The 72,089-nt window shown below is 38.8% G+C and overlaps 1 protein-coding gene across 1 annotated transcript; it reads right to left on the bottom strand.

The window, feature by feature from the left end:
- Window positions 1-14,842: 14,842 nt before the first annotated feature.
- On the bottom strand, window positions 14,843-57,639 carry LOC146614673 (BMP/retinoic acid-inducible neural-specific protein 3-like). Its single transcript, XM_085375638.1, has 8 exons — window positions 57,419-57,639; window positions 37,204-37,394; window positions 34,538-34,728; window positions 28,561-28,666; window positions 28,148-28,384; window positions 23,492-23,714; window positions 17,188-17,530; window positions 14,843-15,613 (listed from the first exon to the last, which is right to left on the bottom strand). The coding sequence occupies exons 1-8, from the start codon at window positions 57,637-57,639 to the stop codon at window positions 14,843-14,845; spliced, it is 2,283 nt and encodes a 760-aa protein (XP_085231764.1).
- Window positions 57,640-72,089: the final 14,450 nt, after the last annotated feature.

The raw sequence follows: 72,089 nt of genomic DNA, 5'->3' as shown, positions 1-72,089 counted from the left end.
GAGTGTGTGTGTGTGTCTGTGTGTGTGTCTGTGTGTAATGGAAGCTTCTTTTCTTTTTTAACGAACACAAGTCACGCAGTTTCTTGAACGCGCCTTTTCTTGAATCATTATTCTTAAAGATGATGAGCTCCTTTTTTGAGTGTGAAGTGATTGAATTACCCGTTTTTTATTTACATTATGTTGTGAAGTAATAAACAAAACCTTACCTGTGTAAAGCGCTTTGGGGTCCTTAGGGACTAAGTAAAGCACTATACAAATACAGGCCATTTACATGTCAAATATACAGCAACTGAGAGATATAATACACTCACTAAAACAAAAATAGTGGCTGATATTATTTTACTTCATTAGATTTATGATGCAAGGAAAACAAAACCTAATGCAATGATACAGTCATCTTATTTATTCTTGGAACTTATGCTACTGATTTTTATAGGTCTTCAATTAAATCAGTGCCAAATGAAGAGCATAGGAGAGATAACTCTTCTAATGTTGTAATCACATACAGCATTAGCCGTCATAGTTCATAAGCAAAGCAGCATCTCTATAAGAATCATAATACCAATTGTTTCCTAGATACAGTAGCTATCACAGTAGTGATTTTTATACACAAGAAAGCATGAATGCTAGCATGTGGGTAACACCTGAAAATTCTTAATTAGGTAAATTATCATACTTGGAACTGACAAAGCCTCTTGGATGAGAACTGAAAGATCTTCACGAAACTTAAAGATGTCCAGTCGTTTTCTTTCCAAGCTCCTTTGTCCTCCATTCTCTGAACTTCTCATCTCAAAGTGAGCACTTCTGAAGTACTCCACAATTAATGGGACCCCGACCCATGCTAACAATCCACTGGACAAATAATTGTCTTACAACTTTCATGACTTTTTCAATATAATGTATCAACTGACTACCCACATTGGGCCATTCCATATAAAAAGCACCTTTTTCATGAACGATAACTTTATTTGTATAACATGTTCTAAACACACTGTTACAGTTTGCATAAAACCACACGTTAAAGATAAGTGTACATGTCAAAATATATAAACACATACATACAGTTTTACATTCATTCCTGCATGCACACTTCTGTATACAAGAAGTCAAAAAAATTAAAGAAAAAAAAACTCAGCAGTTGTTTCAGAGACTCCAACTGCTGAAATCAGGTCTGAGCAGGTCTGCCATATATACAGAAGGCCAGCCATAGAGGGCTTTATATGCCATTAATCTTTTTTTTTAATGTATTTTGAATTTCATTGAAAGCCAGTGAAGGGCATCAGGAATAAGGGCGATGTGTGAACAGCCTAGCTGCTACATTCTTAACCATCTGAAGACAGACTATGGAGGACTGGGAGATAGATGTGAAAAGTGAGCTACAACAATCAAGACTGGAGAAAGTTAAAGTTATCGGGAGCCAATAAAAGTTTTGCGATGGATGAGCTTTAGGGATGCGAGTTTCAAAATGTAAATGTTGGTGAGAAATAATGCCAAGATTCTTAGCAGGTGTTTTGACTTTGGGGAGGAGAAGGAAGAGTTGCCTGTGTAATGACTGACCTCCTTAGAGAAGTTAATGGGACCTGAAGACATGAACCCCCTTTTTGCCTGGATTGAGATGGAAGAAATTTAAAGACATCCAATTATCAATGGCAGTGAAGCACTCTGTAGGAGCTATAGCTAATGTAGAGGTATCACAAAAAAACCCTTTTCATTTTCACCAAAGCTTTCTTCACAGCTGATTTTCTCTTATGGTACTTCTATCCATTTGCAGTACCTCCAGGAAAAACTACAAAATGAATCCCAATTTAAATGACCCCAATTAGACATAATTATAAGGGCCAGTCTAACGTTAAAGAAATAAGTATGAAATATTTTAACTGTCAGACTACAGTGTCTCAGTTATCCAGGGAAGAAATAGTACTGATTACACACCCTGGTCCCTTTACACACAGACAGACTCAGACATTGACTGTGGAGCAGTCTATTTGTAAAAAACAAACCACACATACACAAGAAAAAACAGTGACACAAATCCAAATAATTCATAAATGACCTTGTCTAGCACTGGTGCCTCAATCCTCTGATGAGTACATGTCAGAGCAAAGGATTGTCTAATAAGTGATGCATTGGAAAGCCTGGACAGAGTATCCCTAAAGCAATTCTTTTGTAATTGATGTTGCAGCATAAAATGGCTCTCAGTGGGCCTGGCTGATTAGGTTGGTTTTTTGTTGCCGTCTAGCCGCTTGCCTCACACAAGCAGTCCCTCACCAGGTGGAATGACAGTTTCACATCCAATTATCCCATTAAAGCCGATCGCATTCTTGTGTGTCCCGCAGTGTTTCTTTCATCTCATCTGTAAATGTGCGCTTTGCTGACCAGAACGATACGCGTGTTCATTCTGAAGTCTGATCACCTGGAATAATGAACAGCAGTGAAAACAAACACAAACAAGTTGCTGGAATTTATGGGAGCGTATTAGGGTATTGGTGAGAGCAGTCCTTCTTTTTGTCTCTTTTTATCTTCGGCTTTCCGTCTCATCTCTGTTGTTTTATTTTATTTTTTTGCATTCGATGCCATGCAGACTCCGGGGACTGGTGTTCCACTTTCTCTTCAATCCAACAGGGTTCATCAAGCCTAATCAGATGCGTGCTCTGTTGATTCCCCTTCATCTCAACAGATGCGGAGAAACAAGCAAACGTATATTTGTTTGTATACGCAGACGTATAATCCTGCGAAACATGTGGCTGCATTCTGCACGGGCGTTGCAGCCACCACACGCCTAATATTAGCTTACTGTGCAAAAAATAGAGATTATGATAAAGCCTGTATGAATACAGCACTAAAACCAGTGGTCCTTACAAGCAGCACTATGCAACATATGCTGCAACAATCTGACAATTATGATAACACCCTAAAATGAGTTCACAATGTGCTTTTGGTGCCGTGCGAGCAGCATTTCTATTCAAGCATAGTACATTTGTGTTCTGTTGGGTGCATCTGCACAGTTGCTGTGGTGCTGCGTGTGACGTTTGAAAGAATATTTCCATAATAAAAGTAGAAGCAACGTCCGGCCCTGTCTCTCATCCTCCATGCTGACGATTTCATGCTGTTTTCTCCACTCTGTGTGATGTGACAAGGACACATCATTCTGGTGATTTCTCGAGTACACACAGTATCCAGCTTACTTTGGGAAAAGAAATGTGTTAATATACTGGACCAAAAAACAAATAAATAAATAAATAATTGATTTTGAGCCGAGCTGAATAATTAACAGCATTTTTTTGCAGTTGTGGACTGTTTCTGCCTTGTTTGCAGTGTGACTATGCCAATTCAATTTATTATTAATGTGTCAGAAATAGTGCTGTAGTACAATATATACTGTGTAGGGTGCATATAATGCCATAACATTTTGAATAGGCCATTCCTACAGCTGTGTCTGACTCCTTGAGCTCCGTCTTCTTGGACTGCTGTTAATGATTCCAATAACCAGCCAAGTCGTTCTTCTCATATCGTGTGTTGTGCCGCCCAGTGCTTTTACGCGTGATCCCTAAGTACAGTATTTTAATCATATACATGAATTACATATTGGATTAAACACTTTTTAGTGAAATTTTGAATGTAGCTTTTTTACATAACCCAGTGTAGTAAAGTAGTACTGCTCAAAGGCTCAAATTCTAAAATGAAAGCACCTGATTGACTTTTAATAAGCCTACATGAATAGTCATAAATAAGTTATTTCCCTCCTGCTGCATAAACCCTGCAGAATGCGTTATGACAATCTTTCTTTGAAACATATACCGGTATGTTACACTACATTGATTTTCTTCTGTCCAGCTTAAATGTTAAACTTAAAAACCTGAATCACGAAAAATTCTGATTTTCGAAACTGGAGTATTTTTTTTTATTAATTTGCATATAATTAGGGGAGAATTGCAATGATGATGTAAAAGTCTAAAAAACTGATCAAATACCAGTTAAGGGGTTAATCTTCAAATTAATATTGTCCTCTTCTACGCCTTGTAATCTAGCTTAACACTTATTTCATCCCCAGTACAGATAAATTCAGCCCAAACTCCAGAACTGTTTTCTTCCACTTGCCTATGTCTTTCACTCACTCGCTCTCATTCTCTGCACATCCACGGTCGATGCAGCCTCACCTCCTAATGAATGGCATTCATCTAGCACCCTGAGTAATGTCATTTTACAATGCATCATAGTGGCTAATAAACTCGGGATTGATTTGTGCTTATACAAAAACACATCAGGCGGAAACCATCACATCAGTAATAAATTGATGCTGATCTGGTCGTAGGGACGGAGCAGCCAAATGCCAGGAGAGTTTTATTTATTTATTTTTTTTCTTATCGGAGGCTCCTCAGAGGTGCAATCGATCTCAGTGCAGAGCCTTTTGTTCTCTGAAGTAATAAAGCAGCGTATTGATTTATTGGCGGGCGACAGTTACCTTTTGCCTTCTCCTCCTGTTCTCTGTTTCATTCCAGTGTCGGATCTCCAGGGAGGAAAAGTTTGGTCTTTACAGAAGCTGAAGTCTTACACTATGCTACAGTAAATGCACATCCACACTGACATTGAGATTTAAAGTCTGCAAAAATACAATGGAAGGGATATTGATTTGAACAAGTAGATTTTTCTGGAAAGGGTGTTAGACAGAAGTGTACAAATATGTTTGTTGATTCTGAGTCTCTCAAATGATAAATCACATACCATAGGATTCTCTATTCAGGTGATCTGCTCTAGCAGGGATTAAAAAAAAAAGGGGGGGGGGGGGGGGGATAATACGTCAATTAGTTGCACAACTTTTTACTTTTTAAAGGTTTATTTGAAATTGTAGATGACAAAGGGAACATTATATTACAATATGCATGTCTTAATCATTAATAAAACTATAGTGTCACAACTTCCCATCTATAGGTTTTGTCTTAATAATGGGTGTATAAAAAATATTTTAAATCATCTGTGCTGGTGTACAGAACAAAACTGGTGTACAGTAAAACTCAAGGAAAAAAACGTACGGATCTAACTGTGGACACATACATATATTAGTACTGTATAACCAGCTCAGTACATGACATTCACTCTCAAAAGCTGAAACTATTTCTTGGATGGTCACTACCACACAACACAATAACTTAAATTCATTCTAGTATAACTCCAGAATGGGTATTTGCATTTCCCACAGCCATCATGTAGTTGTTATGAAGGGAGGAAACAAACTGGTTTTTGCACCTCTGTAGTTAGCCATCTTATGGTGGGTTTGTAGATACAGTGGGAGTCGGAAATTTCAAGTTCCCTATCAGATTTTTTTTAGGGACCGCTCCCTCAAGTCGGATTTTCCGCTCGGAAAGTCTAACATAGCAAAAGTAAGCAGCAGTAAAACTGTAAACCTTTAATCTATACTTCCACTATTGACTCATTAAGTCATACGGAGAGCTCTGTCTATAAGTATTAAGCAATATTCCTATCACTTTTTCTGGAATATAATGTGCACCCCTGAATAAGTCAGAAGTTGGGATTTGAAACTTGAATGGGCATGTAAAACGCCAGTGGGGCCTGACTTGATTTTGAAGTCAGCCTCAAGTGGCCATTAGAGGAACTGTGTTTCACATTAACCAGAGGTTGCTCTTTGGAGTAAACAAGCATGCAAACAAAAAAGGCTTAACTGTGTTTTTGTAAAAACCTTTAGTACGCCCATAATTATTATGACATTGAATAGATTTCCATCTATTCAATGTGTTTGTTAAAGCTCAAGGATGTTTACCAAAGAACCCTGAATGCTAGCATAAATTTGGTTTGTTTACAACAAAACTCAACAAGGTACCCTTAACCGAGACCATGATCTTCCCTTGTAGTTAATTTTATTCTGCCACTGCTGCTAGAGTTTATTTTAATAGTAGCAAAAACACAAAAATAATGATGTTGATCAGAACTTTTTAGAGTTCTGATTTTTCATTTTTCAGCCTAGAAAAATTATTTAACAATGTTTGCTCATCACGTTGATAGAATCTGAGATTTAGTGTAGTCCTGACTTCATACCTAAAATTCACCTCACAAATAACCACTTCAGTTTATAGCCAGAATCAAGCAATTTTGTAGAAGCAGATTTTGTAGAAAAACTACTGAAATATACTAAAAACTTTTATCTATAGTAATGAGATTTTCTCACATCTTTGTGAAAATCAACTCAGACACCTCAGATGTAGCTCAATAAGAGCACCGTGTCTCTAATAAAGTTCTCATCGCTCCAGTTCTCAAATATTTGCTCTGGGGTTCATTCTGTCAAAAATTGATTTTAAAATAAAACCGCTCCTTATAAATCACTACTCTAAGTGGTTTAGGCAAGGAAATACAAATCAGACATTGCACAGGGATATTGACCCACCAGACCTCTGAGGATAGATAGCAGAGATCTCTCAGGTGTCCAGAGAAGTACAGCAACACATATGGTAAGAAAAAAAGTTCTCTTTTATCCATTCAGTATGCTCAAAATGTGTTTGCAATTGCTTTTAGTCAACTGAAAGCCTCTACAAATTACCTTACCCGTCTTGTCTGGTTTCTTGTTTTGAGTGATTTATTTTTTTAAAGGTTTATTTTAAATGTCCAAGGTCATCATCTGCATAACTGTTCTGCCTTTGGGCAAATTTCTCTTCAAATTCAAAACAGAAAATGAATGCACAAATAAAGGTGAAGCAAACATCTTCAGGAAACTTCAGATGGAGGCTTTAATCAAGACGCTTTACAGTGAATTAGACACGCTTTTCTAGCCTCTGATGCCTCTGACTGACAGATTACTAAAGGTCAAAGCTTCTCTAATCAAAGCGCTCTTCTTGCCACCCACTCACACTGTCACATGGGAGGCTAGAGTCATCTGTGGAATGAAAAAAAAAAGAGAGAGAGAGAGCTATTTACAAGCTTGAGGTAATGAATTATGGCTATAGCTGCCTCTGCTGGATGAGTTTTTAGAACCGAGTGTAGTAATTGCACAATGAGCAGAGTGCTGTTAAACATCATAATTATGGGCGTACTACCTTGGGATCTTTTCATTTTGCTGGAGGAGGAATATGTACCGTAGGGCAGAATTATTTTCACTCCTCCATTTCCATTTTTCTTTGAAAATCACCCTCCAAATCCCTAATTACTCAGGCTGTGTGAATATCTTGTTGCTATTTTATGTATTTCTTTTTCTTTAGTTTGGTGAAGATGGGGGAAATGTTGTAATGCCTTTCCCTCCTGTACACTGGGTTACAACCTATTTAACAACTTCAGGATTGCCTACTCAGTTGAGTCGGTTTTTGGACATTCAACGACCTCAAAGTTGAAACTATGTCATAACCAGAGGTGATGTCTTTCAATCTTTCCGAGCTGCATATTCCGTGCAGTGGTAAGCGCTCATTTCCTGTGTGTAATTGACACGGCTGTATCCAGGAAAAGACATGCTGACATTTGGTAATACATTCCACCACTCACATCTCATCAAACGCTACTCATCCATGTAGTCCTCATCCACCGTAGCTTTTGACACGAGTTGGAGTTGATGGGAGGAGCAGACAAATTGAGGTGATGACTGTTAACCTTCACAGGTGCTTGACTTCCCTTTGGTGTGCGGTGTCACTGACGCACGTACATTTGAACAGATCAGAGATGACATCTTGCACCTGAGATTAATAATGCAGGCAGGATCTTTGACCTAGACTACAGACGCATAACAGGATTTAATCAGCAGCTAAACGTAAAGCCCATATGTTTATTTATCTCTTTAGCATTATTTAATCCCACCTAAACGGGAGACATTAGTAATTAATTAATGTGAGGAAAAGTAAAAAGCCCGAGTCCACTCATGTGTGAAACACAACCTACACAGTGAAGCTTGGCTGCCTACAATTAAAGTTTAAACTCATAGCTAATGTAACATTAAATTTACAGCATGCTTTCATCACACATCAAGTGATATTTGACTTTCTTAACTCTGTAGTTTTTTTTCATGCTCACTGTCTGCATGTACGCATTTTTTCAGAAGCAGGTGTAGTTCAGCATTTACTATTAACCTGACAGGTGACGGTTGACTGAACCAAATGAGGTCATGCACTATATAGTGTCTGCAAATTATGGCCTCGGTTTTTTAAAAGCCAGAAGAGTTTTACTATTTGTGCATTATTCCAGGATTAATGTTCAGTGCCTCTGGGTCCAGTTAGTTTTGTGTGCAGCGCATATAAATGATGCAGATTCCTGGTTGGAAAACTGTTGAAGGGAGTTGTGAAAGGTTTATGGGAAACGCTTCTATGGCATATTTATATGTGCACTCAATAGGTAGTTTCATATTCATACTAATTTTGCGAATTATAATCCCCAATTAGTGTCAAAATAGAGAGAAATAAATGGCATGGTCACTTAGCTACTTGTCATTCAGCGTGCAGTGTCCACTGTTTCATAGTCAAATCTTCCCCCACATCTGTGATGTCTGGTATTGAAAAACAAAGATGCCCAGACTGAAGGCCCTCCAACACTGAGCGTGTGGCAAAAATATAACACAAAATTTTGCCTTGGCTGTTGGTGGCTGGCACTATCTATCTATCTATCTATCTATCTATGAACTGATCTGAATAGAATCTTCTTTCTTTTTGTTTTTTAACATCAGGTCATTGCTAACAGTCGTTTTAGGTGTGATTTATTATAAGTTTGTCCTCCTCTCTCACAGAGGAGAAAATACTAGCAAAGACCATGTAGAAAAAAACATGTTGTAGTAAATGTGTGAAATCTTAGACTGTTTCCGGTAGAGTGTTCCCAGCTTAACTGAACTTTTGTTGATTAAAACACAAATGGCTACCTGCTGCTGTCGTGTTGACAGCCTCCTACCATCATTTTACACATGCTCTAAAGAGACAGTCTCTCATTGAGCAACAGTAAACTGCCAGCCGGATAGTTCACTTGCTCACTAGCAAGATTGCATTCGGTGTTTAAATAGACAGGTTCTAATTTTGCATCAGAGCGGCCACCCCTTTAATTCCAGCTATTAGTTGCTTAGACCAGAATGTACCCAGCATAGTGGTTTGCTTTGTCTCATCAGGCAGCACTGGGATTCTGCAATTCTCTTTTGAACTGAAAAGAGCAGATGATGATGAGTACATTTCACTTTGACGAGTGTACCTCTAATTCACTAAAGGTCATGAAAAGATTGAGGTTGTACTTAAATATTTTTGAGCGCTGTCTGTACAAAATGGCCCCTGATGTTAAAAGTAAAGCTCTTGTTTTCTCCCCCTTTGCCCTGACACACTGACACAACCCCACACAGGCATTTCTTGCAGGCACCATTTTAATGATGGTTTTGCTATGCACTTTAGTTGAACAGAAAGTGCTGTCTGCTGCCTGAGCTAATTGGTATTTCGTCCCATCACCTTGTCTAAAGCGGCCACACAGCGGAAGCAGCATGTCAACATCACAATAGCAGCATCTGCTATCCTCTGTTAGGGTCTACACTGGATCTGTTCGACAACAGTGCACCGCTGTGCACTCAAGACTTATTTGACAGAGCTCAAAGCCCAACACACAAGCATATCTGTTTGTTTAAGAGGCCTGAAAGTGTTGACAAAGGCTTCAGCTTGCAGTTAAATGTGTAAAGCAGGAGGGAGGCCACTACACAGCTGGTGTAGCCAGCTGCATAGGTATAGTGTACCTCACATCCCATCCATCCACCCATCCATCCATATCAATCACAGAGACAGGAGGAGAGACTGGAACGTTAAACTCACACATCCATTGCTGATGGGATGTTATCTTCTACAGGCGAGAGAGAGATTGACATATTTCTGAAAAACCAAACACACTGAAATATTTATGTTCCTAAACCCGGCACCTGACACTGGATGATTAAACAAAGCTACGAATCCACTCTTTATAAAGCTTAGTCATTGTTTTACACATATGCACATCATTGCTACTCTTCCCTTTAGCCAAAAAATGATCATCATTTCCATTTCAGCAGAAAATACGGATAAAATATAGACCCATAATTAGTCCCCTTATAAGAATTGATACAACACGACCTGGTAAAAAAATTGTAGGTTGAAAAGCAGGAAAATAGGGATAATATCACAGTAATAACTGTCTCAGTATAAATCATTTGTTCTGTTTTAACTTCTGTTTATGTTAACGAGCGTATATGTGTACTGAAATATATGTGCGGCCGGCACATTTTTATCACACTTGTAAATAGCAGTTTATGCACATGGAAAGGCACATGCATTGTTTATATATCTGGCCCTCGGGCTTTAGTCAAATACTGCAGTGGCCCTCTGCCCTTGACTCACCTGTGAGTTCCAGTGTTGATTGTGCGTCTCTGCATCTACCACTCCTGTTTTTCAGGAAATCAGCTCAGCAGGTCTACGTGCACAAAATTGCGAGTGACTAAACACACAATTCCTTTCTGCAACTTGAACCTCTTCATTTCAATTTCACACTGTTCCCCCTTGTTTTGTGTTTTTTTAACACACGCTGTTGTTTAAAGAGAAAGTAAATAAGGGATTTTCTTCCAAACCAACCAAATATTGTTCAGAGAAAATGTACTGTTTAACTTCTGCAGATTTACCTACACAAATAAAATAAAAGGGAACACATCCAGCATGGTCTTGGAAAACCCTACTAGACAAGTGACAGCAAGCAATCTAAAAAACAAAGTAACTATATGTATCACCTTTTAACTTATTTGTTTGAAATAATACTATAATGCTAGTAAATGCAGCAGATGTAATCAGATGTGGAGCGCATTTCTCATGTCTCTGAGCTTTAGTTTTCTGTTAAATGAAGTGGTTTCAAAACCTTGAAATAAATAAACAGACATAAATGTGTGGCACACTCTTGGCTTTCTACTTTCTTTCTTGTGTTCTGGTGCTCAAGTCACATGTCACCGTTCAGCCCTGCTACTATGCGTCACGCTAAGGTTCCCGGGTGATGGTCATCTCTCTGGCCGCTCACAGTTTGTTCAATTACTCCCTCACAGATCAGTATCTACTCCAGTTAATTCCGGTGTACCCCAAGGCTCTGTCCTGGGTCCTTTACTTTTTATCATCTATCTCCTACCCCTATGTAATATTTTTAGGAAGCATAACATCCAGTTTCACTGCTACGCAGATGACACGCAGCTCTCCTCCAAACCCCCAGCTACTCTCCCACCCACATCCATTTCTGACTGTTTAAGTGAAATCAAGCTCTGGTTTACTCATAACTTTCTTAAACTTAGTGGCAATAAAACATAATTCATTTTAATAGGCACCAGATCAAAACTGACTACAATTCCAACCAGTCTTTCGTTATCCATTGATAACTCTGTTGTCACACCCTCCCCTCAGGTTAAGACTCTTGGTGTCATTCTCGATCGCACTCTGTCCTTCACAGCACATATAAATAATATCACTCGGTCTTCCTACTTTCATCTCCGTAATATTAACCATCTTCATCCCTCACTCACACCACACAGTACCGCCATACTTGTCAATGCTCTTGTCACTCTCTGCTCATGCTCTGTCATTTTTCTTATGTTTTTTATGGTATGTTTACATGCTACTGTAAGGTGACCTTGAGGGTCTGAAAGGCGTCTATAAATAAAATGTATTATTATTATTATTATTATTATTATTATTGACTACTTTCATTTTGGCAAAAATACATTAGCATTTACAAACCACCTTGGCAAGTAGCTTGGGTGTTCTAATCACAATTGAAGGCTTAACAAGTGTTCCTAGACATTTAAACCCAAAACCGTGGGAATCACAGGTGCTGAAGTCCATGCAGCACACTCTGGGGGAATTATTGAGGGCCTGCATCTCTACTAATTGACAGCTGAAAGAAAAATTGCAGTTTTTTTTCTCTCTTTTTACATTTTCAGTTGTGTTTTAGCAAGAAGGGCCTGGATTCGAATCCGCCATCTTGCCTGTCTATGTGGCGTTTGCATTTTTTTTCCATGTCTTTGTGGGTTCTCTCCTGGTACTGCAGCTTCCTCTCACAGTCCAAAGACACACAGTTAGTGGGGTTAGATTAAGTGTTGATTCTAAATTGGCCTTAGGTGTGAATCGCTATCTATCTTTCAGTGTTAGCCCTGCAACAGACTGGCGACCAGTCCCGGTTGTCAGTCTGCCACTTGACCTATGGCAGCTGGGATAGGCTCCAGCCCCTTCCCATGACTCTGAATTGGATAAGTGGGAGAAAATGGATGGATATATTGCATGTATTTATTTAATTATAAGTGAGTGAGTCTTTATTCTTTAATGGTGGATCATGGGTTGTTTAGTTCAAGTAACGTCCCTGACCAAAGTGTCCTCAGTTGTAAGCAGGCACTTAAGTGTACTAGAAACGCCAAAGGTGATTATTAAGTTTCTCATTTAATTCACAGATAGCAAAATCAGTGCATCATCAGAATCAACGTCTCAACCCACAGCCGCTGGCAAAAAAGTAAAGAGCTGCTGTTGTGTAATACTGTATTTATATAATATGCATGTACTTTGTAGCAATAACATCCACTAGATATGATTTGCAAACAAGCAAACACAAAGGGAATTTTTCAGAGGTAACAGATAATTTAATGCATAAATGTTGTTTCCTGTGAGCCACTGGCCAGCTCTTTTGTTTGTGTGTAGATTGTATTTTCTGTATATGTTCTTACATTATTACTTTTTAAACTACTACAATGGACATAACACTTCTGCACACTTTTCAGAACTTCTTTCATCTTACCTATAACTTGTATAATTCAGTTTTATAATCATCTTTTATGGTGTTGAATAATGTTTGCATATCCCTCTTACTGCAGATATGTCAGTGTTTGTCAAAATTAACCAGTCCCATTCAAATCCACTAGTTACGACATGTAACCAATCAGTCAAAGTTACAGATTTAAATCAAATATATTTCAGATGTTCTAGTTTAATTAGTTAGATTTTTCTGACATTTGCTGACAGTTCCAAGTCATAGTTAGTTCTGAGACAAAATCTGCTGAAAAACTTAAGACAAAGAGATGTTTCACCTATCAGCACATCAACTAACCAAAAAACCCAAAGGCTCCACCAGAACAAGTTTTGGAATAACTTGGCAATTGCACAGACCTGAATCCAGGGTTGAGGTGACCTGAGGACTGTACCAAGATGACCCAAATTTGAGATATTTGGGATGTTTTTATAAATAACACTGCCCTAATCCAAATTGCTCCATGTTGATACACTCTCAAGGTTTTAATCTGTTTTTCAATTGAATTTTACAGGTTATAGGTCACAATATAGGTGAAAGAATTATAAAATTATTTTTACAGGCTATACCAAATACACAGCTGTGGGTGCTAAGGGGGCTACCCTTAATTCACATAACGTTATCCCCACAGCATGCCCTGCATGAATTATTTTTAAAGAGGAAAGAATATCTGAGACAAATGGAACATTTTTACAAGTATATTTAAGAGCCCCTTGAAAGAGTAAATAACATTCTAATATAAACATATCACAGGTGTGGCACATTGCACCATGCATAACATTGCACACAATGTCAAATTAATTTGCTGAGTGTTACTGACATATCCAGTGCTAGTACCACCTTGTGTCCTTACAAATTAACATCTTGTGTAGGACGACGTTATGCACTGTAATCAAGTTCTTGGGGTTAACCGCTCTGTTTAATGAGGTCTCACTCACCTGAGAAACAGCCTGAACAAAGGTAAGTCTACTGAGACTGCTGAATGGTTTGTACAGTGGACCACAAGGACAGCCCACCTGCAGCCCACCTGCTTGTAGATATGGCACAGACATGCTGTGTTTCCTTATCTGGAAAGCTGACATAGAAAGTCATTTATGAAGCCCAGTGTAAGATTTGAACTTCAGACAGGACCTGCTGTAATGTATTCTTCCATTCTCCTTAATATCAAGTAACAGCCTAAACAACACTTAATTTTGTAATCCAAGTACTGCAGAGTTGCGCTGGTTAGTGCACCTGTCATTAGCTGTACTTTTTAACCTGCTTACTTACAATTTGCCTAAATGGATGGCGACTGTTGTCTGTAATATCATAGAAATCAACATTTAACTGGTGTTGTGCATTATGAAAAAAGTAATGATTAATTTAACTGACTAAGGTTCTTGGTGCAGACTAACAACTGTCTGGTCAAACTGGTTGTACAAATCCCTAAATACATGGTACTCTGTACTCTTGACTGTCATCCTGATCACCCCCCGAAAATTTGAACCATGCTTACAAAAAGTCTGTGATGCAATTCCTTAATACGAAAGGGACCCAAGAATTCTTCTGACAGCTGGAATGTGTTATAACGTGATGTTTTAATATCAATTTATCTACAAAATCTTGACTGACACCACTGTATTCTGGTTTCCATGGAAAGTGCACTGTCACTAAAGCAAAGGAACATATAAAAATTACAAACAAACAGACTGTACCATTTTTAACATAAATCATTTGTCATTGGTACTTACAGTATAAATGAGCAGAGTCATTTCGAAACAGGATGGTTCAACTTTATGAAGCGATATCTGAATTTCTACTGTAGACATCTTTTGTAAAGAGTTTTTGTTCTGGAGAGTTGTGTATTTCCTTACTGATCCTTCCCATTCATTATACTATAGCACTGAAGGTAGTTGCCACAAAAAAAAACCAGAACAACCAGTACAGTACATTCTTCAGCTGTCCACAGCCAATCAACTCCTGATTAATTGTAGAGTCTGGTAATCCATAGACAATGAGCACAAATATAAGCATCTGTATCACAATGGGCACAAATCCTATGTCCATGAGTTCTCCTTCTAGCCATTTACAGACTGTATTTCCTTTCAAGCAGCTGTTAACTGCACAGCTTGGTGGTCTCGTAATCCACTGAATTGGGCAGACGTGAGCTGAAGGCCTGTAAGGAAGCATGGATGCGAACCACCTCGCTGGCAGTCAGTTTGAGTCTGTGCCGGAGAAGGCAGGCAAACAGGTCCAATCTCTGTTGACCGGGAGGGGACAGCCGGTTGACCCGGTCTCGTATTTCCAAGAGCTGGAGCATAGCTGTGTCCTGGGACCCTTGAGTGTATGGGTAGTCCAGTTGCAGAATCAAGTCACGGATTGCCTCCGGGTCAAAATGCATGCTGTAGCCAAAGACCTGGATACTGTTTATCTTCATGTAGCCCAGGTTCCGAGCAGGATCTGCCATTTCTAAAGGCTCATAATAAATGCTGTCATTCAGTCCATCCTGAGTCTTTATCCTGCTACGAAGGTAGATGTGGATGGTTTCAAAGAATGTCTTCCACTTGTTGCCCAATGTCAGAGTCCAGTTGTAGCAGTCAAAGGGCAGGTCCAGTTTGGTGGCCTGCCAGTCTGGAAAATTATTCTCATTGACAGTGATGTACCAGCTCTCTGAGTGGCTCCCGCCAAAAGGATTGATATAGAGTGTAAGGGCAGGCTCCAGGGTGCTATTCTTTGTAAGGCAGATCTGAAGGGATATTCCCAGCAGCATGTGGACCATGTTGGTCTTATACTTGTTGCTCTTAAGCGTCAGCAGCATCCTCTTCCTCCATGATGGATCAAACCAGCTGTTGAGTCGCATGTCATTGCTGATGAAGATTGCATGGACCTGTCAGACAAAGTAAATACATACTTTCAGTAAAATAAGATGCAGTGCTAAAAATAAAAATTCGATTAAAACAGATTTTTGATGGTACTAATGTTACTCATACGTTCTGGTAATCTGTGGAGGCGAGGCTTTCACTTCACCTCCATGTCTACTGGAGAAATTCTATATTTATTGGAGAACAACATGACTTTATGTGCATTACTTTTAAAGTGATAGCCAAATAAGGTGTGGAGTATTCTAAAAACTATGAGCTGCCTTTTTAGGCAACTTTATAAAAGGCATATTACAAGGCAAAAGAGCCTGGTTTGAATTGAAGAAGGCACAATGTATTTATGGTTTACACATGATATTAAGATATTAGAAATTGTGACATGCTCAGATGGAAAATTGTCCTCTGTTTTCACTGTATCTTAAGACCAAAATGTAAGATCCTTCATGGACTTTTTTTGGCACTATGGAAACCATCTTGGAAAATGTTGTTTGTTTGTTTTTTACGCATCCACATGCCAAAATCTGTCATTTAATCCACTGTCCACTGTCATTTAATAGAGTTGAATGAACCCGATTAGGGCATAAAGGATGGGTTAAAACTATACCGTGGCCTTTGGATAGAGTCAGTCTGCAATCCTTTTTGACAACATCAACATCACAAAGGAAGGCCGTGAAGGGCATCATACTGTAGTTTCTAGAGCAGGGGTCTCAAACTTGTGGTCCGGGGGCCATCTGCAGCCCACGCCACTTCCTATATTGACATGAGGGAATATAATGCAATTTGGCCCTTGAAGTTACTTTTTTTTTCTCGGGGATGGAGGATGTGTTTGTTGTTGAGTGCAATGTTAAATTAAGTTTAATATAACATTAATAGGATGGCAAGAGTAGGAAGCAGAGAGTACAAACATGTTGAGGGATTGGCTGTGTTAGTTCAGTCAGAGAGTTATTTGTAAAGAAAACAATTTTCACTAGCAGCCAAAAACTAATGTGTACACTTATGTCTGCATTTATATTTTGTTAAATATGAACAAAATTATAGCAGGAGTGCTGCCACATGTCTGGCCAGAAAGAGAGCACCAATTTGTTTATGTGGTAGTTCAATGAAAGGCTTCAGTTAGTTAAGAGTGAGAAGAAAAAAATGTGTTCATGTTTGCAGTTTTGACTTGTTATACAATATCTTGTTTTAAAAAACAAACAAAACATTACATTTTCAGAAATATTTGTGGGTGTTTTCTTGTTTGATTTTTGTACTACTTGAACGCTAAAGCGGCCCTCACATGAGATGACAGTGCCAGCAGTGGCCCACAGCTCATTTAAGTTTGAGACCCTGTTCTAGAGTGACTCCTCCAGGTCACTTTTTCATTCCCATTTCTAGCAAAAGTAAGTAAAATAAAAAGAAACCACAAACTTTCTGTGTGGTAGGACAATAAATGGTATAAAAGAAAAAGTGGTGAAACTAAAGGGTTTCAGTCACCAAGAGGGTGAGATTTTTTACATGTGTCTTTCCAAGACTACTGCTGGGAAAAGACAGCTCAGCTCTCACTGAGCCTGACATGATTACACAAAGGCCAAAAGAAAACTACCTCAAGCCTGCGGTCAGCTCTCTGCAGTAGGTAGCCCAGCTCCAAATCCTGAAGGTCTGTCTCAAACCCCAGATAGTTCTCTGTAGAGTCTGCCACCATAGGCCTGCAGGTCCCTTGTGTCAGGGCAAAGCCTGGGTTGCAGCTCCCACAGCGGGTTTGGTTGTCTGATGCACAGGCCGCACAGGCCAAGCCTTCTCCAACAGAGCAGGGTGGAGGCAGCTGACAGGAGCTGTGTTCATATCGGCAGCTGCAGCTGTGGAGCTCCTCTGAGAATGCACCAAGCTGGTTGTTCTCTGAGCAATATAGGAGTGACTGGAAATGACTCAGCCAGTAGGACTGAGGCCTGGTGGGGGAAAAAAGAAGACAAAGAGATAAAGGCAAAGAGGGACTGGTTATTGAACTAGCTTTAAGGATGAGCCATTTTAATAGGGAAGTGTTTTATTAAGCCCAGGACACTTGTCTGGGTCTGCAGACAGCTTGCTTGTTAAAAAATAAAAGAAAGAAAGACCTGACATCATTTTAGTGATCATTTAGGTCATTTACAGGTCAAAAGACTTGTGCAAAAAGTTTATTTTTTTACGAAATCTTTATTTCAAGAGGTTTTGACACTTTGTTGTCACTGACTTTGTATTTACTACTTAGAAAAGCAAAACGTCCAAAGACTTTTTTTTTCATTAATTAGGTTATGCGATAGTGACAAATGATCAAACTCCATCAGCCAAAAGAAAGGTTCACAAGAGATGGCTGAAAGTTGTGGAATATTTTGATTTAACTTTGTTCTAACCTAGATCAAGTGGAACCAACTACTGTTTGACTAAAATGAGTACAACACAGTCGTCCCAGTGTCACCAAAGGACTGTCGGTTCTTTGTCAGTCCTTTTCATTATTTTCCCCAATGGGATGGTAAACTAAAACAGAACAATTCATAAGGGTTTCTTAAGGTCAATATGAAAGTTCCAGCTTGTTTGACAGCCTGAGGATGACAAAGAATTTTCGTAACACAAATATGGTACATAAAAAGACAAATATGAAAATGAATTCATTCCTGAGCAAACAACACTAAGAACTGGTATTTTGTACTGAAGGGTACAGAATCCCGAACTGTTAGACCAAACACTACTGGATCTAACAATAGGTTAACACTTATAGTAGGCGTATAACGACCATTAACTCTTTTAACTTTTTTGGCATGTAGATAAAAGCTCTTAAAAGCATAAAATTCACCAATAAGGCAATAATCACATGCCCGTGAGTTTACAACCCATCATTGTTCCAGAGAGAGATTATCATTCTGAGCATTCTTACATAATGCCATTTGGTCAGTAGCCAGCAAAACTGTGAAACTTTACCTGTGTTGACTGAATCAAAATAAATATCTCGGCTAGTTATAAAATCTCCATGTCCCAATAGTTTGATATTTTTGTGCTTTATACTGAAAAGATTTGTTGTTCTATGTTTTCTAGTATAAAGCACACAAAATAATGATATTTTTATATTTTCTTTGGTAATGTGTAGATATGTAGACATGTTAACACTTAAACAAAATACTTATAGAAGTACCTGAGTCGCTCGTATTAGTTTGCTTTACTACACTTTAATATTTTATGATGTAGGTTATGCATGCGGAGACTGCGGGTACAAGCAGTTCTGGAAGGTAAAGCGTGAGAACCTGAATAGAGAGCAAGAGAAACTGTCTTTGATGAGTTAGCGACATAAATATTGGAAGTGCACAGCAGTTGTAGGGGGAGTTTAATCTCAGACATACATATAATTCCCCCATGAGCACTTGAGTTTGATTCCCTTCTGTAGGACTTTATGGCTTTTATCCTCTTTGCTTTATGAATGCAATGCTCACTCTATACCGCTGGCTTCACTTGTAGAAAAAAGGCTTCTTTGATGAGGATGCATTGAAGGAAACTTTATGCTAATCTGAAAATGTTTGCTGGATTACATTTAGGGTATTTTCCTCTGTACTCTGCTGTTATTGTGTGCTTGACAGTGGCAAGCAAGCCGGAGCTCGGAAAATCACTGATTTGAATATCAAAACCCTCTAATGGAAAATGCGGTCATGGGAAATGAACCGAAAGGACTCTTCCTTTCCATCAACCGCTACCTGTGGGTAAGGCATTTCACCTCTGACAGCTTCAGCACAGCAAAGCAGTCACCAATAGAAGACTGCGGTTGTGATTATGTACAGGCTTTGTGCTCCCCACAACTCTTTCTCCAAACCGCTGCTGTAAATCACAGAGTTTTGCGCTGCGAGGAGCCAGCAACACTGAGCTTTGATAATACAATCAAGCAAATGCAGAGCTGTGTGAGTCATTTAATTCTATAGATAAAGTACATAAAATATTATAGTCAAGCTTCAAGTAAAATACTGTGCAACATATGGTGACTTGCACATTATATACAAATGTGATAATTGAACTTATTATTCTGATTCCATTGCCATTAATCAGATTTCTAGTCTTCTGGGAAGGAAGGAAGGTTTTGGAACATGGGTGCAGGGATTTGCTACCTTTCAGTCATAAGAGCATTAGTGAGATTCAATAATGATTTTAGACGATAAGGACCGGCTCAGTTCCAATTTATCTCAAAGGTGTTGGATGGAGCTGAGGTCAGAACTTTGTGCAAGCAAGAAATCAGTAAACCGTGTATGTATTTGCACAAGATGTACACATGGGATTTGGCGGATTTAGCTGATGTCACTGATCATCCCTGTACATTGGGTTGTGTACAGTGAAATTTTTTAAAATGCACTGAAAACAAAAGCAGGAGGAAATTATATATTGAGTCTTTAGGGAACAAACATAAGAACAAAATAATGGTGAATTGTAATAGTAGCATAAAACGGATTTATAAAAAAAACAAAAAAAACCTCTGGGTTCTGCAGGTACCCCAAGACTGAATCAAATCATTATTATCACTGTGGTATTTTACAATAATAACACTGCGCTTGAAATACTATTTCTACTGCTAATGTTCTATTGTTGGATTTGCAGTACAGGCTCCTCAGAGGAGCACTGTGCTACTTATTTTCAGAACATTTCATCATATTTATCTTCTGCTAGAGGCACTGTATATTATTAGTCAGCCAGTAACAGACCAAGCCATCAAGAACAATCAATATGAAGAACATAAAGAAGTCACCAGAGTCATGAAGTGCAATAATTGCACTTGGGCCATTTTTTTTATCTGTACAAATGAATGTCCATTAAACACTATGATTTTAAAGACAAAGTTGTCAAATCTACCAAATGCCTTGAAAGGGTCATTAAAAAGCTATTCAACACTTTTCAAGTCAAATCTTAATTACACTCTGGAAGAAGTCAAAGAGGAGAGGACTCCACCAGAGAAACATTCAAAAGTGTACATAGAAAAGGAAAAATCAGCACCTTTATATGGGAGAGATCTATGCATAAGAAAGGTATTTTCTAACCTGATTAAAGCATAAGTACTAAAAGCATCACTTGAATGGCAATGTGGAGCATTATGCATAATGGCCAAAGTTTCAGCACAAAGAGTACTGTGCTGTCTCATCATTAGCTGCTGAACAAAAGCTGAGCCGACTGCTGCTTCCACTGGCTTATTTGCTCATAATTGTCAGCGCAGTGGAAAACTAGCCCGCAGGAAGCAAAATCAATCACACATCTCCCTTCTATCGCAAGTCCTACGAACAGGATGTTAAAGAGAGACTAAGGGTGGTTTTCAAGAGCTTCCCTTTCTCTCCAAAGCCAGCTGACGCACACCCCTTTCCAAGTCTCTTTCTACTAAGTATGGAGATTTCTATGAAGACAGAAAAGAAAGGGAAGGCTTCACAGTTGATGTGCCAATAATAACGTAGATAAACAGTGCCTGGACGAGTGCGATGACACTTCCTGGCAAACTTGTGGGAATATCAGCTGCATAGATCAGTGATTAATGTGTGTTTTGGCAATGTGGTGAAGAGAATAACATTGATTAAGAAGAGGGTGCACTGAGAAACAGAAAAGAAAGAACAACAGAGACATGGGCTGGACATTAAACAGAGCAAACTCTAATAGATTAATCTGAAAGTTGATTTATGTGTTGATTTATGTCGCCATTTCTGCAGCATTACCGTGGCGGTTGAATCGAGGTGAGCGTAGTGTGACTGACAGTGATTGCTAGATTCGTCACCTTCTCCAATTGCCTCTTCTGGCAGGTAAAAGGTACCCATTACAAATGTGGATTTCTTTCAATCTTAAAAGACTAGTGTGTGATTTGTCTCCTCCAAGAAAAAGCTCAAACACTTACAAGGGCAGATCTGTACGTTTTACTGACAAATTACCTTTTTATTCTCATTTTGGGTTTCTGTTGAGTAACTTCCTGTTTCCTTTTGTAATTTTTGGTCTGTTTACACCATTATCAGTTTAACTTCCAGCCTGTGTTAGTTTTCCCTCCTCTGTGACTATATGCCCTGCCCTAATTGGTCTCCCCTGTGATATCTCTCACACCTGTTTCCAATTAGCCAATCACACACCTCTGTATTTTTTGAAAAGTGTTGAGTGGCTTGGTACTGCCTCATTATGACTTGTACTCTAGCCTTCTGGTGTTCGCTGGGTGGATCTATATTTTCCTGTGTACTTTTTCCTTTTGTATTAAATTGTGTTTGCTGTTACTTTTCTCTGTAGAGACCTTTTGCCTGCCTTCACTAGCTGTCTGAACTGAAGACTAGATTTCGGATCTTATCCTACCTCTGTGTGTCCTGCACTTGGTGCCTCGTCCCCCGTGACTGTCACACTCAAGCCATAGAAATAAAAACCTTCCTCTCTCAGCAGCAAATGGTTAAGGTGCATGATGTTAGGGTTTGCCAATGCGTTATTTTTTTTTAAATTAAAGGATTAATTTTTTAACAAACTTTTAGATTTTTACAAACTGCTTGGAAAAACATGCTATTAAATGAATGAATATGTGGTTGTGTGAGTGGGAAATCTTCATAGCTTCAAAAAACTAAAGGGAATAAAGGGACTTTGGTATTTGTGCTACAAAAGTACATATATATTATGTGTGTACTGTGCTTGTCCTTCCAAGTCTTCAACTATAAAGTAACTCATATTAAGGAGACAAAAAACAGCATCTCCGCAGCAAATATTAGCTAGTGACAGTCAAATCAACACACATTATAGCATTCTTCTGAGCTAGGTGACTAAATCTGGACAATTAAAACATCAAAATATTACGTAATTAAAAAAAAGTGCTTCCCTCCAAAAATAAGACAACTCTCAAACAACTCTGAAAGCAAATAGTGGATACAGGAATATACATTTACTTGCCCATCTCTACATAGATGGTGGATGCTAGGTTGTCATAGCTATCCACCTATGTGTGTGTGTCTGTAATTGTTTCAAAAAATGCAGGTGCCTTTTGCACATCACTCAATAATTCAAGTAGGTTAAACTGAACCACAGAAGTCACACATCAGAAAACATTCTGGAACAAATGTAGTGATAGTTATATTTTTAACGAAATATTGCCACACAAGCATTTATGTATAATAAATGCGTTAATAAGTCTTGGAATGTGTTACTTAATTTGCCTAAAACCAAATTTAACACTGATGTGTAAGTGTAATGTTGTCACTTAATTAGCTTAACTTGCTAATTAATCAATTCATTAATTAAGTTTTAATTAACAAAAGGCTTTATACCTCATAATTCTGTCTTTGTATTTAGACAAATTAGGGATTTTTATTCATTTTTTATGAAGATTTTCAACATTCAGACATGAAACAAGTCAAGAAACTCTGGTTTCAAAAACATTGCAGGGGGATTCAGAGTTAGGAGCTTAATGCTACAGTAATGTATGCTATGTGAACTCCTTTCTTTTGAAATGCAGCTGTAAAAACCTTGGATAAAAAATTAAAGCTATTTAAAAATGCCTGATCTGTTTTAACAACATTTCAATGACTGCAACAAGATGTACAAAAATTCTTAGCAAATGCAGGTGCAAGAGTGATTCCACAGAAAAATCTATTCCATAATCTCCCCCTATTCAAAAAGTAATTGCAAGGGTACGCAGGCTAAATGCCAGAACTACAATGGCAACTTGTTTACTTTAATCAATGTGTCTGGATTAGTCTATAGGGTAAACTTGTGATGTGCAACCTCTATGAGGAAAACCTCAAACAAGAACACTGCACCAAAAGACACCGCTTTAATGTAAAAGGCCACAGTATATAGAGTTGTGTTATGAGAACATTTTGAAGCTGTGCAGAATTATTGAGATTTAATGTGAACATAATAATGGTGAGCATGAGAATGCGTGTTACTGTGGTTGTGCTCACCGTTCTCTTGGTATGCGTACTTGGGGCTGTCTGTGACATCTTTTACTGAGACTGAAGAGTTTGAAGATGACTCTCTCAGCACGTCTGGAGAGGACCCGCATGCTGTTCTCCAGCTGCTCATATCGCCACTGGAACAGGCTATCCAGGGACCACATGTGCTGTATGGTTGACATGTTCAGGAAATAGTTTTGGGGCAGCCTTGCATAGAAGGCCTTGAATTCATCTGCAACAACAGACATAGGAGAAAGAGGTAAAAGGCATAACTCATCACCACTATTGCAGTCTTACTAAGTAAGTAGAAATATTAAGAATTTATCTTGGCAATAGGACTGGGATATGAAAATATAACTGAAATAATAACCAGTTTTGTTCAGGTCAATGAGCAAAACTGTCATGACTGAATTATGCAGTCAGCCCGCTATGAAGCTGGCTTATCTTAAAACACAAAATTTAAATCTCTCAATCCTCATTTCATCCACAACCAATCATTGACTGTTGGACAGCACATGATCACAATATTTTGGTTATGATAACAGACCCACACTAGTGGTTGACAGGCCCCTCCCTTTTTTTTAAGCCATGCAGCTCAACTATTAAGGACAAAGACAGCAAAATGAAAAGAACAACAAAAGCTGCTACTTCAACATGAAACATGACCAAGTTATTTCAGTATATATTGAAGATTTTAGTCAAGTGTACAGACAAAAGAAATGGGCCAAATCAGAAAATCAAAGACCTAGCCAGTGTTCACAGCAGTCCATAATAAAGGTGTTAACTGTACCCTATGTAGTGCAATTATTTATTTAGGAGGCACCACTGTTGGGAAAAGTAAAACCATCCATGTATTTAAGTTATTTTAGTCAAAATGTATTAAAAAGATCTTTGAAACAATCCTGCAATACCTTTGGTGACCCTGTAACTCCAAGAGTATCGTATTCGTGAGACTTCATGAGACTTTTCTCCCAAAATCAAAACATAAATAAATTGCACATTACAAGCAATACACTGAAATAAAAGGAGAATGTGGAAAATATAATAAAATTAAACCTTATACATGCAAATTAATATTTAATTTTATTTCAGAAAACATCAGGCCGCATCATATCTTTAAGACATTGAGCATTATTATCATCCCAACAGAGCATCTTGCTCTCAGACTGCAGGCTTGCTTGTGCTACACTCCCGTCTCTTCCATCCCCATGTGATTATACACCATTACTGTCATGGTCTCACGAGTCCAGATCTGGTTTGGTTCCTTGACAATTAATGCATGTCATTAAACTGTGTCTTCGCTCTACCATCGTTTGTATTTTCTCCTGTCTCCCTCACTTGTTCTCTGTGTCCTCACCCCCCACCCGAATGCAGCAGATGGCCACCCCTCCCTGAGCCTGGTTCTGCAGGAGGTTTCTTCCTGTTAAAAGGGAGTTTTTCCTTCCCACTGTGCTGCTCAAGTGCTTGTTCACAGGGGTTTGTCTGATTGTTGGGGTTTTCTCACTAATATTGTATGCTGGTTTTTTTTTGTTTTTTTTACAATATATAAAGTGCCTTGAGATGACTGTTGTTGTGAATTAGGGCTAGATAACTAAAAATGAATTGAATTCAATTTTTAGTGCATTTAATTTTTAAGTTTGCCCAAAGTGTCGTACAAAAACAAATCAAGAGATAAAGCGAAAGACAAAACCAGTCACATTAAATGGCCTGTATTTGTATAGTGCTTTTCTAGTCCCTAAGGACCACATTCAGTCATTCACACACACTGGTGATGGCAAGCTACATTGTAGCCACAGCTGCCCTGGGGCGCACTGACAGAGGCGAGGCTGCCGGACACTGGCGCCAACGGGCCCTCTGACCACCACCAGTAGGCAAACATGGGGTTAGTATCTTGCCCAAGGATATATGGCATGGGATCGAACCACCGACCTGGGATCGAACCACCGACCTTCTGATTAGTGGCTGACCTGCTCTGCCACCTGAGCTACAGCCACCCATTAAAACACATTTTACTAAGTTCATTGCTACACTGCTAGATATCTGATTTATATTTTATTGTACTAAGATGGTCAGTAGTAGATCAAATCATTATGTATTTGAAAGTAACTTTTCATTTACACTCTTCTTTTCAAAAAATTGTGTCAAGACTGTTGTGGCGGGGTGTGGTCTGCGGTGCCGCTGCAGGGGAGGCGGACGCACCTGAGTGGCATCCGCACTCATGCCTCGTCGGCTTAAAGGCTGAACTAGATCCTGTACTGTTGTTGTTGTTGTTGTGGAAGAGTTCAGCTGAGAGCTGAAAACCTGCTGCTCTGTCTGTGTGTGTGTGTGTGCGTGTGTGTGTGTGTGTGTGTATGTGTGTGTGTGTGTGTGACAACAGCAACTGGTGAATAAAAGTATGCTGAAGAGCATGGAAACGTGGTCCGGTCTGTCGTGCATCTATTACAACTGTGAAAAATGGGGAAAAAAATGAGATGGTGCATATTGTCTTTACCTTTGACATTTTATTGTTTTTTTGTTTTGTTTTGTTTATTTTAGAGATATATAATTTGTTGGCCAAAACATGTTTAAAAGAGAAAAAAACTAGTACCGTTCCAGTTACCATTTATAATGCATCCCTATGCCATCATGGATACTGAAATTTAAAGCATATGCTTAAAGTTAGTTTCCTCTGTCCTCTTTTGTGTAATGAATACACATCCACAATTACATCCACGATTTCCAAAAGTAATTTCATACTTGTATTGATCAGACTGCAGTAATTTTCTTCAGACTCTGTGAGTGAGATCTTGCTAGCAGAATTTCTGGAATGTGTGTATATTTATCTTCTATGCTAGTTTTGTCTGTTTGTTTTTTTTAAACTTGCATTTGTAGATGCTGCAAACCGTGTTTGCTAACAGCTACTTTTGGAAGTACTTCTAAGTATATTCACTGACTTCTACTAGAGAATCATGACTATATTAAATGGATATAGGTTCTATGTATTAAACAGGGCTGTATGTTAGCCTTACCTAAACTGTAATATAAGGATATGTTGCCATTAAGTGGGAGAAGTCTAAAAACTGTATGGTATCAGCTGTGGGATTTTACTTTCACACAGATTAACAGCTTGGATGAAAAAAATTCTGCATGACCTTACTGTGAGTTTTCTGTCCATAATATGTAGGATGCTAACAAGGAAAACCTTTATGGCTTCCTGCCATAATTGACTTCCTGCAGCGGCTAGTTCGTGTAGGATATTTATCTATTGGTTCCGCAGTTTGAGGCAAACAAACAAGGAGCCTTTTAATGTCGACACATTTTGGCGGCCTTGTCTGTTTTGACTACAAATGTAGACTTTGGAGTACCTGAATAGGGACGGCATCTGGCAGCTGGTGCTATGCAGAGTCACTTCTCACCCTTTCATCATTTTCAGTAAAGCCCAAAAAAAAATTGGGTGCACTTTGGAGCAGAAAGATATATTTCTCTCTCTGTGGATCATGGCTCAAATTTGAGAAAGCAAAATCTGAAAAAGCATTGCGACAAAAACAGTTTTTATTTGATGCTGAAAGCATTGTAATTAAACAATTATGATGTAAACAGCCTTATTGGTGTTAAGAAATGTCTCGTTATCAGCAAAATTGCACATATACTATGTGAATTAAGATCATCTGAGGCCAGCAGTTATAGAAGAATAGATATATAATGTATCCTTTTATCACCTGTTGTTTCAGAATTAGGAGTCTTTATTCTTGGTTGGATTTAGATGGTAAATGTTCTGCACTTATATAGTTATTTAGGCATGTTCTAAAGCTCGTTACAATGCCTGTCAGTTACGCTTCATATACTCAGCTGCCATGCAACGTGCTCCTCTTGGCATTCAGTCTTTTTGAAGGACACTTCAGCAAATGAAGAGGCTGGGGATCAATCTGCCAAACCTGCAATTATTGGACAACCCGCTCTTCCACCTGTGCCACAGCCAGCCTTTATGACTTCTGCTTCTGCTGATAAAGCAGCGAGCTAAAAATCGGCACTTTCCCCTGCTAAAGGACACATTTATGACACCTGTGGGTGTCTATATTCTGGGCACGCTCCTGCCCTAGCTTCACAGCCAGCTACTAGAACATAAAGTTTGAAAGTAATTGCACTTAGGGATATTTCAGGCAAATCTCAAGACTGGAAGAAAAAAAAAAACCATCAATTTTGATTTCATCTGAGTAATAATCACCAAGGCTTGGTGACCGAGCACAGCAATAATAACCAAACATTATGCTTAGAGGTTCCATTCAAACTCTGTTTCACTGGTGATATGAAAAGCTGGACGGAGAATAAATGGGTTTTATAGCTGCTTAATCTGCTCCAGACATATTGTAAACTACCTGAGCCGAAAGCTGTTGATTTTTTTTTTTTTCTAATCTGGTCATGTTGCGTTGCTATATCCAGACAGGATGCCAGGATCCCCAGTGCTCAGTCAACTATAATAGTTTACCTATAAATCATAGAATAGGGAGGGACATACATAGAGAATTCTCACTCAGATTTAATGGTGCAGATAAAACAGCTGAAATCATCCCTACTTTCACTCGTATAAATGATTTATATTCAAACTGTCTGATTTTCCTGAATTTAAATGAGGATTGCGACGTGAAAGGCTCCAATAATGCATTTTTATCAAGAGGCCCTCCTCACCTGATTCTTCAAATTCCTTATACAGCATGCCCCATGTCTCGGTGACTCTTTCCAGGCTCTCCTCCATGGCTTGAATGTCCATGTAGGGGCAGTTGCACTCTGGGAACTTGGGGTCACAGCTGCACCAGCAGTCACTGTCCTTGCAGACAAACTCACCCTCTCCATTGCAGGCTATGTAGCTGAGAGCCGCCTGTACAAAACTCTCTCTCAAGTAGTCTGGAAGGATCACTTGCAAGCCTGTAAAACAAAGCTGGGTTTAGTTTTGTCATCAAACTGAGACCTTGGAGAGTCAGTCTGCTGCCAGAGTGTGTAACACACTTAATGCAATCTAGAAATCCCCATATTTCTGTCTTTTCAGATAAAATATATAATGTCATGACAGTCACAATAAAAGTGGTAGAAATTCAACAAACCTTGCAGCTGGACTTTATTTTCAGGGCTCTGAACCAGCACCGAGCTCACAGAATCAAGGTTGTCATAGTTACTGCATCCAAGAGGACCTGTGCGGGTCTCTGTCACCTGGGCAACAACAAATAAAAGGCTCATTTATAAATTCCCAACTGCATCCATTTTAGGACAAGTGCATGATTAAGTTAGATTTCTTTATAGAAAAATATGCTTAAAGGTACTTCTACATTTCAGGCACAAATGGGGCATAGTAGGTCACAGAAAATGTACCTTATGCAACATAAATGGCTGTCTCGCCTCTGATTAAATAAAGTAGTTCCTCCATAATCGATTGCACTAGTGAATGTGAAAGGAATGGAAACGAGGTTAAGCTCATTTTGATTCGTCTAAATTGCTGTAAGAGTGCTTTGTTGCACTTATTTCTATGCAAGAAGTCGACTTTTCCTTTTTTTCCCCAACCCCAGCCACTGATTGAAGATGTTTCGATTGACCTTTGTCACAAAGCCTCTCCAACAGAGACTCTGTTTTCACTTCATTTGCAAGACAAGATCCTATTTCAGCTCTCTCCTTTTTTCTTTCCATGACATAGTGAGGAGCACCTAACACTTTCTCATTTTTCTCTCTTTGTGGTTGCGGGACACCATATTTTGTTCAGTGATTTGTCTTGGTCAGGCTTGTCAGAGGACAGTTGGTGTAAAGTGACAGATGGATGAGGCAAGACAATAAGGGTCAGACGATCGGTAGCGCCATCACAGAGGGCTGAAGGGCTTGGGAACTAATATCAGGCCGGTGCTGGAGAGAAGTGAAAACTCAGTACGGGGCTCTTTAATCAAAAGCCTAATCCAGAAGAAAGATTCGGAAGGAAGAATAAATATCCTCTGTGAATGGGAAAAGGAAAATGGAAGATAATTTGAGTGCAATTCTCTGACTATAATATTTATATCACATTATAAATCCCTTGTTTCCCTTATGAGGGATTTTAATGCCGATATGACTGTGAGGAAATGAGATACAATGCTGGCTTTCAGACCCCATGAATATTGAATCCATATAAGGAATTATTTGATATGCCATATGATATGCCATATGGCAAAACACTGAGTGATGAGCAGAGCATTCAATTTCCGCTTTGCTTAGCAGCTGCTATTCACTGTAGATACATTCTGGTATATTAAAAATACTTAATAGGACATTATTGGCCACCTGTACCTCAGCGCAAGACTACATGAGGGATGGAAGCAAATGTGGAAGATGAAAGTGGAAAATGTGTGTCTTTGTCTGGCCATTTTCTTTACCATCTCAAATTATAGTCCAGTGGCAGTATTCACAAACATTCTGCAAAACCCTCCCAGAAAACTGTTCATTTAGCCTTAAAGCGTCCAGCAAGAAGTGTGAGCTTAGGAGTGATTGACAAAAACTTCTTTGGGGGAGCGAGGAACTAAAATTATAACCTTAGTGCAGTGGTCTGGCTGACCAGGCTGGCACACGCTTTTAAAGATGAGGAAAATTGACACCCCACAGGTACACGAATGCTTCCACTAAAGTCAATTACAATAGATACATGAGACGCGAGAGGTAATGATAAGCGTGTGTGTGTTGTGTGAGCATGCTGCAGACACCGTCTCTGCAAACGTAAAAAAAGGAACAGGCCTTCCATTTTTGTTTTTTATCTTTTATGCAAGGTGTCTGTGGAGGAGTGAGGGAGTGTGGGAGTTTGGGCATGTGCCAGAAAAACAGAACAATATAACGGAAACAATACATGTGCATTCAGATTCCTCTAGTAGCTACTTACATTCTGCCACATAGCTGCACACGGCTGTGCAGGATGCATTAAAAAATGCTGCTTTTGCAGTATCCTTTTCAAATCCTGATATTTGTTTTATGTATTTTCCGTGACATGGGCCACAAACACTAACCGTGCATGATCTAATCTGTAGTGTTGTCATTTCATCGAACCGATCTCTGTGACTTCCCAGTTTTTAGCTCACTTAAGGGCTATTTATGGTGGAGATCGACCAGCCGGGAAACTGAATTGGCCAATTTTCAGTGTTCTCAGCGTGGACCGGTGACGGACCGCCTCACACACAGTGCTTAACACATTTCTTAGATCAAGGTTTGTGCCAAAGCTGTCCTAAATGAACGGCATTAGTAATAATCAAAATCATTTCGTATGTTTCTGTCATTGTTAATCCATTAGTAAACGCAAGCATACTTTTTCATAAAATATAATTATTGGTGTTATTCATCATTTTTCAAATGTCAGTTTTATTTAAAAAAAAAAGCAGAAAAATAATAAAGCAAATTATTATTTTTGATTAAGATGTAAAATGACAGTTACCACATAATTATTGGCAATAATTATAATAAAAGTGTGAAAACTCTGACTCACACATATGACATGAACCTGAGCTAATATCTGACTAAGTTAGCATTAGTGACTGGCTGTTATGAAATGATGTCTCTGTTTCATAGTTGCTGTTTCTGTTAACCTGATGGATTTCAGGTCCATTCTCACTTCCTGTTTAGTTTTTGACAAATCCTAAAAAATTACAAACTTTATCTCAGAAATTCTGTTTTCTAAAGCTACTCTTCATAAATTGATCCATTCCCTAACAGGAATAGAGATACATGCAAATTTTCCTAACAAGAGAGAGAGAGAGAGAGAAGTGACCGCTGCGCTGCAGACAGCAGAAATGTGCGGGCTAAAAAACAACAAAAACCAGCCTTCTCAATTGCCTCCAACTGCCCTTATGAGTGTGTCAATTTGTGGCTCTGTGTGTGCAGTATGTCTATGACTGATTTATTATTTTTCTCCTTGGTATCTTCATGCTAGACATATCCTGTGAGAAAAAACTAGTTTGAAGGAAATCATAAATGACCACAGCAGCTGCCTATCTGCTCTGTGATAGTTCAGCCACCAATCGATCGAGTCACAAGACTGGGCGCACTCAAATGTGAGCCACAAAGCCCAATAAATTGACTGTCCACAAGAAGGAAATATCAAAACCAGACGATCCTGCTGTTTTCTACTTCGTGACCGGCACACTGTGTTTAGATGGGCTGGCAAATATGGTGTGAGTCAGGTGGGGAACTGACCATTGATTCAGTCTAGGAAATTCTCAAATTGTAGCAAAACTGCTCCCCTCTGTTCTCTAACAACTGCAGTCATTACTCATTGTACAAACAAGCTGGTCCAATCAGACTCTCCTCTGCACTGTGACTTCTTGAATAAAGCCCAGATTTCCAAAGTCGTCCCCCCCGGCAAACCACAGCAAAGTGCTTTTTCTTCGAAATGAGCTTCAAATTTCTCTTTGCATGGAGACCGCCGGAGGGGGCCTTTGCCTCACCTGCAACCCTCTCATTCATTCCTCAAGTTCAATTCATGCAGGTCTGTTCTGCTACTGTACGGGTCAACACCCTGTGGAAATGATGCGCAAGTGTGGAGGAATCTGTCGCTCCTTTGACTCTCTTCCCACCAGCGTTGGAGGTGAATGTCTCCTCATACTACTTCCCACCTGTCAGTTACACCAGATGACTGCCTTTGGAGCATGAAAGCAACACTCTCTCGTCTTCTCTTCGCGTCTGTAGCTTCAGAAGAAAAAAAAAAAACTGAAAAAAGCCCTGATTCCCAAGAAATGAAACAGACAAAAGTTTCTGCCTCTCCACCTCACATGTGCCTGCCTGATCTGCAGAAAGAAATATCCAATCCTCCCCGAACACAATGTAGCGAGAGGACAGAGCTTTGATATAAGTAGGGGGAATCTGATTCATGTTCTGCTACAGCAAAGAAAGCGTCACTTCACAGGACCACCGCCGCTGTGTACCGAGAAATGAAAAAGGTAGAAAAGAAGGGTCATCCCTCCCTCTGTCACCCTATTAACCCCATGCTACCTGAAGGTGACAACTGGAGGCAGAAAACTGTCGTGAGGCGTGTTTCACAAGGCTCATTTATCTTTCCCTCACCATATGTGCTCATCACGGAGCTTCCTCCAGACTCGGATGTGCTTGCAGCTGAAGATCGTATCTCATCACAAGCGGGAGGATAAAAAGTATAATCTTCTGCTTTATTTTCATTGGCGTTATCGCCGTGTTTTAACAAGGGAAAGCGTTAACAAAGGAAACAGTACTGCACCCACAACCATTTTTACCAGTTTTCAAAAGCTAAAAGGTTGAAATTAAAAATTATAGATCTCTGATAGCTCATAAGAGGAAAACTTTTATTCATCATTTATAGAATAATAACAGTTATATGCAACTAGGCAATATATTTTTAATGCTTTTCATTTAGTACTGGTCTTTAAAATTTACGAGATGTTTTTATGTTTATCTTTTTGAGAATTGCAGGAATAAACCTACTTTTTGCTATCGCGCATATTAGATGTATTATCATGTATAATCATTTCCTATGTTAACAATTGTCTTGTCTTGTTGCCTAGCAACTGTAGTTGTTTAGACACAATTTAAAACTATGAGCCAAAAAGAGCTTGATTTGATTAATAGATAATACGGAGCTATGAAAAAGTGTTTGTTTTAATTCAGCTGCATTGGAGGGCTGTTGAGTGTGGTTAAGTTTATGTCAAAACATCTCAGATTTATTTCTGGTATTTGATTAGGCTAGTTTTTTTTTTTTTTTTTTTTTGAGCCATTCAGAGATAGTCTTGCTGGTGAGTTTTGAATCAGTGTCAAGTTTCAGGGCAAAGCTATAGCTGACCCAAGCATAGTTCCCAGAGGGTGGAAACATATAGTGTAGTTGATTTGTGTGGGAATCATAGCCATGAGGAGCAAAGCTGAAGAGCTGGAAGCTGTGGATGGGAAAGTGTGTGGCAGTGGTGCAACTCTTAGTGTTCTTCTTCAAACAATTAGAAAGCATTAGTTACTTTCTTGATGAATTTTAATATGTGTGTCATGTTCAGTCTATTCAGTAAAAAGCTAGCACTCATTGCTAAAAACCCATTTTCATTTTAAAGTTTTACACACTCATCAGTTACAACAATTAAAAGACTGGTATGTGTTAATTATCTTGTTTGTTGAAGTAGAAGTTTTGAATTTCTGCATTTCCCATTCCTCATGAAAGTCTAAAGCAACTGCAACATAATTCAATCACATGAAATGAATCTTAAATTCCTTTTATGTCCAGTTTTGACACTGCTGCGGCAGGTGGTTAAAATGACCCCCATGGTGGTTCCAGTGGGTTCTAGTGCTAAATGGCAACAGTATTCCCACCCACTTCTACCTGTGTTTTCATGAAAATGAACCTTGTAATGCAGAAGCAATACAAAGGAAGGTTTGTTGGACATAGTTTGATGTTTGCAATGAGAAAACAATCCTTGTCTGTCTGTCTGTCTGTCGTAGTATTAACACAAAAATTACTCAATTCACTGAACTGAATTCATATTTTTATACCCAAATTTGATATAAAAAATGAAATCATTCAACTGGTGATTTTTTTTTATCTGTTGAAAGTAAATAACTGTAATTTGACAGGTTTATCACAAAATGATGATGTACTTTAGTATTGTTTCTCATTGTTTGCAAAACTTGAAAATTCATGAATAACAACACTAATTGTAGTTTAGCATCAGAAATATTATTTTGATTAAAGAACTTACTCATGCTAATGGATGAACCATTACAGACACGAGAAATATTATTTTGGTAATTACCAAGTGTGTTATTTTAGTGCAGCTTTGGCATAAATCTTACATTGGGTGGGGCTCTAATACATTTTTAGGCACTATATATAAGAGGAGTCTGATTTAGCTCCAAGTATGCAGCAGAAGTGAAATAATGTTCCAAGTTGAGAAGGAGAGAGAGTGATCTACTGAGAGCACAAGTGTTCTAGCCTTAGATTATAGTATAACCATGTCAGTTTACTGTCATTGTGATTTGACTGATGGATAAAAACTGAACTAGATAGAAGCTTTAATAATGTGTAAAGTTAAATATGTCCCTATATAACTCATAACAAGCACACAAAGATACCTTGATTGCAGTGGAGGCGATCTGGATGTGGTGCAGCTTGCGCAGAGTGCTCTCCCTGTCGATGAAGTAGGAGGCAGCCAGCTGGTGCAGAGCTTCCAGAGTCACAGTGGAAGAGTTGCCCGAGTAATCGCTCACCTCTGCTTTCTTACTCAGTTTTCGCTTATCCACAAATATGGTTAAGGCCTCTTCTCCTGCAATTAAAAGATAATCAAATTTAATTGTTTTCAAATGGCGCTCGGAGTTTTAGAAAAGGGAATAGAGAGTTCACATTGCTTATTGAAATTAAGGCCCTTCAATTTTTTTTATATATATACCTTTATATTTTTTTTCAGTAGCTCTGACCCTGACTTGTTTGGGTTTTTTTTTTTAGTTGCTTTTCTTTATCGTGGAGCTCAGATCTTTTCACTTGCATTTTGTCATACCTGACCAAAGCTCATTATGCATGTTAATAGATTTTTTTTAATTAACTGAAAAAAGAAAATTTCCCATAAAGTATTTTGAGGGATTTTTAGCCTTCATTAGGACAGGACAGGCTCGGTAGACAGAAAGAACACACATCCACCAGGTGAGCTAAACCAGCACCACTAAACAACCTAAAGTTGACATTATTTGAAATTTTGAAAAGGGGAAAATGTCAGCAGCATTTGAAGCATATAGAACTAGAATGTTATAGATGTTTTCCCGCATAATGTTACATAGGTGGTCTTTAAAAGACACTTAGAACATGAAATAAATAAATGCATTCTAGGATTCAACTTTTCCCGAAGGCATTTATTTCTAGTGTCACAATATTTTGCAGCAGAGCTTCAAAATGAGACCTTCCCCAAACCTCTCTGTTGCCTCTAATAACCTCTGTGTAAAGAACTCTGGACAAATATTATCAAAAACACCAAGAATAAATGATTGTTTGAATAAAATCCACCCAGTGCTGCCTTTCTTCAAGCGCATGTAAGCTAAAGCAAGCATGCCTGCAAATACAGATGAAGATCATGTGCAAGCTCTTCCACATATGTAGCTAAATGCATTAAGTGTCACTGAGGTCAACTACTTCATTCAAGCTTTAGGAGCTGATCTTGTACCTCAGCTAATCCTTTCATGATTGCTTTATTAGCTAGCATTGATGCAAATGGTCTTTCAATTGATAGGGTACTTTAAAACCTGCTGAGAGATACATGCACCAAACTCCAGGTGGTTGTGAGCACAGCGACAGCAGGCGCCTCTGAAGCATAAAGACACTTGACCATAATTAGGATAAGTCACGTCACCCCGAATCAGACGGCACTGATCACTGCAATCAGGACTTCATAAGTCTAGGAGCTGTGATGCAGCACACTTGGAGCTCTGAGAGTTCCCAAGACACTGCACATCATATTTCTCATCATAATGCAGTGCTAATGCTTCAGGGCCATTTTCTGCCCACTGCCTTTCTTACTCAGCTGCTGAAGGGCAAGCTCTTAATATTGCAATCTATTTATTAATTTCATTAAGTCCATATGTTTCCGAACACAGAGGCTATCCATTCAGAACCACAGAGGCATATCACTGGCAAAGATCCAAGGCAAACTCCTCATTCTCCTCTCTTCATACCACTCAGTCCTGGCTGAGAGCCAGAGTGCAGGGCTGCATCAGCTCTGGTAGCTGGGAGGGTTGCATTTTATGCATCTACTCACAACAGCGACCTTTTCAAAGCCAGGAGTTGCGTCTAAAGTAATTGACATGTGTTGTTTTGTAAAAAGCAAATGTGCTTTTCAAGACTTGCCCGGGACTCTCCAGCATCTTAAATGACTTTTTTTTTTTTCGTCTCTTGAGTCAGAGAACTATTAGTGCTTATCCATTCATCAGCCGGTAGAAAATCAAAAGTACCGTGGCTGTGACTGGGAGTGGGAGTGGCAGGTTCACGATACACAGGCTTTTACATGTATTCATACATCTCTGGAGACCAATTTTCTGAGCTGCTAGTGGCATATAATTCCACTGTGATGTGTTTTTCGGTTACTCTGAGTGTATTGCATTATTATGTCCCGTCCATCTGTTTTCCATACAGACCACCTGGAAAACCAAATTTTAAAAGCTTTTACCACAAATTGCATACTTTATTTAACCCCAGATCACCTGAGTGAGAACTAGTTCCTTAAAGCACATTTCCCTGTTTATTCTAAGCTGTAATATATGGGCTAAGTAGTTCTACGCTGGAGTAGCAACATTGCTCTTTTATTTCTGTTAGTCATTTGCAGGTGCTGACCTGGGACCAAAGTCTTTTTGCATCATTCATTATTTAGCTCTGAAAGCATGTCAGAGATATGAAAATCAGGATCAGAGCTGTGAGTTGAGCAAAACTGCCTAGCTGAATATCTAAATAGGTAGTTACTGCTGATAAGATCTGCCAGCAACAGATTTCATAGAAGAACGCTTACCAAAAACTGTAATTTCATCTGTTAAATCTGTTTTGCTCCAGTGTGTCATTTTGACCCTTCAACTTCAATTTTATTTCTTATTTTGTCTGAAGTTCATGGCAAAAATGGAAATGTGCACATACACATAGTTTCAACAGTTCTTCCAAAGTGTGATCTACTCTAAAAACAGCAGTTACATGGTGGTCCTGAACTGCCCAAGGAAACAACAGTGAATCGTAAAACAATCGATAGAGGATGGTTAATAATTGTTACCTCCCAGGGTAGCTGACAACAGGAAGTGAGTCCCATACTTCCTGATCAGGCTGTCAGTGATCATCTGGGTGGTGGGCCTGCGGCCCAAGAGTCGGATGTTCCTGATGAACTCAGGAGTAAGAGGTAACGGAGACTCCAGAAAATCTCTCCTTTCCACCGCCAAGTTGTTCACCTTCCATCTTCCAAACTCCCTGGAAAATGAGAAGTGATTATTATTAATATCCACTAGATTAGGGTTTCTAAGTGATAAGAGAAAATAAGATTACCTGAAAACAAATGAAAACAAGATTTGCGCAACTTTAGACTTATAGCAAACAGCTTGTAGTTCTGAAGCAGACGTGCTCACTGGTTCACACCGATTAACAGATGAAAATAATATGCCAAGATATGCAGAAATGCACCAGCAAAGAAGAAGACAGCAGCTTAGCAAAGAGAAAGAAAAAAGCACATATAGAAGAGTATAGACAGATTATATTTTGTTGATTAACACTACATGTAAAAGTAATCTTCATTTAAAAGAAAAGTTCACGTGACTTTCAATCATTTATGCAGCTAAAATATGTCATAATCACTTATTACAGGTTCTTTAGTATTTTCTCTGTATTCTGGCCTTTTTACATAATGGCAAATTGAATTGCTTTGATTTGAACTGTTGCTACACTTAGCAATGTGATATATGGAAACTTCATGCTATAAAACTCCTTGAAAAGCCTTCAGTTGATCCAAAACGTCACAGCAACATTATAGAATAAACAATTAGGAGTGGAAAAACATGGCTTAAAGTAGTCATTATGGCATCACTTCTTCTAAGGTAAAAGAGTTGACCACGTTTGCATATTAGAGATACAGTGACATCATACAGATAGATCTTCTGCCTAAAACTGAGCTGAATAAATTACACGAAGAGACAGAAACAGCAAAGACAGAGAAATAGTGAAAGAAAGAGTAGTGCATTGCATTTACGTTATTATGTTGTGTGCTATGACAGTGTTCAAAACCTCTCGACCATGCTGACGCAGCCTGAATTAAGGTGCAGCTCAGAGAAAGAGTGAGAAACAAAAGAATGAATGAATTCACAAGAATTTCTTTAGAAATAACATCCAGAGAAAAATCTGCTATCAACTGAAACCACGACTGCCACATGGGATAAAAATGTGCTCCAACTACGCAGCTTCCAGCTGTTTTCTTTAATAACCCTATCATTACAGAGATATACATCAAAATGGACAAGGTACAAGGCAGTAAAAGAAACAATAATGGATGTTTTCTATATTGAAAAAGAAAACAAAGTGAGATGAGCCTAAAGAAAAGACTCTGAGCCTTTGTTACGTCTTCAGATTCTTCCTCTCTGTCATTTCCTTCAAATTATTTTCACGTCAAGTGTAGCTTATGTGATGCATTTACTGTACATTAATACTTGTTATTTACTAGAATATGTATGAACATATTCGTGTAGGATTGCACTTGACAGACGATAATAATTCAAGAAAGAAAAATGAATAATACTATAAAGCAGAACCATCTTACCACCTCTCTCCTCCATACAGCCTATATGCTGCAGAGACTTCATCGACTTCCATGTGAAAACACAGCAAGGACATCACGAGAGGAAAAATAGATACCGTATGTCAAAGACAGCACGATAAACTGAAGCGGAGTGAGACGCAACCAACTAAAGGATACAGATGTTCAATCAATAAAGACCAACCTTGCACCCTGCATGCATTTTCCAAGTATTTGTGTGCAACATTTGCCCGAGGCACAGCTCTTTGTACTGGGATTCCATTTGGCAGTGCTTTGACTTCACACAAAGTTATTCTGTTACCATAAAGTTCAAGGATGATAAATTTCCACATGAAGCGTCCTTCACACATAGTACTGTTTACGTTAGTTGCACTTACACACTTTTCTCAACAGAGTGAGCCTCAGTGAATCAAATGTAGCCTCTTGTGTGCTTTGTTTGTCTAGCATGTGGCAAAAAAGTACTGGCTGAGAACACTGTGTTGTGAGAAGAGAACTTCGCATGGTATCCTTCGTGTAAAAAGATCTCCTTGGAGTTTTGCTATAATGCATTTTAATTTTGCTACCCAATATATTTGTTTTGATTAAGAACCAAGTCATAACAAAACATAAAGTGATAATAATCATGCATTTTATTTTAGGCACCTTTCAAAGTACTCACGGTCACCTTGTATAGAAGTGTAAAAAGCAGTAAGAATAAAGAAATGTATCAATCAAGTCACTAAAGCACATACAAATGCAGTATGTAAAATTTGTAATCCACTATTTCTTTTTTTCCCCCTCATCAACATGATGGCAACTGCCAAAACTGAAATACAAATGTCGGCTGCCAATATCAGTCTAACTGATAGCACAAAGTTTTTCTTATCAGTGTGGTTTTGACCCAAGACACTATTTACTGCTTTGAAAAAGCCTCACAAATGTGAAGTTAATCACCAAAGAAACCAAAGAGATAAAACTAAATAACTTCTGAGGCTCCTCACAGGCTTGTGCTCTGACATAAAAAGCCCAAAGCCTACAATACACAACATTCACGGCTCGTAAACTAAAGAATGGCACAGGAAATGACTGAAAAGCTGACTGCACACATGGGTGAACAACAAATAAAAAACTTTGCTTATACGCACTCATTCACCATATATTGACTCGGTCTTTTGATCAAAGTATCAATAGAAAAGTGTGTCTGCGGGTTCACGCTCTCAAACCTATAGGGTACTGTTGCAACATATGCTGTGTACCCACTGAGCTCAGGTGGAAGGTTTTTTATTTCAGTATCTCCAACAGGGAGAAAAAAGTCTGCTAACTTTGATAAAAGCACTGCTACTTGCAGACTTTCAGGCAAGGCTTCAAGTTGTACTCTGACCATTGCTACCCTGCTGTCATAACAAACAGGATAAGAGAACCCGTGGCCTAACTCCATGCGACTAAGGTAGCCGAAGATCAAAACACAGGGTCACTATACAGGAAAGAAGCGCTTAGAAGTGAGTGCTGAGCTCAGGGATTCCTAATCTGTATCGATGTTTAAAGGCCCAAAAGATATAACACGAGGGTGGCAACAGTTACTTCAACCAACTTCAGTATCTATGCTGGTGCTGCTCACATTAAATGTTCTGGGACTTCATGAAAATTATTATTATTTCTTTCCACCTACCAATCAGATTTTGTAAAATTTAGATGATAATCTTAGTTACCTTTCATTTTGTGTTGGGATTTTTTAAGAGAACTGCTTATAAAATCCACTGACAACTCAACAAGCTAAATGTTGAAAAAGGTGTTACTATAAAATCTATCCAACAATACCTGACAGCTGTTTTGTTAGCTGTTGTTGATTTGATTTTGCTGTTATGTTGTTCTTCTTTTATTGTGGAAACTGTCTAATCAGAGAGATTAAACTGCAGTGGATGCTCCTTCATTGTTTTCTTTAAAAGCAGTGGCAGTTGTGGGGTTAACATCAACAGCAACATGCATGACTTTTTGAATGAATTTACCAGTCGATCTACGTCCCTACCCTCACCTATAGTGACCGAAAGAACGAAATCGCGGATACCAGCGGCGGAAATGGGCTTCCTCCGAAGGGTGGCTGGCCTCTCCCTTAGAGATAGGGTGAGAAGTATGGCCATCCGGGAAGGGCTCAGAGTAGAGCCGCTGCTCCTTCACATCGAAAGGAGCCAGTTGAGATGGTCAAGGCATCTGACAAGGATACCTCCTGGGCGCCTCCTGGGTCAGGTGTTCTGGGCATGTCCCACCTGGAGGAGGCACCAGAGCAGACCCAGGACACGCTGAAGAGATTATATCTCTCGGCTGGCCTGGGAACGCCTTGGTGGTCCCCAAAACAAGCTGGAGGAGGCTGCTTAGGCTGCTGCAACTGTGACCCAGCCCCGGATAAGCGGAAGAAAATGGATGGATGGATGCTTTTTCTTGTTCAATTGCTGTCCACCCCACATTAATATATTTTTCCATAACTTCACAAAATCAATATTACTTTAATTTACTTTATCTTTTACTTTCTGTTTATGACAAACAAATCAGCTTCAGGAAGCAGAGCAGCATTTTGACATTTTCAATTTGAAGGCTTTTTAAAAAAAACAAAAACTTTTTTCTGTTACAGTTTTCCTGACAGTTAGATTAAGTATAAAACACAGATATGTAATTTATGATTGGACTTGTATTAATATTATCATGACATAGATAAAAAAAGAACAGATAAACATGAAAAAGACATCCCGCCTACAGAGAAATAACCTAGTTTGCCATTTTGCTAAATTAAGGCTGTTTCCTTTTTAAAGCCGTTCAATGTTTTTGATGTTTAAAAAAAATGTAAAACTTAGTTATTAAGCCAAGAACTGCTGAAGATAGATTTTTTTCGCTCTTTCCTTGCAAATCTACATTGCAATGAATTTCTAAAGAGACATTTATGAAGTCACAGACAGATATCACAGCTGTAATTATAACAGATAGACTATGATTACTTTGAAATTTCTCTTGGAGGGTACCAGAGTGTGGTGCCAATTTCTGCTTGGCGCTGCTCCCAATTTACTCACATAATCACGCTCATGTGAGAAGAAAGTAACGGGAAAAATGTTCTTCAAAAAAACCCTTCTGCCTGTTTTGGAGAGCACTCTATTCATTTAAAACTTTTTTATGATGGGTTACATCCTGATGCAGCGTGAGCATCAAAAGCACAAATGAGCCATGCAGAAATGAATGCGACTGTCCCGAGTGATGGATTATTTTTGTCAGACTTCACTGTGTGGCAGGAAATAACAAACATTTAGTAAATGTTTGTGAGCTGCATTGTCCAATCAGTCAAATGTTGCACTTTTCTGTCTTCTGAGTAAAAGCTTGACTGCTGTAATCAGAATGGGTTGAACAACCTTGGCTGCAGATGATGGATGGAGGGAGTGTGGCCTTTTGAAAGGGTATATATCACATTAAACCAGGAGTAATGAGGAAAGCTCCAACACACAGATGTTTAAATGATACAAAGAGTAAATCGCCAAGAACTCAGGCTGCTGCATACAAAAGTTAGAGCAAGCTGGTGACACAGATTATAAACAACTCATATCATTTTCCTTTTCTGTTATAGAACTATAAAGCGAGACTGATTCGCACAAAATTAAGCAGAAATTGAGGGCAGTGTGCGAAGTAAACATAATGATGTTAAATGGATATGTGGTACCAGTTGACCTTTTTGCTGACACTGTAGTATTCAGACAAAGGCTTTGACTAATCTCTTGCTCAGATATATCTAGTGTAGCTATTAATCTTCACCTCATTTCATGCCGTACAAATAAATGACCTCTTCAAATGGGACACTATGTCTCTTGAGTTCCACTTTGCAGTGTGAAAGCACTACTTCAAAGCCACAGCACGTTCTGTGGGACCAAAAAAAAGAGAAATAGAAAGGGGGGAGGCGGGGGGAGTTACAGGTACAGGAAGAGTATTCGAAAATCCCCCGCTGTTATTCGTTTCTTCAGTTATCGTTGACTGTGATAAGCTAGGCCTGTCTTATCTTAAACCCCCAATAGGCCAAATGGTTCATCCTGCAGGGAAAGGATAAAATGAAATGGGTTTCACTACAGAGTTGATTTTAGGGGCTGCAGTCCTCTCTACACCCAGCTAAGTCATTATTATTATCAATTTCATTTCTTCTTTTTGCAGGGGTACATCAGTTTCATCAGTTTCAACTCTCTTAACACCATTACTGCCAAGTTGTTGATTTTTTTTTCCTCCTTTCAAACGCCAAAAGGTCCTGTTTCAGCTGGACCATCTCTGCATTCTGATGTTCGTATGGATACCGTAGATCTTCAGTGATATGGCGATGAAACATTGTCCGGTTGTAGATGATATTGTTAGCTGCTGTGGAAAGGCTGTGAGTTAAGTGTTGCTTTAATTTTTTTCTCATTGTCATTCCTTTAGTGCCATCATGACTTTGACGTTTACAGTTTCGAGTGAAATATCTCTGTGACTTACAGCTGGCTTGTCAGATATTTTATTCAGATTGCTTGGTTCCAGCCGCAGTTTGTTTTAGGCTAATTTGCAATGAACACACAGCACTGTGGCACTTGACATGCGTTACACCTGCTAAATAGAAACGTAGGTTATTAGCATCAGCGCTGACATTACCATTTAGCTCAAAGCAGTGTGAGAACAGCACAGCCTCACCCAACCATTGCAGTCACAGCATCAGACTATAAGTCCTGTTGAAATAAATTCACCCTGATTGTGTTGCTATGTCACATTAAAGTTATGTTTTCTTGGATGCATTTAAAAAATTATAGAAGATAGTGAAGAGCCACAGTATGTTCTAATGTATTGATACAATAATCACAATACAACACTGTCTCACCTGTTTCTCTTTTGAATATTGGAAACTGTCCTCTATCATGTCAGGAGCTTTCACCACTAAGTGTTTTTGACCATTGTGCTACATTCCTTTGTGCTCGTCTGTTGCCTCGATAGCCTTAGTATGGTTAACAAAATGGACAGTGAGTCTGTCAGAAGATCACTGGCAGTAATCTGAATGTTCCTGACCATCGTTTTAGGGTAAAAGCCACTAAGATAACTTTATACAAGCCGCTACTGCCTTTGCACATGATATTTCTTTTACTTTAATCAGCATGCAGGATATGTATGCCTACAGTTAACCAATACTTGAGATCTTTTGTCCCTTCAGCTATTAGCTGTTTAAACTAGAAGAATCATTATTACTCTGCCTTCATATGAATATTATTCTCTCTTTTATCTCCACTGAGTGGGTAAGTGGAATAATTAAAGTGTGTTTTTTCTCAGGGCATGTGTACATTTCTGTTTTTGTTGATATTTTCTTTTTTTTGTTGTCTTTGTGTGAGGATATTTGATGAGGCAATCCAAAATGATATTTTGAGTTCATAAACATTCAGTCTACTCTGAAGTCCTGGATAAATATAAAGGACTCAACAACTGATGCACTTTTACTAAACTAAAATACTTCCATGTGTTGTTAATTTTGTACTGCTCAACTACAAATTAGAGGGATGATTGCACTCCAACTTCTAAACCACCCCAGACTTAAAAAGAACACAAAAATGTCAAATATCAGCTACACAAAACTGCAGTTCAGTAACATCCCTACCAGGTCTTACAATTAGGTAAATACAACCTGAGACGAACAGCCTAACATGACATATCACACCATGTCATTACTTCACACACAAAAAAAAAAAAACCCTAAGCCAAAATCCAGAAGCATTGTGTGAAGCTTAATATACCCCATCATTTAATAGTTTATAGAGGCACCTTCAGCAGCAATAGGTCTAGTAATAATAACTAATAACTGCAATAACGTTCCCATATGAATTTATCAGTTTCTCACAGTAGTGTGGAGTAATTTTGGGCCACTCATCTTTCAGTGTTAGGTTCTTTGAGGTGTGCAAGCATTCATTTATGCACAGCTCTCTTAAGAAACAGCCACAGCATTTCAATCAGTTTCAGGTCTTTACTTTGACCATTGCAGCACCTTGAATATTTTCTTTTTCGGTCATTCTATTGTAGGTTTGCTTTTTTTTTGACCAAGCTTTAGCTTTTAGAGAGTTGACCTTGTATTACATTAGACTACTGAATATTTTGGTTTACACTGTTGCCCCAATGACTGAAAGGTGCCAAGATCATGTGGTGTTTGGTTTTTGTCAAATGTTATACTGTGCATTTTAGCAAAACAGCTCCACTTTTGTCTCATCTTTTCGGAGGACATTGTTCTAGAAGCCTTGTGGTTTGTTAACAACTTAACATAAGCTGTGCTGCCAGTAAGAAGAGGCTTTTTAGTAAGAAGAGGCTTTCTCCTGCAACCCTTCCAAACAAGCCATACTTGTTCAGTCTTGTTCTAATATCACTGTCATAAACATGCTAACTGAGGTCTGCAGAGTCTGAGCTGTAGCTCTTGGGTTTTTGCAGTTTCTCTCAGCATTATAAAGTCTGACCTTGGGGTGAATTTGTTAGAATGTTCACTTCTGGGAAGATTGCCAACTGTTTTGAAAGTTTTCCACTTCTGGATAATCTTCCTCTCTATAGAATAATGGACTTCCAACTGTTTGAAAATGATCCTATATCCCTCGCCTTGATGGCCGGCGACAATTGCTTTTGTCTGTGGCATTGAGCTAACAAACACCTGAATACTCCAGACCAGGGCCCGTTCTTCGTACGTCGCTTACTACATCCAAGATCAAATGAAACATCCAAGACCAAATCATCGCGCTAACTCTGAGCTCGCTATTCCGGTTCCCCGAACACACCTGTTGTTGACGATTAGTATAGCTGGATGAAGTAATGTGAGATCACTGGGTGGCCCAACAGGGGCTACGCATCGATAGTAGAAACATTGATCGGCAACCCTTTGATTGGTCGGCGAAAATGTCGAAGGAGCGCGCTCGGTATTTTTCGGCAGCAGAGCAAGAACTCTTGAGTGAGGGATTTCAGGAGTTTCAGAGTTTAATTAAAACGCAAGGGAACACTGCAAAGGCTGCAAAAGCAAGGAGAGAGGGCTGGCAGAAAGTTGCTGACAAATCAAACTCGTAAGTAATTCAATAATAACAATAATAATGGAGTGGATTTATATAGCGCTTTTCAAGGCACCCAAAGCGCTTTACAATGCCACTATTCATTCACTCTCACATTCACACACTGGTGGAGGCAGCTACGGTTGTAGCCACAGCTGCCCTGGGGCAGACTGACAGAAGCCAGGCTGCCATATTGCGCCATCGGCCCCTCTGGCCAACACCAGTAGGCGGTAGGGTAGATTTATCATATCACACCATATTATCCAATATTATATTACATTATATTATATTATAATATGTTATATTATATCCCCTTTCACATTAGAGCCACAACAGGACCCACTAGAACATGGGAACAAGTAAAAGTGAAATATATATATTCTACAGAATGGTAATATTTATCACTTATATTGCTTGTCGTCTCTTGGAAAGAGACCCTGGAATACTCTGTTTGTTTGTTCATAACAGCAACCAAGAAAAGGGCAGAGCAAAAAAAAAGACAGGTGGTGGTCCTGCACGGGCGCGTGAAAAAAAAAGAGTAGAATTAGAATGAAAACAAAAGCATTTGAATGAAAACAATGGATTTTCAGTGAAAAGAACAGAATTAGAATGAAAAGAATAGAATTTGAATGAAAACAATGGAATTTGAATGAACAGAACAGAATTTGAATCAAAACAATGGAATTTGAATCAAAACAAAAGTATTTGAATCAAAACAATGGAAGTTTAAAACAAAAAACAGAATTAGAATGAAAACAACAGAATTTGGGAACAAACAATGGAATTTGAATAAAAAGAGTAGAATTAGAATGAAAACAGAAATTGAATGAAAACAATGGAATTTCAATGAAAAGAACAGAATTAGAATGAAATGAATAGAATTTGAATGGACAGAACAGAATTTGAATCAAAACACAACAGAATTTGAATCAAAACAATGGAAGTTTAAAACAAACAACAGAATTACAATAAAAACAACAGAATTTGGGATCAAACAATGGAATTTGAATAAAAAGAGTAGAATTAGAATGAAAACAAAAGCATTTGAATGAAAACAACAGAATTTGAATGAAAACAACAGCATTTGAATGAAAGCAACGGAATTTCAATGAAAAGAACGGAATTAGAATGAAATGAATAGAATTTGAATAAAAAGAACAGAATTTGAGAACAAACAATGGAATTTGAATGAAATGAATAGAATTTGAAAGAAAACAATGGAATTTCAATCAAAACAATGGAAGTTTAAAACAAACAACAGATTTAGAATGAAAACAACGGAATTAACATGAAAAAGACGAAATTTTAATGTAAACAACAGAATTTGAGAACAAACAATGGAATTTGAATAAAAAGAGTAGAATTAGAATGAAAACAAAAGCATTTGAATGAAAACAACGGAATTTCAATGAAAAGAACGGAATTAGAATGAAAAGAACAGAATTAGAATGAAATGAATAGAATTTGAATAAACAGAACAGAGTTTGAATGAAAACAAAAGCATTTGAATGAAAACAACGGAATTAGAATGAACAGGGCCCTGTGCTTCGTACGTCGCTTACTACATCCAAGATCAAATGAAACATCCAAGACCAAATCATCGCGCTAACTCTGAGCTCGCTATTCCGGTTCTCTGTTTGTTTGTTCATAACAGCAACCAAGAAAAGGGCAGAGCAAAAAAAAAGACAGGTGGTGGTCCTGCACCCCCTCGTCAACAAGTTGGTTAAGTGAATAATACCCTCACGGGAAAATCGATATCTCTCTATGAGCACACTGTCGCGCTGAGCTAAAGGATCCTGTCTGTCCCGCAATATACGCTGAATTCTGAGGACTCTCCTTATCAATCTTGCACCTTCCGCAATGGGTTGCTCGCGTAAACGGACAGGATATGACTGCGACAGACTTCCCAAATCCACCTTCGCTTTTATAGCCGTGGTCTCTCATCTTGATTACACGAAGTAATTTACAATTACTACTCTGAAATATGAATTACATCTGTAATAATCACATACATGTAATAGAATGTTAATAGTACATTTCCCTTTTTTAGGGAATGACCTGTATGTATCTGTGTGACATCAATAAAAGGATCAAGTGCTGCATTATCTTTAGTTACATTGATGTTATTTATTTATGGTGAAACAGTGGTGGAATATCGCTGTTGCTTTCGTATGAATGACGCGGACATACCTGCGTGGCCGCGATCTAATCCTGTTTACATAAAGTAAACCTGCTCCCCAGCAGGTTTACGCTTACGGCTCTGTTGCTATGACAGCAAGTCCCGGATGGGCTTCGGGGAACCGAACGATCCAGGATCACGCGAAATCGTCAACAATCTCATCCAGCTAACTCACTTAGCGCGGTACGAAGAACAGGCCCCAGGAAGCTGCCGAAAGGACCAGACTGTTTTTATTGTCCTGAAACATAAACCTTTAGGATTTAAGAAAGGTGGGCTTTTTTCATGAGTGTAAGTGGTTTTACAACCTTTAATCAGCATAATCAATTCAATCAATTCACAGTTAAATTGTAATTTTATTGAAATCTTAAAACACAAAAAATAACCGCATGGATTTTCTAGACGCAAGAGGTTCAGAGTAAGGCCAAATGCATGTCAGCACTCCTACCTTCACCCTGGTGAATTTGGCAGCTTTCCTCTTGGCAGTGTTCGCCATGAACAGGTGGCTAAGGCAGAAGGCCCACATTGTGTTTGCATTGGAAGCAGTGGGGATGCTCTCCAGTGAATCCCCAAAGCAAACAATCACACACACTTGCACACCCACAAAAACACAAAGCCTCTTTCATTTCCTTTGCAGAACTTGTTAAAAAATCTTTCAAATTCAATCAGTAAGAAAAGTGGGAAATTGAGTAGAGGCATAACGTGGTGTGAATTCATTACTCCATCACTGCTGAGCCAGCTCAAACACTGTAACTCGAGCCACCGATTCTGGTAATTCATCTTCTCCTGTCATTGAGCATTTATTAGGATTTAGCAGAAATCTGAACTACACATGTGGAAGAGCAGACCAGAAAATAATATTGTCACTTTCAATCACCTCTGCCCAGCAGTCGGCGCTAAGCAGCGTGTCTTTCAACTAAAAAAGGACTGTCAAAAATTATCACTGGCAACAAACACAAGCGAAAGCCACATTTACTTACGAATGTAGCACGATGGTGAAAAACACTTACTGGTGAAAGCTTCTCACATGATAGAGGACAGTTTCCAATATTCAAAAGAGAAACAGGTGAGACAGTGTTGTATTGTGATTAATGTATCAATACATTAGAACATACTGTGGCTCTTCACTATCTTCTATAATTTTTTAAATGCATCCAAGAAAACATAACTTTAATGTGACATAGCAACACAATCAGGGTGAATTTATTTCAACAGGACTTATAGTCTGATGCTGTGACTGCAATGGTTGGGTGAGGCTGTGCTGTTCTCACACTGCTTTGAGCTAAATGGTAATGTCAGCGCTGATGCTAATAACCTACGTTTCTATTTAGCAGGTGTAACGCATGTCAAGTGCCACAGTGCTGTGTGTTCATTGCAAATTAGCCTAAAACAAACTGCGGCTGGAACCAAGCAATCTGAATAAAATATCTGACAAGCCAGCTGTAAGTCACAGAGATATTTCACTCGAAACTGTAAACGTCAAAGTCATGATGGCACTAAAGGAATGACAATGACAATGAGAAAAAGAATTAAAGCAAATGAGCCTGTATTTTGTCCATTTACAGTGGGATCATTGTCTCTTTAATACTTTTACGATTTCTACTGATTTATATAATTGTGAAATGTTTTTTATTTCACTTCCAAAACAACCAAGTGCCAAGAGAGCAACACTTTTTCCAAGACAATCAAAGGGAAGAGTCTTTAAAGGCCTACTATTTATTATGGTTCTTTTACCAGATTATTTACCTCATGGGAGAACTTGGAGTTGTCAAAACCTCTAAGGGGATTTCAGGAGAGGAGATAAGACAGAGAACATCAGTTAGAATGTAGCAGTGGGATGTTGAGAAGCAGCGCTGAGGGAGTTTGCTCTAAAACACTCACCTCAACCCTCTTCAGAGCACCTGCAGTCTCCCTTGTGGTTTAGGAACTCTGCTGTTGTTCATTGTAGCTGAAGTGCCTCTTATATCAAACCGTAAGCCGCTTTGTTGTGATCAAGTTGAACACAAAGAATGGGTGCATCATAAGTACTCTGGCATGTTGAATAAATAAATTAGGAATAATTAGAAGAATCCCATTGTTTTAGTCTACTATTCGTTAATATACAGTGGCGCTCAAAGACACATTGATGCTATCTGTGCTCTAATTAATTCCACTGAAAACTGTTGTAGTAGTTTAATTATGTGTCCTTAATTTAAAGTGTGAAGCAATTATGTGTTGTTGATGACTTCAATATCTATGTTGACAGCAGCTTTAGGAGTGGTAGACTAAATTGACTTCAGCATGTTGAAAGACTGGAATTTATTTTTAAAGGTTTGATCTTTTAACATGTCACATTTACATGTTTCAGATTGCCTACTTTTTTATTAGACAAAGATACCCATAATAACCAAAAATGAAATTTTTAAATGATGATTCACTTATTACAGAAAAGAAAAAAAGCTTTCTAAATCTGTCTGAGCCTATATGAACAACAAAGGTTAATTTCGCATTAGCCAAAAATGTCTTGATGATCCATGAGACATTTGGGAAAATTGTCTGTGGATTGATCACTCAAGAGTTGAGGTTTTTGGAAGGTTTGAGTCCTGTTACATCTAATCTCTGATATAAAACAAAAACACATAAACACACACATACATATAAAGAGAGAGCAGCAGACAGAAAGACAGACGAAAGAGAGGGAAGGTGATCCGGACTGGGATTGAGTTGGAGTTGCCAGATGGCAGAATAGGAGACAAACAGGAAAGTACCTGATATCCCACAGGCCAATGGGAACCATGATAAAGACACAAGAAGGTCAGCCAGCAAAACACCTCTAAAAAGGTAAGCCATCTCAACAATAAGAATAAGATCCAAGCCATCAATACATACACCCTACACTGCAAAAACTCAAAATCTTACCCAGTATATTTGTCTTATTTCTAGTCAGAATTATCTCATTACACTTAAAATAAGACAGTGAGCTACAGGGCAACATTTCAGTAAACTAAAGGAACTTGTTTCAAGACAGTGAATCTTAAAACTAGAGATTTTTCACTTGTTCCACTGGCAGATTTTTTTTTACTTAATACGAGGTATTTTAGCTTGAAATAAGTGAAAAAAATCTGCCAGTGGAACAAGTGAAAAATCTCTAATTTTCTCTAGTTTCAAGATTCACTGTCTTGAAACAAATTCCTTTAGCTTACTGAAATGTTGCCCTGTAGCTGACTGTGTCTTATTTTAAGTGTAATGAGATCATTTTGACTAGAAATAAGACAAATATACTTGGCAAGATTTTGATGTTTTGCAGTGTACCAGTCATCGGATACCTTGTTGGAATAACAAGCAGGCCACAGAAAGTCCAGGACCCTGAGGCTCTATGAGCAACAGAAAGAGGGAGTGCAAGGTTTAGTGAGTGTCAGCGTGACAATCAACAATCCGAAAAAATAGATCAGGAAGATGCCCCCTACCCTGAGATGAGCTGCTTCAAGAATGCCCAAGCTAGCTGAAGACAGACTGAGTGACCGATGCACCTGGGATGTACGATCAACAAATAGAGGAAGGGGCTGACATCAAGAAATCTTGCCAGTGGCTAGAAAAGGCCCACTTAAATGACAGCAGAGAGGCTCTGATTGTGGCAGCACAGAAACAGACCCATAGAGTCATAAGTCTATCACAGCTGAAATATGAGAAAGTTGATGTCTTAGAAGCAGGAAAACTGGGCAATCATACGAATTTGGGCAACTTTGACAAAAGCAAAAGCATGATGGCCAGACGACTGGCTCAGAGATTCTCCAAAATGGCAGCTCTTGTGGTGCATGCCCGGTCTGCAGTGGTCAGTATCTATCAAACGTGATCCAAAGAAGGAACAGTGACCAGTGACGGGGTCACGGGCGACCAAGGCTTATTAATGCACATGGGGAGTGTCACAGATGACCATTACCTTCATCAGCAACTCAGTGGGAAAGGAGAGGAGCTGTAGACCAACTCCAAGTCAGTGATCACCAAGTGCAAAAAAGATCAAAGTGATGCACTGTTCCCACTGCTGTTCTGCATAGGCCTTAATCCTCTAAACCAGCTCATCACAAAGAGTGGATATAATTACAAGTGGAATGATGATCAGCCACCACCTGCACATTGGAGACATCAAGTTAAGTCAAGAGTGACTAAAAAAATTTACTCACTGATCCACATCACCAGGATCCACAGCAAGGGAATCGGGATGTGTTGGAGTGAATAAATGTAGTTGAATGAAAAAAGAAAGGAATAACCCACACTGAAGGGGGACAAATGCTAGAAAATGAGGATGCAGGAAGGTCACCCAGCTCAGTAGTAAGAATAGAATAAAATAATAATAATAATAAAATAAAATAGAATACATACACTCTACTGGTCATCAGACACCCAGCTGGTATAATAAGCTGGGTATGTAACTATAAATTGGCAACCACCTGGTGAGCACTGTTAACTTAACTGAAAACTAAGCAGCCTCATACTTATCACTGTTAAAATGGTTAACTAAAACCTTTTTCTACTGTTGTTATTAGGAACAAAAATCCTGTCCATTAATTTTCTTCTTCCGCTTTTGTCAAACATCTTGGTCCTCGACATGTACAGGAAACCTATGCGTAATATGGACACACATCTTTGGATCAAATGTTGGTCCAATCCGGACTCATGAGCAAATCAATCTAAGGGCCCCTACATGTTAGCAGTAGCTTGCAACATACTAGAAGAACAGAAAGTGAATATATTGCACCTATTATTAGTCAGCAGTCAGGATATTCAGGCTACACCAGCAACTTTATTTTGTATGTTGCAAAAGTTTTTCATTTAACAGCAAATTTCAAGTCAAGTGAGTTGACACGCCTGAAATCATCCTATGATGACAATGCATTTCTCTCTCTCTCTCTCTCTCTCTCTCTCTCTCTCTCTCACTCCAGCTCTTGGTGTTCGGTCTATTGCTTACTGTAACATAACATGTCAGTAAGTCGGTGATGTTGATGCTCCTATTTTACTCCACCTGTCTTTTGTTCAGCTAACTTCCACATGTGGCATGTTTGTGTATGTGAGAGAGATGCACTCAAACTGGGAGCAGATTATATTCTTGGATGTGTTTATTAGCTACATTTTATTTTACGGAGTAAGAGAGAGATGTTTATGGTAGGTTTGATGTTACTCTAGCTTATTAATTTATGCATAAAGTCCTCATTTTGAGGAAGAGACTAAGGAATGGATCTTTTAATACTGGGATTCAATCAGAAATCACAGCATACATAATGTTCTGGTAATACTTGCCAACACCTCTGTGTTTCCAGAGGTTCTCTGTTATTTCAAAACTATCTGTTATTACTTTCACAACTTAAGTCGAATTCTATTTTGTGTGTGTATGTAATTGCCAGCTAATCTTTCTAATCTAACACACTCCACATAATACGCATACTTTGAACTCATCTGTCACAAAATCTGGTAACCCACCACAACCCAATTTAAAGGGCTTATGCAGAACTGCTCTCTGCATAGGCAGACAGATGAGTTACATGTGACATTTAATAAAATAAAAATGTTCATCAAAATGAAGCATCCTACTACCAAGACACATCTACAAAATCTCGCACCAAATAAAAGGAGGAACAACAATATTATTTAATCTGCACACTATGGGATCACCAAGATCACTTCACATATCACTGAGCATATTACAGAATATTAAAAAAAATGTTTTTGCATGTCGATGGCAAACTTAGTGCAAAACAGTTTTAATAGCTCCCAAATCCCTTCATACAGCAAAAAGGATTTTATCTGGAATTTAGTGCAATTCTTAAAACAATGAGCATTGAATAAACACAGCTATAATATAATATGCTATAAGGAATCCATTGGTTTTATCTGCTAATGCTACTAATAATAATGATAATAGGCAGCAGATAATGATTGAGCTGAAAGGCAATTTGCTTGTAGTGACAAATATTACAGTAAAAGCACCTTTGGGCTTGTCTCATCGTGAGAGGTACTGCAAGGTTTGTGTTAGATAAGCCAGGAATATTTATCTCCACACAAAAGTCATTTAAATGTATTCAAGTGACAAGGCGGTGTAGGATGACCAGAGCTTCAGCTCAGCAACTTCCAGAACAAACACTAATGGGGTAGCAAAATAATGCTGAGCAGTTCCGAAATATATATATATATACTGAACCAGAAAACACCAATGTATACTGGCAAAATATGTAACTGCTTGGTGGTGGTGTGTCTGAAGAGTGAAACCATGTGCTTAAACTTGTATTATATTTAATTGTCAGCAATGATGACTCTTCGGGTTACAAAATGACTTCATATAGAAGAAGGAATGACCAGCTGACCAAATTTATACTGGTTACTGGTTCAATTATCACTTAAAGTCATAATGAAAATACTAAGGATTGGCCAGTTATACTTCTACAGCCAGTAAGCAATTTAATAGTCAGGTTTTCCCTCCTACGAGTCACAATAACAAAAAGTTTAATACTCTAGGCTACACAGTGGTAAATCTCTAACCGCAGGGTGGTAGTTCCAACTTTTAAATACAGTCTAATTTAAAAATAAAATAAAGAAATCTGTAATTCCTCAGTAAATTTTTATTAGATTGATTGTATATATAATGTGGTCAGATTTTTCTAAATCACAAAACTATGTTGCCATACAAATTAAACATTACCTTGTGTAGCTGCTAGTGGACAATATTCCAACATTGCATTATGGATATAAGAAATAAAGTAAATTACTATTATACAGCCACAGTTCCAAAAACATTGTGTAAAATGTAAATAAAAACATGTTTTAGTGACATAGTGCAAAAAAATAAGAACTGAAAAAGAAAATACGATCATGAACGTGATGGCAGGAACATGTCTCAAAAGATTGGAACAGGACCATGTTTACCACTGTGTAGCATCCCCTCTTTTTTTAAACAAGTCTTTAGGGAGATTTTTGCACATTGGTGAACCTCTGCCCATCTTTACATCTGAGAAACTGTCTCACTAAGATGCTCCTTTTACCCCCAATCATGTTACTGACCTATACCATTGACTTTTCTCAATTTTTTTGTTGCCATAACCGAACCTTTCTGAGATGCTGAATTCAAAACAAGCTTATTATTTCTTAAATGGTACATTTTCTCAGTGAAAGCACTTAATAAATTTTCAATGTTCTATTATGAATAAAATATGGGTTCATGAAATTTCAATAATTGTATTCTGTTTAAATGCAATTTAAAGTTTAGACAGGATTGTAACTTTTGAGGAAATACCCAGCTCAATTACTAATAAAAAAGCTGAATCAAAACCAATCAACCAATCAACACCACACCTATTTAGGTCCCTTTTATTTAAATAAATGCAAACATCAGTCTTTGAAGATGTGCTCGCTATCTTTTGGTTTTGAGGAGTAGTAAGTAGGATTCATTTAATCTTTCGCAGGCCAAAAAAGGGTCAGTGACTACCTTAACAGTGCATAGCGATCTGTTCTTGTAGTACAGAAATAGCCTGACTGGAAATTTAAGGACATTTGTAACACAACAGGGGCATAACCATGTGGTTTGACCCCCTTGGGAGAAAACTGCAGCGGGCCCACATTTCTTTAATAAAACAATCCTCCCTGAATTTTTTATGAGCTATGTCCAGGTGTGTGTGCCCCCAACACTGGGACTGAAAAGGAAGTTGTTGTTTTTTTGTTTTTTTTTGCTAGAACAAAAACACGCAGCTGTATCCGCCAATGTCTGTGTCGGTTACTGAAAGCAAATGGGACTGAATCCAAGTGAATTCAATTTGGGAAGATTTACAGGCTATTTACTTTTTAGGTTGGTTTTTCCTTTTAATATAATCACTATTAATCAATGCCGCACTGTAGTAATCTAGAGGGCCTCAAACACAACCTTGCAGCTGACAGAAGCCTCTCCAGGGATTCTGTGATAATGCAGAGTAATAAGTACTAAGAGCTCACTAATCACTTGGCCACATGATAAGACTATTAATCTTGCCGCCCATGCAGCTCAGCTCCAGCAGACCACTGCCTTTTGCCGGGGAAGGAAATATTAAAAAGCTCGAACGCAGCAACCGATCACAGAAGCCATAAAGCATCCTTACAACGATCCGTAGATGACAGGAATCCCGTCTGTCCATTTCCAGAAGCCTGGACAACATCCTCCTAAACGACGACGGATATGATTCATGACACAATCTCCACTAATTTGGTCGCGTGGCGATACCTCTGACTGTGCTGTCATGACAAATCTTTCTTCTTTTACAGTGCTAATCAACAGATCTCATTTGACCACCTGATCAGGTGACTCCCCGAGGGTTTGGAGAGCAGCAGAATGTGATATAGAACCAGCTGATAGCAGCGTGCGTGCATGTAATACATCATGATTCTGTCTAGGCGTGTCAATTATCCTGTGAGCACTGTGCTGTGAGGATGCTTTAATGCATGACAATGCAAGCCAAATAATACAGTCTGTGTATTAAAGAGCCATGAACAGGGATTTCATAAAGCATACTGCCCACCAAATGCTCTACAGTTATGTTAAATTCTCTCTCCTCCCATACACGTTGTAAAAATAGAAAACAAGGAATGGAAGATGCCCTAAAAACCCTTGGTACCCTGAAACGTGTATTTTCAGAATAAAATCCCCCTGCAATATCTTTCTCTTTAACTTTGACTTGTCCCTTACGTGCATTCTACAACAGATGTATGAGCATGCTTTTAAAAGCTTTTCCAACCATGGCAGATAAATGTTTACTCCTTTCCTTCCTCATCTCCATCATTTCATTTACATGAAGCGGCTTCATTTCATTGCAAGCATTATCATTTTCACTACAGTGCTTTATGTGGGTCAGTAAAGGACTTTTATTTAGCTCTCAGGTTGCCGAAATTCACATTTCACATTAATTATGAAGAGTACATGTGTAAATCTTTCTTATTACACACCACAAAATACGCAACAGCAGACTGATAATCGCCCGGTGGTACCTACAGGAAATAGTCACTGTCAATGTCTCTTTCTTTGAACAGTCCCAAAATCAGTGCATAGGCCACACAATGAATGTATTGCCTACTGTAACTGTGTCTTTTGCTAGATTGTTGGTTGCTAACTGCATTGAATCAAAATAAGCTGATTTTTAAATATATTTTAAGACTTTTAAATTGTAATAATAGGTGCAATATATTCACAAGCTAAATAAGTTTGGTGTCAGCCTTTCTCTGTTAGCGGTTAAAGTGTTTAGCATGTGCATACTGACTGTACACAGAAGCCTGGAGTTAACAAAATGCTGAGACTGTGACTAACCTCAAAATGTAAACACATTAACATCGATATCATGTGGCCTTATTTACACACAGCTGATCTTTCAAAGGACAACCACAGAGACTATTTGATGCGACTGCTGTGAGATCTGTCATGCATATAATAGGGTAGCGATTTGGCAGTAGTAAATACAGTGTAAAAGCATCTCCTCGTGCTGCAGTCACAACTCACCTGTATATCTTGTATCTGGTGGAGAAACCTTGTCGGTTCTTTTCCACAAAGTCGATGTACTCTGGGGAGTGGTGGAAGGGCCCCTTATCAGACAGGAGCCAGTCCAGGGGTCCCCCGGGTTTGTCATTTGGGAGGCTGGCTGATGTTGCTGTTGCTGTTACACTGGACCATAAACACACCCAGCAGTGAAGGCTGAGGCTGAGAATGCCCCATAGAGCCATCAGAGATGGATGGAGGGTAGGAGGGATGAGGGTGGTGGTGATGGTGGTGGTGGTGGGGGGCGTTCAGCAGCCAAAGATACTTGTCATTAGCTGGCTCCTCCACTGGGATGACCGAGGGACCTGCATCGCCTCAATGCCCCCCGAACACCTAAGGCAAAAGCACAAACACACAGTTCAGCAAACAAACAAACACCCACAACCAGCAAGGAAGAAACTTGGCTACAAAGACAGAAATAAACAAAAAAAAATCCTCAGAATATGTTGCAGCTGACAGAAGCCTCTCCAGGGATTCTGTGATAATGCAGAGTAATAAGTACGGTGTGGGAATGCTGTTTGAATCAGGTTCATTATGTGGAACTTGAATTAATAAATGTAAAAATGACACCTGCTAATTTCAGCTTGTGAGCGCCTGTTGCTTTAATGGTGCTGCTTCAGTAAAATTTCATGTTACTTTACTGTAAAATAATGACAAGTCATTTTACAGTGTGTTTACTGTAATCTATAAAAACAGTTTCTTACTGTAAAAGAAATGATGCACTGTAATGTATAGAATATAAGATCTGCAGTAGAATACTGTCAACTGTTTGGTTGCCATTATACTGTTGCTTCATTGTTTTACTGTAAAATGTCTACACCTGTGCCCTATTTAAGCATTTTCTTTTTCCTCCAAGTTTCCATTCTTCTTTTATCACACAGATATGGAACATTATGAAACCTGGCCTAATGGAAGTAGCCACTAAAGCCTCTATCGTGGTGTCCCAGTTCTAGTTCAAACCTTCTCACTCCCAGAAGCACAGGAAAACACATCACTGATCCACAGCAACCAAAGCCTAATCCGAAGGAACCATTACAGCATCTCTAAATGAAATCTGAATTTAAATGTAACAGTAGTTTGCTGTCTTAAAGTGAAAAAAATGAACGTTACTGTATAATTATTATGCATTTTACAGCAAACTGTTAAAATGTCTGCAATATATCTGAAAATACTGAAAACATCAGACTATAAAAAACTGTACAAAACAAGGGACTTCAAAATGTCATGCTATTTTAAATAAATAAATAAAATGGTCAACAAACTAAAACTAAAATCAAAAGCAGCTACAAAATATCCATTCTGTGTTTTACAGGTTTTTTCAGACATGATTACTTTGATAATGCAAATGCACACAAAAAAAAGAGATTGCCAATAATTAAACACACCCAATCATTAATTATAACCCTACTTTACACAAATAAAGAAAAATAATTTTTCTGGAGCATGATGAGAGAGCAGTAACATAGTTTAATTGCAGTATTTGAAAGCAAAAAGACCCAGCAATAATTAGGGATGGACCGATCCGATATTATGTATCCGCATCGGTCTGATACTGAACTAAATTACTGGATCAGATATCGGAGGGAAATAAAAAATGTAATCCGATCCATTAAATATCACGACAGCATCTCCCAAAACTTGCGACATGGCGTAACTCGGCTCACAACCTTAGCACGTTGTTTTTGGCCCACTTTGCACCAGAAAGAGGAAATCAGCAGCTAAACAACAGAAACAACAATTAAAATTTATTCAATATTACTTTCTACACCAGGATCCTTTTCTACGTAGCTGACAGCTGGTAACTGTGCAGGGCCGGATCTAGCAAAGTTTAGCCAGGGGGCTATAACAGGCATTAACAGGGAAAAGGGGGCACAAAGACATACTTTTCTTTCTTATTCTCATTTAAAATGTCTAGATTTTCATAAATAATTATCTTAATCTTACACCCAAAGTTTTAATCGGATGTAAAATGTATAGAAATCCATTACTGTATATAGTAACTATTAAGTCTAATATACCCTAGTAAGCTATAGTACTTTTTCCTTTGGGAAGGTACCATCTGTGCAGTCTGCAATTCTGTTGAAGAAAGATGTTGAATCTATTTAATTATTGTAGAAAAATAATTGATTTTTTTACACATGCATTGAATTTAAGTTGATTGCGTTGATCAAGCATCACAGGGTGGGGGGTGGTTGCCTTTTTTTTTTTTTTGCTGGGAGTTGGCAGCCCTATTATTTAGGTTGCTTAATATTTCTGCTAAGTACTCTTTAAAATACCGGAATAGGGAGGATGGTGTAGGTTTGAGTAAATTAGATAGATCAGTATTGCTGAACTATGTAATATTTTGGGTGCAGTGTATTTTTTGCCTACAGGTATAACAGAATATCTTTGGTGTTTTGTGTTTTAAAACTCGAGTGTGAACTTATACAAAATGCAGCAAGATGTATTTAAAAAAAAACAGTTTTATTCATTAAAAAATACATATTCATATTCATATCGGTATCTGCAAATATCCAAATTTATGATATCAGTATTGGTATCGGACATAAAAAAGTGGTATCGTGCCATCTCTAGCAATAAAGTGCTGTGAATCCATCTTACTTTAGAGAGACACAAAACCATTTAGCCCCCCACCCAAAAAAAGTGTATTTAACTTTTGTTACAATTCGCCGCATTCACTGCTCCATGTGAGCTGGGATTTCCATCCAAAAGAAAATAATTTGAACTGAAAAGACTTGATTACTAATTTTACACACTTCTACTGCAGCCTGGTGCTGTGATTTGCAGAAATATTCGGATGTAGAAGTTCCACCAGGAAGAAAAAAGTCTAAACTGGCATGATTCTAATTATAAATTCATCTCTTTAACTTGGTGAATAATTGCTTTGCTGCTGTTTTTAAAACTATCCCCGTCATACTCGAACACTTTACTGTCACACCGCAACACATCTATTAAGAGCTGCAGTTTCATGCAAATCAATGGAAGGAAGAACACACTCCCACACGCACAGACACACTTTAAGATAAAAAGTCTTGGCTGCTGTGACTACATGCTGTTCAGACTGTTGTCCAGAGCTCGCATTAGTCTCTATCACCATTTTGAGTTCTGTCAATCATCTCCCCTGCAGTGTGTGTGCATGTATGTGTGTTGGGGTATTGGGGGTGGGGGGGTCAGTCCCATTACAGTATTGTGATGACAATCTGTCAAGTTAAGTCAGCCATATGACCGGGGGTGTGAAGGTTTAAAAAAAAAAAACCACTGCTCTCAGACAATGCAGGCGACAGCACTGGAAGAACACACCACAGCTTGAGGTGGGTAAAGGGAAGAAAGAAAAAGAACAAAATTGCTATCAAATACGATGATATATTCATCTACAGGGTTAATTATTGAAAGTTAAACATGCAGGAGGACTTTCATTTAGTCATTTTAATGAGATGAGATGAGCTGGCAATTTGGAAATTGATTTCAGTCTGACATCGCTGTCAGCACTCCCCAGACTCAGTTTGTCAAGCCCTGGTGTGTGTGTCCATTCTCACTTGTGTTTATGTAAACATCTGTATAACCAGCTTTATGGTTTAGTGTGCTTTTAATTAACAGAAAGCACATGCTAATGCCTGTACATGCAATTTGGTTTTTGCATGACATCATTGAACTATGCAAAATGTGTTTTTTTTTTTAAAAAGACATGTATATTCAGATCTCCAACAGGCAGTTAAGTCTCAATTGCACCAATGCAGGTCTCAAATCTAAACTCAAATGTCCAAGTTGGGTTATAAGTATTAAACTGAGTCATAATCCAAGCTGTTCGAGTATTTTGTGGAACATTTTTCTTTCACAGCTGCTGCATGGTGCTTAAAGTACATTGCCAAAATTGAATAAATTAGTCTCTAGCCTGACTTGGGTCTTGAGATTTTTTACTTTCAAATCTTCTGTGAGCTCAAGACTTCAGGGAGGTGAGTCAAAAAGTCACATTTCAGAGCAGTCCGGAGCAGTCAAGTCTTTGATTCTACCGCTGGGAATAGACCTTAAGTTTATTAAAACCTGCAAAGAGCAGACTCCCTGTCTGTTAGACTCCTCCTAACATGCCAGGGTTCCTCGGTGTTAACAGCTGAAGGGTGGGACATCTGACTCAGTGACTGGAGTTGGGATGCATCCAGCCCCTGAAATCCCACCTTTTACAAAAAAAGACACAGACAAACAGAAAGAAAAAGATGTACTGCTAATGTATGTTACAGCTTTACATTGTAGAGCCACAGACACAAAGGGGAAAGCCAGACTTGGATGAGGCGATGAAAAGCTGGATGTGGGAGGGGAAGAACTCTGCAGGGACAGCCGATGGAGACAGCGCTTTATGAGACTGAGGTGAACTTTGCCCAGCTGTGACCCTGCACTGAAACCTGATGAACTGGATCAGAAAAATTATTTGCTCTCATAGCAGCCCACTGCTTTATCATTTGCATAACATTTTTATTTTTTATTTTTTTTGCCGATTGTTGAAAAATCATCTTTATGATAATCTAACTGGGAAAGACTTGATCAAACGGAAAAACTAACTGATCAGGTCAGGTCAAAGACTACACCCACAAGTCTGCAGTTTTGATAAGTACACATTACCTTAAGGTCTTGTATAACATGCAGTAGGCAGAAACGTGGTACAATTTTAATGAAACGGGGCCGAGAACGGTGTTACCCGGTGCCGAAACAGGGCAAATCCTCCCCCGTATCTCTTTCAACTTCTTTGTTGTTGATGCAGTTAAACTGTGAGTGTTTCCTTCAGCAATTTCTCCCCGCATTCCAGCAGCGCTGAATAGTTTATTGGACTGTGACAGAGAGACCTCTGTCTTCCCAGCATTTCTGTTATCGTCTGCCACGCTCTCCGTTTGAGCTTGAGCGTTTCACTTTTCTTTCTCCGTCCCTATTCCTTCAGCAGAGACGCTGCCACACAGTGAGCAGTTATGCTTTGTGTGTGTTTTGTCAAAAATCTGACACCAAAGTTACGGGTTACTATCCTATAGTGTGAAGTTTGAGAACAAGTTGCTGTGTACTGACAGTGTGCCTCTGCTGCAGTAAAATGGCCCCAAAAATAAGCTGCTAGTGCAGCTCCGTTAGATGAATCCACACCTACCTCCAGCCTCTCATAACACAGATGAAATGCTTTGTTTTTTTCTACTTTACATTGTGCATGTTGTGTATAAAGTGACCTTGCTCAGAGGGCAGTTTCTGGCATGTTAATATCAAAATACAGCTCAGAGGTCACATTTAAAGACTCTTTAATCCTATCATCTAACAGGCAGCTGTCCAAAACGCTGATGCAGGAGAACATGGGCCTCTCTCGAATCTCTTCGCCTCGCTTTCTCTCTTTTTCACCCCACCATACTTCTTTTGTCTCACCTTCCTCACACAACCCACTCTCATCCTCATCTGCCTCAATTACCTCTAAAAGCCAACTTTGCATCAAATCGCTAATGACATACGGACATTTGCTATTTTCAGACAAATGCTTTTCTCTTTTTTTTTCTTACTTTACCTCTAGATTATGCTATAATATTCAACTTGTGCACTCAGTGCATTTCATGAAGCCGTGTTAAAAGCACTCGTCCTTGAGTCCCCTGTATAATCTAGAAACAACAAAACAAATGGGAGATAGAAGATGGAAGGAATTTTCATGTGAAGCAGTAAGGAAGCAACCGGAGCTCCAGCAGATCCACTCCAATATGATTTTGCACGACGTGGGCCAGCAGTTAGCTCGAGGCTGTTTGGAACCTCTGTATAAAATAAAAGCACTGTTTGTTCATGTGAGGTCCTCTCAGCGGAATTGTGACGGGAGTGCAAATGATGGGGGACCACATTTTCCCACACATGAATTTAATGAAGAGTTGTGTCCTCCGGATTGGCAAATACCAAGAACAATATTGAAAGGAGGCGAGATGTGGCATCATATAGCAAATCCATGTTTATGTGAACAATCAAGTGACTATTGTTTTTCCACTCTTTTCATAATCTTTTTGTAAGTCTCAAAAAAGGCTGCTGGGCTTATTCTATGAGGACTGAGGTAATTATAATTTCAATTTACAATCTGAAAAAAGTAAAACATAATATTCCATAAACCTTTTTTCCTAGATTTGTAAACACCTGTCATTGTGCTCTCAAGGTTTCCAGCAGCTCTCTGACGAAATGGACAGTCAGCACGTGCCCCCATGCACAATCACTTCAGCCTTGTCATGTGACACATGATTGTTTTTCATGTAAAAGAAAAAAAAATTGTCCAAGACATTTGCAGAGGAAACATAATGTTTCTTTGAGCAGCGGGAACACTCAGAGATTGCAATTTATCTTTGAAATGACACCTATGACAAGGTCCTGTTTATTTCTGTGGGGAAGAAATATCCATTTGGAAATGCTTTCCTTTTTTTGTCCTGCTACTTCAATAGAGAGAGGAGGGTGTTAAACAAATGGCCATTCCACTGAAGCACAGCCAACAGTGGATCAAACATTTTTACGCCCACTGCTCATCATAATGGCAGGCTATATTCAGTAAGCACCGCTGAACATCAAATATTTCAGCTGAAAAAATACTTAACAAGGCATCTTTGATGACTCTCATCATATGCAAGGTTTAATTTCTTGTCATTACGTGACCTAAAGGCCACGTACGTCGATGGCACAGCAAAAAAAAAAGAAAAAAGTGATGCGTAACTCTGTGATACATCTTTCTCATCTTATTCAAATTCTGAATAAAACATTTGTCAAGTTATTTCCAAATACATTTCATCTCTTGGGGTTTAAACCATTCTCTGCAATCACAGAAAATTCCCTTCGCCTCATTTTCATTTATATAGAGTTAGATCACAACAACATTCAAACATTCATTCTAAGGCACTTGATAATCTAAGATAAAGACCCTACACTGCTGCACAGAGAACCCCAATGTTGCAATAATCCCCTCTGAGAAAGCACCTGGCAACAAGGGGGAGGAGGAACTCCCTTTTAACAGGAAGGAAGGGCATCTGGCAGAAGCAAGCTCAGGGAAGGGTCGGCATCTGCTGCGACCGGTTGAGGAGTACGCAGGTAGAAGGAACATAAAAACACAGACAACATGGTGTGTGCTCAATAAAGTCTGAAAGGAGCAAAGAGTTTCTGCAGTATACTTTCAGACAACATTTTCTCATCTGGATTTGTAAAATATCATCTCAAAACTCAGGTTTCCTTCTAGTTTTTTCTTTCTTAATCTTAAAATCCAGGTAGTCACACTAAGGTACAGATTGTACTTATTGACATCGACTGCCAACATCTATAAAAGTGCTTGTATGTGCAGCACTAAAGAAAACCTTGTGTCCTATAAATGAACAAAAATGCAATTATATGATCAGAATCCTTAACCTTCAGCATATGGCGGTGATATAAAAGACCACACTATTTTCTTCTTTTCAGGCTAAAGATACAACCGTTGGGTTTGCTGCTGTATCTCATCAAGCGTATTAAAGGTAATTTGGAAAAAAGAAATATGACAAAGGGAAGAACCTGAAGACTTTTATGATTTGATACCATCAACCAAGACAGGCTTGCTGAGGCTAAATATGATTCTGTGTGCTCTGGAATGTGTATAATGTTAATGCATTACTTTTGCTTAATGGTGGAATTGAGAAATAAACTCCCCAGTCTCTCTCTCTGTTCCTCCCTAACTGTCTCTCAATCTCTCTTCCTGTCTCCACATATACAGCCGTGTCTGAGCCACGACGTTATTAGCCATTAAGTTGATAGCAGTTGGATGGCAGAAAAAAAAGCTCTACAAAATCCCTTGCAGGTCTCATCCAGTATTGCCGTAGGGTTTTCTTTAAAATACCCAAAAAAGCAAATATTTAATTTGCTGTTTAGATATTTTTATTTCCTTAATGTGGGTCAAGAATTTGAGCTCCTAACAATAAATTAGTGACTTACAAATATTGAGAGCCCAACACAAGTAGAGCCATTTAATCTTTTGAATGAATTTTCAGATTCAAATCAGTGATTTCAGTCCCTAACACTTCTAATGCAGGTGTATCATCCATTCTAAATTGCATGTGTATTACTGTGGACTTCTGTTAGATATTACATTTATCGGACTATTAAGTGCCATATCTCAACTGCAATAATGACACGCTGCGGGACGTGCAGTCATTTCACAATGAAAGAATTACCGTTTTTTCTCGGAACATAACTTCAGATTGGAAAGCAGGGTTGGCTGTTTTATTTTTATTTTTGCGAGAACACCAGTCAAGCAAAAATGAAACACATGTCCATAACTTAGTCATCTCTCAAAATGTTCTTCCCTGAGGCAAAAAAGTCAATGAAAAGATGAGACACTGAGTCAAAGCATTTTTCATCACAAGAACTACTGGTGGTTACATTAAAGGTATGACGTGCACAGTGCGGAGCCAGCATTTCCTCCAGCTATTTGGAGCATCTGCGTGAAAACGACAGCTCTCTTTGTTTTGTTTTTCCCGTTTTTCCCAGAAAACACTGAAAGATTCAATAAAAACCATTATTTGTAATGCCCTCAGATGGTACAGCTGTAAAATCTCACAGATTAGCAGCCCTGGGATGAAATAAAATGTTTGCAAATTCCTCATTCGGTCAAAGAAATGATTTCATAGAAGCCGTGATTGCCGATATCCTCGACATTATTCGTTGCTCGTTTTGAAAGCGGGTGATTGATTCACAGGCTTCTTGAGCTAAATTAACAAAATTAGCAGTGTTCCACTTTGAGTTAATATCTCAATTGATTTTGCTAAACAGAATATTCTAAACAGCTCATTTATTTCGCCTTGCCTACCAATCTGCTCCATTTGTGATGAATAGATGTATCTGTCTGCACAATTTTTTTTTTCTTTCAGGCTGCGCTGCAGCTCTTCCAGTAACTTTGTGTAACAGCCAAAATTACATGTTTCCTCCAGATATATATGGCTGGCTACCGACTGCAGTGTTGGATCTTGACTCTCACCCCGTCTTTTGGAGGATACAGTAAGCTTGACGAGACGAGGGAACTCCCAAGCCTAATCTTTCTTGAGAATTTCAGCAGCCGTTCTAGTCGGAGATTGGGACAGAACTGAGCTTCCAGCCCCCGAACATCTGCTCACTTATTGAAGAATGCCAGAGCTGTAATGGTCACCTGCCTGAGCTGTGTGTGTGTATGTGTGTGTTTAAGTGTAAATGTATGTATGTGTGTTCTCACAAAGTGTCCCCATATCCATGTCTGGAACACACACACACAGCAGATCTACTTTCTTGGCACAGCAAATATGCAAATTGAAACAAGTCTCTTTTTGTGATATCTCACAATTTGAACACATTTGAAGGAAAACAATAGTAGAAAAATAGATGGAGGGGAGGCATGCGCTTTGCAGGGGGGAGGATTTGATTAAAACATTTCATTAGAATTTCTTCAACAGGATCCACTTTGTAACTTGTCTGCAAGCCAACCCTGAAACCATCCTCAAAGTAGGGAAACAGGAACTGATAAACTTTACATCTTCCCCTCCGTGCTGACTAATGAGGTTTTTGGCCCTAATTAACCTAGTTATCTTCCCCGCTACAACTGTCAACAATGCCTCTCATACCAGTGCCACGGGTAAAACACAGCCTTTGTGAAATTATAATATGACTGCCAGTTGCACTCATCCGGCTGTCTTACAAACAAATAAAAAGGATCAGCTCCCATGGTGTCCTGGGAAAAAGACATCAAAGACCAAAAAATAAATAAATAAATAAATAAATAAATAAATAAATAAAAATGTCACTATCAAAGTGCTTACATGCCCAGCCATGAACACACATATTTACAGATCTACAAACATGCATTTAAAAACTTTAGACATGAAAACCCAAAACAATAATACATGAATAGCAACGCTAAGCTGCTGCGGGGAAGGTCAGTGGAAGTGTGTAGGCAGTGTGGGTGTGTGACTGAGTGCTTTTTTTTTCCCTGTACAAACTGTTGTGTAGGTGTTTTTCTGTGGACTCTCAAATTTACTTCTGAGACTTCTGAAGATGCTGGTGATCCAATTTAATGATGGAATGTTTAAAAAAAAAAACACCCACCAGGATGCTCTCGGATACTAAAATCTGAATTAATAAGAGAAGACAACGAGCCCTAATTTCATGTTTTACATTAAACTGCTCTTTTAAACTCATTTTATCCCTGTAAAGCTATCAGACTTTGTGGTTTTCTGCAGTTTTCTTTATCTTTACTAATCCTCTTTGTATGCAAATACATTCCGGTCTACTCATAGAAAAAATGGAAACTTATTTACATTTCCTATTTAAACTGGCTGGTGCTGCTATAATCATATATACTACTGTATATTCATGTATTTTTAACTCTAAAGCAACCAAGCTATTTTAGCAAATAAAATGACAGAGTGGGATGATTTATGGCCCCATTCTATTTTAAATTACTCTATTAATGGCTCTGATTATCATACCTAGGCTGCTTTCTTTATTTATGACAAATGCTCCAACGTAATAGTTGTGTTTTCCAATCATTTTACGTAAAAAGGAGTGCAACAAACAAATCATGCAAACAAAATGACATTTACTCAGCCAATCTTTTTCTGTGGCTTACGAAACATTTATTTTTCAACAATACAGAAGGACAAATACATGTTAAAACTTCTGTTTGTTTGATTGAATTGTGTATTACAGCACACTAGTATCATTTCAAGACCAAAATAGAGACAAAATTGTGACCCTGTGATACTTTAATCATCAACAAAACACAATAGCATCATAGTCAGGCTCATGTTTAATCTTACTTACTTCCATGCTTCTTTTATGTAGATTCATGACACTCAGGAAACATTTTCATGATTAAAATTTATAATATATATGATAATAAAAACAATATAGCAGAAGAATAAGAGTATATAGTTTAATATACAGCTGGTTTCATAAATGAGGTGACAAAAAAGTACAATATATCCTATAAATGTTGATAATTATTTGTTGTTTTTGATATGGATAGATCCTCGAACTGAAGATTAAACATATTACGAGCATGTTTAAGCAGAAATATTTACTTATTTTGGAATGGTGCTACTAGAGTAAGCAATTTATATATTTTAAAAAACAGATCATGTAACCGTGCAAGTCATGGATCTGTGACACACAAGAAATCAGGTGAATTTATTCAAATCAAATCTCGCTAAACAGCAATTGTAACAACATGTCTAAAACTCAGCAAACATTAAGATGATTTTTTTTGAAAGACAATGTTTTTTGTTTGTTTGGTTGGTATCTCCTACCTCTACGAGGGTCTGGAGCAACTAGACCCCAAAAACAATGCATTAGAGTTAAGTATGGCGAAGGCAATATACTGTGTACTAATGATGCATTTACTCAGTGTGGATGCTACTGTCATACAGCAAAAACAAAAACTCTTTGTTCTCCATATGAAATGAATGCATGCAGCTGTGCAACAGTGGAGCCAGGCAGCATATAACCCAATAACCCAGCCCGTGTTATTGTCACAAATGCACGGTGGGACTTTACAGTGAAACAGTGTGTAGTTCTGTTTAACAGGCATAGGCATGTGCCACATAAGACTCTATGTCTTTGTATTAAAAAAAATCCAATTTAATCTTTCTGTGACTATTTACAAAATGAGACAGTAGCTTATTAAGGCGGAGAGACTCGACAGCAGACGTCTTCTAGGCCAACATGGAAATAGATCAGTCCGACAAATCCTTCTCCTCGCAAACGCAGGACGGAAAATTTGGCTGGAGGAAGCAATAAACTGATAACAAAAAACAGCACCCCCCCAGCACCATTCATTTACTACAGCGACAATTCATTATGAAAGATGAATAGCGGCGCGCCCAGTCAGCTCACACACTGACATCAACATTTCACATCACTATGCAAAGAAAGTTAGCTCGCAACACTTCAAGCTCCTCCAAATCAATCCACAGCAAACTTTGATTTCCGAGTGTTGACTATCAATATAATTATGTTAGCACAGGCAGAAAAAATTCTGAGTGTTTCTCCGGCAGTGTACAGTATCTGCATACGTCTTTTCCTTGCGGTGGCTGTCTGTGGAGGCAACGTGAGATCAATCGTTTAGCTCAATCGATGGCGTGTGAAGCAGGTTGGAGGTTTTAACGAGTAAAACTCTGTGAGGATTAATCCGCGAGAATATTGTAAATCATTATAAGGTGCCGTGCGTAAAAGTTCAGCTGAAAGCAAACAGGGGGAAAGCTGTCTTAATGATTGCTCCTCAGACTGTAAACTTCTCACTTTCTAGCATTTATATGGCTGCATATCACTGAGTGGCCAAGAACATACAGAGAGGAAGCTTCTATAAATCACTGGAGAACACAAATAGGCCTCTTCTGCTGGTGGCCTTGTACACACAGACTCAAAGGTTGCTCTTAAATTAAAGGCACACATTCCTCCCTCACTATTTACTCTGGGCTCTTTTTTCTTCTGGTATTCTGCTGCAACTCTGACTCTGTGAATATCTGTAAATGGAAATTCACTGCATGATTCTTCCACTACTGATCAGGTAAGCTAGTTAAAATTTGAAAAGCAACCCCCCTCATGTGTCATCCAGTCACATGCTCAGCCACCTCTGTCAGTGCATATTTATGGGCAGGGTGACAGCGTGACACCTGCCTGTTTTAATGACAGGAAGTCTGTCCTTGATCTGTAAAGAATTATGTGCAATATGGTACAATTTTGCTCTCAAAGCAGCCCTGTGTCCATCCGTTTGTGCGCCTCTACAGAATATGCTCAGACTCAACATTCAATTACCAGTTGCCTCAGAGAGAGATTTTTGGCTTAATGCCCCCGTCGGTCTTAATCTGAGAGATTCTACTTTAGCGCCAAAGTCAGCCTCAAATCCCTCAATGAAACTTTTTGATTTTCTCCTCTTTAGCTTTTCTCTCATCTTCTCATCTCGCCCACTTTTCCCTCTTCTCCTTGCAGCGGCTCTTCTCTGTCTGAAGTGAAACTTTGTCAGTTTGCTCATTATCATAAATTAATGGGCTGAAGATGTTGAGCAGATCCCGGCAAAACTCGACCCTCGAAATACCACCTAAACCAAGATGGGGTGATCTTCTTGTTTTTCTTCTTCTTCTCGTTTCTTCTTTAGTTTATGACTTTACTTCCTTATGTCATTGTGTCATCATGCCAACTGTAATTTGCCCCCTAAAAATAGCAATTATGATCAATTACAGGGTTTCTTAAGCTGAACACTTGGTACCACCCTCTAAACCTCATCCACCGATCCTCCTGAAGTCAGCAACAGAAAACTACTTTACGTTGCATTAACTTAATGTTCTGCGCAGAGCTTTTCTCGTCCTTTTTCCTGTGCTTTCTGCTCTTTTTTTCCCCACTTCCTCCCACCACATCCGCCCTTCTTCAGCCATCACACCTTCAAATGAAGCTGCCTCCTGCCCACCACTAAACTGTAAGAACAAGGAGCCCTCTCAGGCATGTAGTGCCTCCTGTTAGCCTCAGTCTAAAAAGCCTATAGCTGGTTTCCTGCTCAGTCACAGTTGCCCTGTAAAAGTTCTGTTCAAGCTCGATTTGTTTCCTCTCAAGTACACGTCAATCACAGACAGATGGTCCTGTCATCGTCACTCTGACGGACAAGCAAACAGACACGAACACAGAAAATTAGACTTACATGCCATATACAGCCTCGATTGGCATCGCAGCAGTGAAGTAGAGAAAAAAAAGAATCAGACAAGGTTTTGAGCTCCTTCCGTTTTTGTTGCTCAGATGACCGATGCAAGGAGAGAAATCTCTCTTTTCATAGGAGGAGACAGTGTGCCTTTCAGGCCTGGACACGGTTGAGTTCACCAGTCTCCCAGGATAGATGAGGACATGCTGAACAGTGGCCCTGTTGTGGCCCTATAAACAGTCTGAGGCTTTGGCACTTGTGCCTAACACTGGCAAGTGGCAATGAGAATTACAGCAGTGATTCACTGACTTTTTTTTTTCCTACCGTGAAGCTTTGCAATAAAACAAACCTTCCTGCCACTGCAGTTGGGGGTTTTCACATGGAGTTACATTTAAAATACTGCAAATAGCACCTATGCCAGCATGCCCTCGGGCCACTATGATAGCATTTTAAATGTTATTTGTTTTCTTGGAGGGTATTTGGCTCATTATCGCAGCCTCCACTGATCCCATAAGGCTGCCTTTGACTCATGTGCCTTTTTTGAGGGTGAGGCTTGAGGGTGCGATGTATAATTATGAAATCAGTGGGACTATTTATTTTTTTCACTCTTCCAGCCTGAGAGCAGAGCTGGGAGCTTGGCGAGCAGTACTCTGTCCACACATCAGTGTAAGAGATCTGATCCTCCACAGGAGCGAATGCCAATACACCCCTGAGGAATATAGATTAGAAATGTTTGTTGTTAAGGCAGATAAAGAGTGGCAGTGTGGGTGAAGGAGGGGGGGTGTGTGGGTGGAGGAGACAGGCAATGAGAAATGAGGAGGAGGAGATGAGTCTGATTGTGCTCATGTATAAACTGACAAGGCATGAAAAGTAATATTGTGTATGCTCTCCTGAAAGTGCCAGCAGATACAGTTCGGGAGTTTGTGTGCATGTATGCAGGGGTGAGACTGTGTGTATGCGTCTGTGCGTGAGAGT

This window comes from Diplotaxodon limnothrissa, linkage group LG17, assembly GCF_057381915.1.
Source record: "Diplotaxodon limnothrissa isolate DT_005_m linkage group LG17, D_limnothrissa_male_GT1.1, whole genome shotgun sequence".
Lineage (NCBI taxonomy): Eukaryota > Metazoa > Chordata > Actinopteri > Cichliformes > Cichlidae > Diplotaxodon > Diplotaxodon limnothrissa.
Note: the sequence above shows the minus strand (reverse complement) of the source record. Positions and strands in the feature narration are given on the sequence as shown.

What these genes read in the sequence shown, in the direction of transcription:
- LOC146614673 (XM_085375638.1), bottom strand. Translation starts at nt 57,639, where the DNA reads ATGGCTCTATGGGGCATTCTCAGCCTCAGCCTTCACTGCTGGGTGTGT. An exon ending in GTTGTCAGCTACCCTGGGAG is followed by an intron (nt 34,729 to 37,203) that starts GTAACAATTATT and finishes TTTTAATTGCAG; the next exon opens with GAGAAGAGGCCTTAACCATA. An exon ending in AAATAAAGTCCAGCTGCAAG is followed by an intron (nt 28,385 to 28,560) that starts GTTTGTTGAATT and finishes TTTGTTTTACAG; the next exon opens with GCTTGCAAGTGATCCTTCCA.